Source organism: Poecilia formosa, unplaced genomic scaffold (genome assembly GCF_000485575.1).
Source record: "Poecilia formosa unplaced genomic scaffold, Poecilia_formosa-5.1.2 Scaffold81, whole genome shotgun sequence".
Classification (NCBI taxonomy): Eukaryota; Metazoa; Chordata; class Actinopteri; order Cyprinodontiformes; family Poeciliidae; genus Poecilia; species Poecilia formosa.
In genome coordinates, this window is record NW_006800020.1 from 1,623,247 (window position 1) to 1,695,335 (window position 72,089).

The window sequence follows — 72,089 nt, forward strand, 5'->3', positions numbered from 1 at the left end:
AGCACTAGTGCTACAGTTACTTGCATGTCTAATTATTCTTTCTATAGCATAAGTCAAGTTAAAGCATTTGTCTAATTAAATGTTTTTCTGTCTAGTTTAAGATTTGACACAGAGCTCTGTTTATTAGATTTTATCTTTATAATTCATGAAATGACTGCTACTGTTACTCACTTAAAGTGGTACAGTCAGAAAAACAACTTACACTTATGAACAACTGGAACTGTGACAAACAAGGCTGAACCAAAAAAAGTTGATCATGATACAAATAGATAGTCGGGATGATGGTAAGCGATTTAAAAGAATCAAAAGTCCCTGTCAGAAAACTATAGTAGGACTGATTTGATTGAGTTTTTCAGTACCAACGTCTCAGGGGACATGAAACAATTAGCTCTGGTGTAAGGTCTGTAATGCTATGTGCATTTTTCATTTCCAAAGGCCAGAGAACATTGTTAGAGCTGAAATAACAAGACGTTATAAATGGAAATATGGAGTAATCTGCCAGTAAACTGGAAGTGGGTGAATGGGTCACCACCCATTCTTTCAGCAGGACAATAACCAAAAATCTGGTCTACTGAACTTGAAATCAACCTTTTTGTCGCAGGCCATCTCTGAAAACCAGTGGAGTAAACAGAAGACAGCTTAAGAGAGAAGTCAGAAATCAAAGTTTGGCAAATAATGATTGTTTGTTGGCAGAAAACAAAGAAAAGAAAATGAGAAAATAATTAATTTACCCCGGAACAAACTAATGCTGATGATGAACAACATTGTTGACATCACCATTCAGTCCCAACAGATGCAGTCCTTTTTTTCCCCACCACCCTGTGGGAGTTATGTAGGCTACCACAACAAAAATAGTGACTTTCCAGCCTCTTTGTTTCTGTAGAATGGTCACATAATTTCAACAGTGTTAGCCAAACTTAAAGGTATTTTAACTATTTCTATCAGATGATACTAAATACACTGAGTGAAATTTAAAATTTGCACTAAAAAATGTGGGCTTTGGATTGACCACCATGTAAGTAAAAACAACTGAACCTGCATTTTTAGCTGAGTACCTGAACACATGTAGTAGCCAAGGTAAGAGTCAGAAAATGGGTACAAAAAAAAGGGCTATTCACCTAAACCTACATAGATTAATAATCAGAGCAATCATTGAAATAAAAACAGACATGTAGAAAAGCAACTCCCCCACTGTCAATTCCCAGAAAATTCAGTAATTTTCTTCAGATTGTGTTGATGTTACAACAATGAAAGCTTAGTTTATTTCAAGGCTTTAAATACGCTTTCCAGAGGCGCCAAAATGTGAGAACTGAGAAATAATCTCCTATCGTTCCACTTTGTATTATTAAGAAAGGATGTCAGAATGAGAAAGAGGAGCCTAAGCAACCAGCGCTGCTCCAGTCTGTGGATAAACAACAGGAGCTGAAGCAGATGCACACATGCTACCACACAAACTCCAGTGCTGTCACTCACTTAGCTAAGACTACGAGACGATTCTGAAGTCCTTTCTTCTAGACGGGCTTGTGTTATCATTCAGCTACAGTTGTGGCTTCAATGGCAGAGAGACATCCTGAGTTGGAAAGTGAGACTCCATATCTTGAGCAGCCCAACAAGCCATAAACCGCAGGCAGCAGCTTCTGCAACCCAGCTCACTGCGACTTCAAACACTAACAAGCTGGAATAACATTTTGCTTGGGGTGGCTTCCCTTGACGGCTTCCAGCTGCTGGAAGGCTGATGGAAGAAAGACAAGAATTATTCCAGGCTTTGTCGCGTTTGGATAAAACCTAACCACATTGTACAGAGACTGTGGGATCACAGAATTTGTTGCTGCTGCTTTTCTCTTTGAGAATCAGCACGGAAACTGCGGCAGAGTCAATTTGCTGGAAAATCAGCGTCCACATCTGAGCCCGAATCCTGCAGTCGGTTTTTCTTTAAAGAGTGCATTAAATTAAAACGCTGTTATGTGCCGAACGCGGATTGCTTGGCAAACCTGCTTTGATTAAAAACGATACCACAAAGCTGCAGACTGAAGCTCTGGAGGTGAACGTTCGCATAAGTTCGATAAACTTTCATCCAATTGAGTTTCCGCTCATGATTTGCTAAGATCCGTTTCGCTCTGAGAAGGGCGTTGCACCATTTCAAAACAGGAAATGTGGGGTGATGATGAACCAGCAGTGTGACCCAAAAACACCCTCTCTGTGGGAGAGGGCTGAAGGAATGAAGCCCTGTCAATGTGCAGGAGGAAGCCTTTAAAAATGTCACACCTATAGCCCTCCAAAAGCAGCAGCGAGTCATTTCTGCTGAATCGCCCACTCACAAAGGAATATAAAACATCTAAAAGCCACATTTTCCTTCCCTCGACAAGTCTCAACAGATTCTGCTGTCACAGGTCACAGTGTTACTTCCTACCTGTAAGACGAGGAAGTGAAAACACAAGTGAGCAATGTAACTTCACCACGGAAAAACAAGAAGTGGGTGGAAAAGAAGCATATGAGAAGATTTTCACTTACAATCAGAGTTTGTGAGCTGTCAGCAGCCCTGCTCTATAAAGGTCAAGTAGAGTGTGTGTGTGCATGCGTGTGTGCGTGTGTGTGTGTTTACAGCGTCTACTCTTTCAAAGATACCAGCTCCTCTTGGCTGCAGAAAGCTCCGACAGAACAAATCCGTCACAGATGCACTGACAGACAAGCTTCTCTGGGGCTTGAGGTCGACTGGAGGCACTGCCACCATCTTAAAGTATTCACACCCGTTGAACTTTTTCCCATTTTGTGAAATTCTAACTGCAAACTTTATGAATGCTCGAAGGGGAACATCCGCCCCGGTGTTTTGCAGCCTCTAAAAGGTTTTCTTCCCGGACTTCCCTGTTTGAAGCCACAACCATCTTCCCATTAATTCTGACCAGCTTCCCTTCCCCTGCTGAAAACAAGTATCCTCACAGCAGGTTGCCGCCATAAAAATATTTCACAGTGGGGAGGGTGTGTTTAAAGAGCTACGAGGTGTTTTTTCCTACAAATTAAGGATTTTTGCAAAGTTACATTATGGTCGCATCTGACCAGAGCCTTTTCTTTCACATGTTCAATGCGTCCCTTGGATAGCAGACCACAAATGGGACGTTTTTCTTGGCTTCCTTTGCCCTTTTTTTTGTCACTATTTGATGCCAGATGTTTACAGAATCTCCTACCTTAAGTGTGAATCTCTGCAGCTCCTCCAGGGTTAGCATTGTCGTTTTGGTCGATGCTTTAGGTTTGTAGGTTTGCGGTCGTCAAACACTCTTTCTCTGCCCAGTTGATGGATTGAGCAGTGCTGTGTGAGATGTTCAGAGATGGAGATATTTTAGGTTCAAACTTTATCAAAAACTTTATACCTGAGATGTCTGCTCCGTTCCTTTACCTTCATGATGTTGTAATTGAAGATGCTACTGTTCTCTAAAGAAACCTCTAAAGCCTTCGAGCAAAACCTGGGTTTATCCACACGAACTGACTATTTCTGGTCGCTTTGGATTTTATTTTAAAACATCAGAATCAAGGGGTATGAATACAGATGCATGTAACTCTTTTCAGATTTTCATTTATAGAAAATATTTGTAAAGCATGATGCATCATATAAATTCACACTTGCGAACTACTTCGTAATAGTCTGTCACATAAAATCCTAATATAAAATTCACTGAGGTTAAAAACGTGACAAGAATGCAAATATGTTTTTAGACGCCGGGTGTTGTTTTTAACACCTCTTTTCACTTCCTCTCACCTTTGCACCAAAGCACTTCAGCACTGAAGCAGATCGAATTCTAGTGGAAATCTTAGCTGCACGTGTCCTAAATGAACAGCGATTAGGTGATTTATTTAAAACAAGCTAAAGTGGGGGAAGAAAAATGCTGTAGGACGTGTGCTGTTTACCGTCATAACAAACGGACATGAGACGATGTCGGGGCCACCCACCACGACGTAAAAAACGAGGGAGCCAGGCTGTGGTGGCAAAGCAACAAGCCTCTCTCCCCCCCCAAACCAGATAAAACTCTCCTTTCATGAACCACATGAGAGGCACCTACATCTGCAGCACATTTTAGAATACATTTGAAGTTTGTGCAACTTACAATTTAGACATCAGAGAGCTGTGAAGAGGTGGAAATTAGGGATTGGTGTTTGTATGATGGAAAGTTGTGTGGCTACGAAAACAGGATGAGTGAAAGATAGTTATTCATCTAAGCTGGGAGGATTTAAACCCAACACCTGCCCGCCCGTCTTCCCTCCATCCGTCCGTCTGTCTGACAAATTGTGATGCACGATTTCAAACCGAGCTTGTCTTCATCTGTAAACACACATCCTGAGTGTTCGGAGCGCTGGGGGTGAATCGTCTCCCGTATGTCTTCCAGACGGTCTGAATTAAGTAAAAGAGAGAAAAAAACGGAAGCTGGTGTTGGTTTTCTTTATTTATTTATTTTTTTTCCTTTCCACATGGTTTTGATTTATAACTGCGGGTCAGACTGCAATGCACTAAAAATAACCGAGAAGCAGAGGCAGCACTCGCAGCCCTGTGATTGTATTGATTTTGATAGCTGGCCACAGTGTTTGTGTGGCTTGGGGCGTATTTTATCGAGAGCAGTAAAATAACAAAGGAGATGGGCTGGAAGTTCTCTATGTATACCAATCAGAATTTATAAATTGCTCCATTACCTTTATTTCCCTTGGTTACTCTGGGAACATTAGCAATCATTCTCTCATGGGCTTGGCTCATAAAACTAATAATCTGGTGATTTAGTGCCTCATGGCATAGTGCGCCCAGCCTAGCCCACTCTAATCCATTCATCTTGCCACCTATTAGTTTTATTTTGGAGGGACAAATTGCTTTCCAAGAGAAAATAGGTCAATAGGTGTCCTCTATTAGAAATTGCTAACAATGTAACTGTTTTTTTCTCTCTTTCTCTCTCTCTGTGCATGTGTTTGGGAGTATAGAGCAGCTGATTATCATTCCATTTGCATACTGTGAGGTTGCCTCAATTATCTTTCCTAGGCTGCATGACAAATTGCAAATAGCCAAGGTTATACATGCAGTGCGTAATTTATTCTGCGTTTGCTTCTGTCCAAGTGTGTGCACAATGCTCTGCATCCCTGCTTGTGTGTGTGTGTACATTCGGAGAAGTGACAGCAGAGTCAATGTCAACATTGTTCTTTGTCTTTTCATGTGTGTTCCTGTCACTCTGGGCTGCATGGTGGCTCCGTCCCACTGTCCCATTAGTAGCCCCCCCGCAGGGGGAGAGAAAGACCTGGAATCTGGGGAGACAGCACCAGATTAGCTCACAAATCACCGCCCTGGGGACCGAGGCAAAACAGTGACTTCATCACTCTCAAACTTCCTGTCCTGTGATCCAGCTGACGGTGCAGTTCAGCAACAGTCGCCTTCAGCTGATATGAGTTGGCAGCTGACTGTGGCACAATAGCAATCCACCCCAAAAGTGCCAGGGTTATTCAGCATCTGTATGGCCGCTCTGAGTTTGTCACTTTGGTGACTTAAAGTGCCTGGACCTTTTCCGCATTCAGTCAGGCTATGCATACAGCATTCAGTCTTTTTGGTTTTTTTACTGGGATTTCGTGTAATAGAAAAACATAAAGTAGTGCATTATTGTGAATTAGAAAAGTATAACTATGCATGGTATGAAAAAGGAATAATTCCACTGACAGATTATTTCACTTAAAACATTTTTCCCATGTTATAAGTGAAATAATCTGCCAGCAGAACAAATATGTTTTCATCAATCTTAAGGAATTCTTGAGAATTAAGGAAGAGTTATTCCTTACTCTTGCACATTTTGCTGAAAAGTTACTTGTAAGTTAGTTTTGTCTGATTTGCACCAGAAACTAGACCAAATCGATGTTTTTTTTGTTTTTTTTTGCACTGATTCTGCTTTGCGTTTGTTGGTCCAACAAATAAAATTCCCAATAAAAAACATCGAAGTGTGTCGTTTAATTTGACAACACATTGAAAAAGGTTCAAGGGGAATGAAAACTATTTGCAAGGCACTGAGAGTCTTTATTATCCCATTAAAGAACACGCTGTGCTTGTTTGAACCTTTCGGTAAGACACAGGCTCTCATTCTGACGCCGCTAAAGGACAAATCCTGCAGTGTTGCTGCTCGGTGCCCGCCGCTGGCTGTGAGGTAGTTGTTTGTGAGGCCCAGTGTGAAGCTGGGTCTGTAATAAGGCTTCTGGATCCCTCCCTGCTCCCCTCAGAGGTCTGTGGTCCCACAGCTGGCCCTGTCAGGCCAACCGCTGCAACCTCACCACTTCCCCTCCCTGGGTGGGATGACAGTGGAGAGGACGGGAAGGAGGAGAAGGAGGAGGAGGAACGGGGCGAAGGCCTTCTGTGGGTCGCTCACCAGATGTGGCTTGTCTGTAAGCCTGTCTGTCTGTCTGTCTATCTGTGTGGCTGGAATGTGCTGTACATACAGTATATGGACGGGGAGGTTTTTTAGACAAACACAGAGGGTGTGTTTATGTATCCTAAAATGAACCTCATACAGTCACATGGCATTTTTGTGGCCTCTGGACCACAGAGGAGCCTGCATGTCAGATGCTGTGTGCTTCTCTCGTCAGGACACACCTCCACACAGCTGCAACGCAGACTTTTATCAAAACCGAGGCGTGCTGTCCACTAATATCACTATTCTCGCAGCCAACAGCGAAGGCAAATGCCGAGGGGGGCGGGGGGGCGAACTGGGGAGCGAAATGGAAGATGGCAGTTTTAATTCCAGTTTCTCTGGGGGACTTACTTTAACTGCAAGGAGCTGTCTCCCACGGTACATCCTGTTCCGGCTTTGTTAGCTCACGAAGGGTGGAGGGGACGCATTTGTCGCATGAAGGGAGTCATGGAGGTCCCCCGGCTGCCAGCCTCTGTCCCTCGCAGCCTCAACTGATGTAATCTGCCAGACTAAAACTTACATTTACACGGGACGTGCAGATGAGATAAGAGGCCCCTCGGCAGCCTTATCCACTGCTATCGGAGGAGAAGAGTCGAGCCACCTTTTCTTCTGCTTCTCTCCCTCCTGTGTCCTGCAGTGTGGCCCTTCCTGCTCTGTCAGACTGCTGCAGATTTGTGTAATGACATCAGAGGGAGACTGAGGCCTGGCGACAGTGGCCCAGAGGCGCCCGAATCATAAACCTAATTGGTGGCTGTCACAAGTTAACTACATAGCAAATTTCCACATTTTCCCTTTGCTGCTTTTATTATTTGAATCGTTTTGAGCTGGGAATAGATGTCTTAAACTGCTTGTATCATTTGTAAGCGGCTTCTGGAGAGCGAGAGCGATGCAGAAGACTAAGGGAAAATCCTTTTTTTTTTTTCAATTACTAAAACTCGGTCTCTACTTGACGTGGTGCATGGTTAACTTTGAGAGTGTTGAGAGTTTTTTAGCCAGACGCGTCGAGGCAAATTAGACCGAGCAAAGAAAATGCGGGAGTGTATTTAAAATCTTTGGCGTTGTTTTGCCCAAGGAGACGTTATAACAATGTGTAGGCCATCACTGCACGCTACCGGAGCGTCTCTGCCAGAGTCACCGCTCCAACCCCCAAACGCTACACAACCACATTCAAAAATACTGCATTTGGCCCGGCAAAATGGCTGGCTCCACGGGGCCAGGCTTAAGCGGCTTCCCGACCTCAAAGTAAAGGGGTCAGTGTGGAGGAAAAACATCACACAAGAGCCACAATTGCAGCCCTCAAACATGAAAAGTCTCTTTTTATTTTTGACAGGCTTCCCACTTTTAATGGCCCGGTCTACGTGCTGCATAAACAAACAGTGAGGCTTGGGTCTGTGCAGGCAGCCAGCAGCAGCGGCTTCGGTGGTGAGTTGGATTACAGGCTGCGATGGAGCTGTGGTTAGGATGGCACTCACTGAGCTCCGCTCTGACTCTGTGACAGTCAATCGAGCTCTCCCACTTTCTAACAGCTCAGTGGTGAATGCCACATTTCCAGATGTCAGAGCTGTGGCTTCTGCACAAGCCAATTCACACTGTAGCTTCACTTAGAGGGAAAATATTTCCTGTGTACGGTGTTTAACATAAACGGCGATTTTTTTTAGACGCTTTTAGCTGCTTCAAAGCGACGGCGTCGTGTTCAGACCTTGTGGCACGTCCTCACCTGAGTCCTTTCGCGTAGGGATGGATATTTGTGTGAAATGAAACAGAAGCGAGTTCTTTTTAGCACATTCTGAAAAATGAAAGTTTAATGGAAATTTTCTGAAGCGCCATTAGTGCAGAACAGGCGCGACTGGGTTTCAAAAGTATTTAAATTGTTTCACATTTTGTCACGCCAAAGACATAAATTTGAAATTATTTTAATGGGACTTTTGTGACAGACCAACACAAAGTAGCACAAAACTTCAAAGCATGCTTTTATGGTTATGACTACTATTGTTTGTGCACGCCACAAAATCTGGCTTTTATGAAAAGGTCACAAGAAGATCAAATATTTCTTTAAAGGAAAGCACATGCTGTCCAATTTTCAGTTTTTTACAAAACATGTAGAGGATACAACATAGGTCAGATTAAACTAAAATTGTAGAAACATACAAAACACTGTGAGCCACTGAAAACCAGCACCAGCCACCTTGAACACACCTTAATTAAACACAATAACTGGTTGGCAAAATTATAATATGGGAAGCTCATTCCAAGAGACTTACAGGTGTAACTAAATCAATCAGCCTTATAATTATGCATAACATTCCAGTAAAAATACATATTGTGAGAACATGGCAACGCGCAAAAACGTTCCAGAGGTTTTTGCATGTGAAGCTCCCGCATGGAGCTGCTTGTGTTTCTGGACTTGCTGACATGAATTTTCCTGTTAGCGCCTCCCATTTCTGAGACGGTGCCTCGTGTTTCTAATGCTGCTAATGACAGTGAGCTTAATTAGTGCCAGCAGATCCCCCCACTAACTGTAACTTCATTATCTGTTGTCAACAGGCCAAGCAACACTGCACATAAACAGAGCTCATTATGCCTCTGCTCTATCTTTTGTCTCCTCCCCGCTGCAGAACCCAACTCTATTTATCTCGATATCGCTCTCTCTGCATTTACATATATAAATCTTGCGGCGTAATGAGGGCTCCCCAGATGGGATGGATGAGAAGCCGTAAGGTCATTTTTCACCCCCTGCACAGGCTGTAAAGTTGCAGGAGTAAACCAAGCTAAGTTGTTTTTTTTTTGTTGTTGTTGTTTTTTTTTACTTTTAATTAAAAGATACAGCTACACAATACATACAGCTGTGCAGCGATGTGTATTCTACGTAGAGTTTTGTAGAAACGGTGTGTGTGATGATGAGTGGAGTTTTAAACTACTCAAAATCACAAGACAGTTAATTTGAGGCATCCAAGCTGCTGAATAGATGATGGAAGTCATGTAAAATCCATCTTTCATTGATTTATAAACTCGACCCATTAATGCAGATCACGTCACCTCAAAATGAATTGATTGACCCCTGTGAGATCTCTGGTAGCAAGATCAATATCCTCAAAATGAGATGGGTGATTGATGCTGGAGGTGTGTTCATTTAAATCAGTCTTTCTGGGAGCTCCAATGTGTTGGAGTGACTCCCTAAGCTTTGTCACTTTTTGTCATATTACAACCCCAACCATGAATGGATTTTACCTGGTAGACCAACACGTTGTAGTGGACTGTTTTACAGTGGAAGGAAAAGCTTTTTTAGTACTTGTTTTCACAAATATGAATCTGAAATGCATTGGAATGTGTTTAGACTTCATCATTATGAAGTCTGAATACAAATGCTCTTACTTTTTACAATCAGAAAGCCTTCTAAATACCAAGAGTGCATTTGCAGCGGCCCTGTTCAGTCCGCTTTAATCAAACTCTAGTTTGTTTGTCTAGGAACTCCGGTGAATTCTGGGACGTGTGAATATTTAATCGAACTCTGATGCAGACTCTGGACTGCCTACGAATCTACGTCTCTTTAAACTACTCAGATCTGATGCTACTCAATTTCTGTTTACATTTTGTGAAGAAAAAAGCACTGTGTCAAACCACACCAGCTGAAAATGCAAGAAATCAAACCAACTCTACTGGACTATCTGGTGTGAAAACACCCTTAGACTAAGTTGCACACAGGCATACTTACTAATTTGATAAATTCTGAATATTGTCCCTAATTGTATTTTGCGTTATCAGCGTAAAAGGGGTCAAATGCAAATTCAATACCCTACTTCACATTTGTACCTGAACAACATGTAAAAAGCATGTAGCTTTTCCTTTTCACACCACAACGACATGCTACTTTCTGTCGGTCGATCACATTAAATCTCAACAGAATTCAATAAGGTTTATGATTTATGTAAGAAAACATGGAGAAGCTCAAGAGGTGTAAATATTTTAGCAAGGCCGGTCTGGATTAGACAGCTCCTCTGTACAGTTATGCTCTGAGCATGGAGGATACTGTAAACTGCATCTCAGTACTGCTGGACCCCCGATAGAGAGATAATCCCAAGGCTTGTTAGAGTCCTGACAGACGCACCTTGTCAGTCTGTGCTTCTCAGACCTCCCTAATCAAAAAAATCTTATGAAGTGAACCAGTGGAATCTGCAGGGGGGAGGAGGAGGAGAGCCATCCAAAGCCTTTCATGTACTCTGGCCAAAGAGCTGAGAGAGGAGAAAGCTTCACCAGGTACACTATGCTCTTTGTTTACCCTTTCTTCTTACCAAGCTGGTGCACAGATGGGCAACTATTATTTCTCTGTGTGTTCACTGCCGCAGGCAAGGCACCAGCTTTTCAGATCGGTGTAATCCTTTATTATTTATGATTGTCTGGGATTTTTTGGGATCAAGATTGAACACAATCTGTTGAATAACAGAGACTAGCTAGAAGGGATGGGAGACGGGGGAGAGGGGAGGTGGACGGGGTGCAGAGAAATTAAACGCAAACACAAAGAGTGGAAGCTGAGAAGTCAGGACATACATAATGATGATGTGATGCTCGCTGTTAGGTGAACCACTCCTGAATCCCGCACATTTTAATCCCATTAACACTGACTAAATATGCCATTTGTTTTAAGCTTGCCAGTGGTGGTGTTTATGCTAATAGTCTGACTGCTCCAGGCAATTTCGGGAGACTTTTGGAGGGCACCGGCTAATAATTAGATTCAATAAGGAAGTCAATTTCTATCCTCATTTGAAATAAAAATAAGAGGCTTAGGCTCTCACAGGACAGTCTTTAATTTGTTGATTTGGTCTCGCTTTCTCTCGCCGCTTTTCCTTCTCTGTAATTCTTTAACCCCTTTGTGTCCATTTTTACAGGACAAATCAGAAATACACAGAGTAACAGTCACTTTTGGAGACACATATAATTTCAATAAGTGTGCTCCGAAAGAATGACACTTCTAATAAAGTCACTAAGTGCATCCAATTATAAAGTTAGGTCATCCTCTTGTATATCTGATATTAAGATGGATTGATGGATTCCTTGCATAATTATTTAAATAAGGCAAAAGTTATAATTATAATCTGATTAGCAAGACCATTAGGATATGGAGATCTTATTTGAATGTACACAAGTAATATATAAATTATTAGAGTGAGTGAACAGTCTTAATAATGGTTATTCTTAAATAAAAAATGCAAGCATCACAAACATGACAAAAACTGTTTGTTCAGTTTTTTTCCTACATTACCAATTTGGCTTTTTGCACGTTTTTCTTTTATTTATGAGAAAGAGATCATTTACTTTCTGTGCAAATCTGATTTCAAAATTAATAAAATTCACTACTTCTTTTTCTTTCAAAGAATAAAAAATAAATGACTCCATTAAAATCAGATCCACATTAAAATCTTCCTATAGGATGGTGATTTGGGGGGAGTAATATTTGTATTCTGCTTTCAGTGCACCAGTGGTTGATGGAGACATGATATAACCTTGATAGATGCTACGGTTCGGACCTGTCCAATAATACCACAGATCTTATCATCCCGGCTGACTCCTGGGCGCGGCTCTGCCAGGCTTATAAGCAGAGGTTCCAGCTGGAGGAGCTCTCTGATCTGCTGTCAGGCAGCATCCACACTCTACCCTGCCCTGATAACTTCCTCAGATGTCCATTATTCTCCTCAACCAAGTCTAGCTTTTTTTTTTTCCCCTTCCACTCACTCCCTCTCTCTTTTTCAGCTTAATAATGGAATCAAGCACACTTCCAGAGCAAGAAGCAGTGCCAGCCACTAGTGAGGGAATCATTTTCAATGAGCATGTGTCAGTCAGCAGGTATAGGAGCACTTATGGAGTCAATTTGGACTGGAGGAGTACAGCTATAGCACTGTGTGCCATGGAATATGAAATGCTCCTCAGTGAGGCAGAAGTGGCGAAAGGCTTGCATATATGATGACAGAGGCCTGTGCTCTCATAGGGAGATTTGTGAAATGTGATCCGGCTCCGGTTGTCGTTACAGGGCAAGTTAAAGCTGTCTGGTTACCATATACAGCAGCGGCACAAAAGCGCTGCACATTCCTCGCTGACAAGGATCTCGCCTTCGTCGACATCGCCGTTTGATGAACGGGAACATAACGCTCGACATCATGCGACACTTAGCTAAGCAATTCTCAGCCTCTGACTTTAATAGAAGGAGCACTTTTCCTGCTAGGGCCGTAGCCCTGACAACAAATTTTCATTCGAGACAGTCATGTGAAGTCATTCCCATGCCATGTGAATGTAATCATGAACCAAAACTGAATTTAGGCCCAAAGAATCTTTTTAATCACATTAGCCATTTAGGAAACAGGATTAGAGTAAAAAGATCTTTGTTGTGCAGCTCAAGGTCCTCTCAATTAACTGGTACAGCTTGATCCTCTGATCAGTTTAACGTCATTGAGTCTTTTTACAATCTTTGCACGTCTAAGAAGCAGATTCTTAGGACTAATTCACCTCACAGACAAAACAGACTTCAACTAGGCCTGATCTGTGGGTGTTATAAAAACAGATGTAATACAGAAGAGTTGAGGGTCTGTTCAGCAGGCAACTTTGAGTTTTTATTATACAGTGTGGAGAGTACGAGGGAAAAACAAGTTAAGAAGGACGACTGTCTGCCAGCCTCACTTTGCTGAAAATAGCAGTCGAATTTAAGTGGCTAAGAATCGGGCTGGAAGCCCTTCTGCTATTTGCTCTGCACAGAACAACAACAACAACAACAACAACACATATATATGACAATATTACAGAGGAGAAAAAAGTCTGCCGGATTAAAAGACATTCTGCGCAAAAATATGTTTCAGACAGTCTGAAACATATTTTTGCGCAGAATGTCTTTGTGTGCAGTCTGAATCAGACTGCACACAAAGAGCTACTTCTGAGGCTTCTGCGTTTTTAGTTTCCAGCGTGCTCCTGCAGGCTTTCGCTCCACTAAACGCTCCAATCAATTTGTCGATTTGAAACGCTGTGATTTATTTGACCAAACTGAAAGACATGGACGTTGCGATTGCTGCGAAGATTAAATGATTACCAAACAAACGCCTGACTGTTTCAGACTTTTATTGTCACTCTGAACCCTTGTTTTTTAATCACTGTGTGGCTTCCTGGGTGTAAACAAAGTGCTATCACTTTATGTCAACTATTTTTATGGCGATGATAAACCAAAACCAACACACATAGCAGTGGTTTGGTTAATTATTACTTCCTTGTATTTATTGCATCTTTTTGATTAAATTATTATTGCTGAAAAATTTCCATTAATTCAGCGCTTATATCATCTTGGCAGACAAATTTCATACATATGATTTGATGACGATCTAGCGATGTGTCTGTTTTTGTTTTTTTGATCCATGTTTGACCTCCATGTGCTTGAGAGTTTCTCCGTTTCTTCTAAGCCAAACAAAAAGATCTAACTTAAGAAAATTAAGTAAACTGAGAACAATACATATTTATTAAGAAAAATAGAGAAGACTTCCAGACTTTTGGACTGAAAAGAGGTGCGTGTTTCAATTTTGATGTTCACTTTTGATGTTCTGCATTTTTATTATTACCATATATCATTTTTCACAGATATGAAAACCATAAATTAGGTTATTTTTACCACTCCGTGTGAGAAAAGATTAAACATTTACACAAGGAAGTGACTTTTTGAACTGAAACTTGTGCATGTATTGTTCTTATTGTCAGTACTTATCAGAGGCAGTTGTTGATTGCAGGATATTAATTTTCATTGTATCACTTGGCTGTGTCCCCTTCAGCTCAGGGCTATTTGCAGCTCCAGATCGCTGCCAAAAGGCTCTTTTTGTTTTACGGCACTGCTCATATCTGCATTTTTTTCTCTCGTGATAAGGACTCTCATCCTGTTTTCATTGATTACAGTCTGATGACTCATCCTGATTAAAACAGAACAGGCAATTCATCTTTCCACCACATACTGTGGGCTCTTTGTTGCATGGAATGTGTGTGCCTGTTTTTGCACATTTTTGCCTCTCGCCTGTGAATGATGTGGCAGCGATACACAGTGTTTATTTGTGAACGTACAGTATAAGTCTGCAAATCTTCATGAAAACAGTCCGCCGGTACTCAGGCGTGTGAGTTGCTGCATTATAAGCTTGAACCGCAGCAATCTGCCGTAGCAGGGAGCTTGTTTTTTGCTTTGTAAACACAACATAAACCATGCAGGAGAGAAATATTGGGTAAGTAGTTTAGAAAAATAAATAAGTTGCTTTAATGAGCCAAAAACTGGGCAAATACTACCATCAAAATGATGAAAAATAGCTCCACGCAAAGGTTGACGTGGGGCTTGTTTGTGGAGCTGCAACAGGAGAATTTCAATTAGCGCCAATTTTTTAAAACAGATTTTTGTAGGATTTTGAAATTATTGCTACATTTGAATAATTTGACCCCACAGTGATTGTTCTGTGGCAGACAAAAATATTTCCACACCAGCTACATCTCAGCTGAGTGAAAAGTGAATTTCTAGTCTGTCCAAAGTACCAAAACCAAGGACAGTCCTTGCTCTGTTAAGAATTAGAGCCACCTCTGCAAACAGACCTATAGTGCAATGCCTAAGGGTGGGAGTTAGACTCAGGCTGGGGTTTCCTTGTAAATAAACAGTGTGGGGGACTCAGTGGGTGGAGGGGCCCTTTCTCCCAGAGGTTTGGCCCCTTTTGTTGCCTTTAATCCAAGGACTCTCTATTGAAAAGCATGAGGGGGTGCCTGGCTGAGATTAGCCCGGCAGCTCTTGTGTGTGCTTGAGTTTCTCACAGACTTGTCCCCATACTTTTGGAAATAACACAATTAACCCACATCCTCAAGGTGGCGGACAAGAATGACAAGTAAGACGACTGCTGGGCAATCTCAGACCTCAGTGTGACATAATGAACTTAGCATTCGCCCCAAATCTGCTGCTGTGCCACTGGGAAACATGGCTGACATTTTTTATTTATTTATTTTTTTTGCCCTCAAGTAATTTTATACAACCCAGTTTGGTGGTATTAGTTTAAAATTGCTTCACTAACATGGCCATAATATTGTTCTGTGTAGCACAGGACTCCATGTTGTACTTATGTACAGAGTATCACATTCCCTTATCATCTTTGATTATGAACTGCTTCTGATAAGAGCAAGGTGGCTCTTCATCCAGCACTCCAAAATAAATGTAAACATTGTTGACTGACTCAGAGCTCATGACTTATGACTTCTAGTACAAGGACAATATGCAAACCATAGGCAGTGCAGTATCCCATATGGCTGTTTTTGCATCAAGGCTGACTACTATCAAAAATTTGCTTAAGCTTCACAAAAACTTTCTTCTATTAATAACAGACACAAAAAAAGCTGTTCCTTTTTTTTTTTTTTTACTAGAATCACCTTTAAAGGCAACAATTTAAAGGTTACTTCCAGTATGAAAAGCTATTAGTCTTTGACTGAGCCAAAGACTAATAGCCAGTCTTTGGCCAGGGTCTGACTCCCAGCCTTACAACCTTTTCTGAACAGCTTTCTCCCTTTTTGCTTTTCCAATTTCCTGTCTGATTGTCATCTTTAAAGGCCACTAGGATGTAAAAAATGTCCTTTAAAAATGTTTTTAGTCTGTTTCTGAAAATAAAAATATACATATATATAATGCACACATGCCCAGGGAGCCATTCAGAGCAAGATTACATGGAGTCCTAAAATTGATTTGATTTTTGGACCTTCCAGTAATATAAATTTAAATCTGTTATGAACAATAATAACTAATTAACTGTTCAAAGTTGCTGGTCATCATACTTATTGATATTCACGTAATATGATGTGCTGAACAGTCAAACACTCTATCAGTATTTGTTCTTACCGACTTGTTGCAGTTTTCTTCCCAAACAGTTGGAAGACATAATTCTTATTTGGCAGCAGAAATGACGACAGACATCCCTGCAAAACGTGAGTTTCATTTAAAGAGATGAGATTTCACTAATTATATCATTTAAAAACTCATGCATCCTGATTTCATTCTAAAACCGCATGAATAATCATGGCTACTCCCGCCTACGTTATACACACGTGTCACATTGGTATGAAATGATTCACCGGTGATAGCACTTGTGATAGCATGCTGCTAGAGTAACATATTGGCGGCTCCTGGATCGCAGAAGTTAGTTCTGACTAAGCAGAGGAGGAAAGTTATCAAACAAAATGCTCATTTTGCTTAAGTGACATTTATATTTGATATTTTAAACTTGCTTTTGTAGAGATCTTTGAAAATGTCCAGTGCTCTTTTGGGGTCCCTGTTGATGTGGGGGCCCTAAACAGGCTCTCAGTTTGCATATCACCAAACCATCCAATGTATTAAATGACTGAACAACTGACAAATTGATTCCTAGATCTAATGAGTTGTTGGCATGACGTAAATGCCAACTCTACGTTTTTCATAAGTAGAGTAGGAAAGTTACCAAACACAAAGCATGCTGGTTATTTATCTCTTCGCCGTTTTGTACCTTTTCCATTTTCGTTATTTGAACAAAATGGTGCCCTTACAGCAGAATGTTTGGGACTAACCAAGGGATGTTTTAAACCTGCATTGACAAAATAATATTTTTTTCTAATCTACTCATAGCCTACTGGAATAAATGATAGTTATATGACTCCAACAAACAATCTTCCCAGCAGGACTTCACTTAAAATGTTCATAATTCAGAAAAGCCACCCTGCCCTAACACAGAGCAGAACCAAAATAAATGTGAAAGCAGTGTAACACACGTGAGATTTGAGCATTTTATAAACATTTATTATCATCTATGATTTGCATTTGTAGTTGTTTGAATATCCCAGCGCTCCTGGAGGCCCCCTGCTGGTGTAAGCCGCCGCTTAGTTTGCTTTTGCTTTGGGCTGCCTCTGGCAGTTCAGGCAAAACCTGCTACTGACCTAAACATCGCACGACTCGTTGTAATAAAACACAATTACCATAAGTATTTATGGATAAAGCTCTTTTCTCCTATTAGCACGACTAAAGACAAGTAGTGTGGTCTTTTTAGTCATTTTACCGAAACGCTGCATCTTCAATTAAACACGACATTGAAATCGTGCCTACTGTTAGAACAGGTCGATTTGCTTCTGTGATAAACAACATCCTTTTGTCTGCTTTTTACATAGACCCATATGTAAAGGAAAACTACAGGTTGTAATGTTACAACTGTTTGCATGCTTCCTTTCTTCCTTTGTTTAATGTAGGCTCTCATTACCACGTGGTGGTAACAGATTGTTTGAACTGGAGAGAAAAGCCATTCGAAGCTAATTAAGCAGCCATTCCAGGCTCTATTCACAGGCAGAGGACCGGGGAGCACAGGCATTTGTCAGCGCTTGACCCCGCGTGGTATTGATTGACAACCCAGCACCGAGAATGACAGGCTCGGCGCCGGCGGACCAATGGGAGGCCGCCGAGTAACTGCACCGCGCCGCTATTGGTCGAGAGGTCTTAAAGCCGCAGAGGAGTTCCCCACGTGGGGCAGGAGCCGAAGCTTCAAAACAAGGCAGTGCTCAGACATGGCTGATGTTCATATCACACAAAGGCAATCATCTCCTCTCCTCTCTCCCCTCCCGCTGTGTAGCTATCACCCAAATGCTGATAGGTAGGGGCGCGGACGTGTTGTGCAACAATCACGAGCCGCTTAAAGTAGAAATTTATGGCTTTAGTTTGGCGAACGTTCGACGATCGATTGGTCATTAACGTGCCCTTCACGGTGCACGTGCATTAAGGGGGCGGATTAAAGCCGGATTTCTTGAAGGGGGGGGGGCTTTCACTTTGAATATTTCACAGTAACATCACTTCGTGTTTATATAGCCCGTTTCCTTGTATGGAGGGTAAAAATTGAAGAATGCTTGTTGCAAGGCGCATCATCTTCCCACCCTCCCCCGCTCCAAGTTATCTTGGTGGTCTCATCCCCCCCCTAAGAAATAATTAAAATAATTTTATCCGCTGAAAAACAAGCAAGCATCCCCTAATGAAGCGCGGATGTGGTATTTTTGCAGCCTCCGTCAAATTTGGAGATGATCGTCGGCACATCAGTGCGTGCTGCTGTTGTCGAACACACTGTGGGACGGCTCGGCTGATGCCTTGTGGATCCGCGGGATGATGTCATGTATCAGTGCACCCCACGTGGGGCCCGCCGCTCTCCGATAGGCAGATGTGGCCATATTCCTTCCGAGTAATGCGATTGGACAGATAGACGCTTCCACGGCAGTTCAGCCCTGCTGCCTGTGTGTGGCAACCGGGGGTAAGCTGGACAACTGGGGGGGAAATGCGAGATTGTGGAGAGTACCGTGTTACGCGTTTAAAGAACCTCTTCGACTCGTAGGAGAGATTTTTTTTTTTTGGAAGCCTATATGTATATATGTTTTTTTTCTTCTTCTTTTTTGGAAAGGATTAACCAGCCGTGTAAGGAGCGCATTCCTCGGAGGTTCAACGCCGAAGAATAAAGTAGTTTAATCGAGCCCGACCGCACGAAATTTTCTCCCAACTGCTCCCTCCAGTCTGGTCTAGTCTGGCTGGGTGCGTTCTGGAGAGAGTGGAGGATGCTTGTCGAGATCTGCGTCCACATTACGAGGGATTAAACGCCTGAATTATACCGTTCTGTGTGTTTTTGTTTTTCCCCTCACTCTCCCTCTCTCTCTTTGGGGGAAACAACAGTCGGACCGACGACTAGGACGCACGTTTGGGTATGTATTTTTCACAGCTGTTGATTTCTGTTTCAGCGTATTTTAATGTGTCTTCTTGGGGCGTGCGCTGCGCTCCGCTCCGCAGCGCGGCTCTTCGCGGCTTCGCGGCAGTCAAAGTCGGCGGAAAAGCCAGCTGCCGTCGGTCGGTGGTGTCCTGTGAGTGCGGGGCTTTCTGGTCATTTGACGAACATCAGTAATAATAATAATAATAATAAAGGCGATATGATCAGTGTTTAAAAGTCCCACATTGAGATGAATTGGATTGAATCACTTTAAATTATAAATATGTAATTATTTATATATGTATGTATGTATGTGTACAAAAAAAAATCGTAACCGAATAAGGTCATCAAGAAGACAGAGGCGCGCGCATTGTGTTGCTTTTTTACACGACTTAAAATTGCTGCGGTTACTGTGGACTTGTTTGGAACTGCATTAAGTTGTTTATTATACATGTGTAGGTTAATTTGCGTCTTTTTCCCACTCGAATATAGAATCTCCGCGACCTCCCCTCACCCCTCACCCCACCCCTGTCTGCTGAGACTGGTATCTGTGAGACAAATTTCGACCATTTTGCCAAAGGACCTGCACACTGGAGACGTAAACAAAGGATACATTTCAAGATGTATCCACAAGGCCGACATCCGGTAAGACGTGCCTCTTATGTACATTGAGCATTTGTGCAAAGGAAAAAAAAAAGGAGGCAAAACTCCCTTGCAAAGCCCATTTTCCACTCTTAATGCAGGTCATCCCCATGCTCCTGATGAGTGTGCAGATGTTTTGCATGTTAACATGCTTTTACTCACATGACTTGTGCTGTATGCAAGGACAGGTGGTGGCTTCATATTCATATTCAGTGTGAAAGCCTACTCATGTGGTGTTATTAGCAGCTGGAGGTGTGAAGTATGGGCCCACCTCCTCTTGTGTTATAATGTCTTACTGCAGAGGAGACGCTCATATCCTGGAAGTAGTGAATTTGTGGAATAAAACTTCCACAAATCGGTGAGTCGGATTGCTGAGATTTTTCCTCTCTCTCTCCTTCTGCTTTCAGGCTCCACATCAGCCCGGCCAGCCTGGCTTCAAATTTACAGTTGCCGAGTCTTGCGACAGAATTAAAGACGAGTTTCAATTCCTCCAAGCCCAGTATCACAGGTAATGATTATCACAGAAATGACAGGAACGTCAGTTTACTTTATTGGTCTGTGAAGGCTAAGAGTAATAAACGGCTTGCGATGAAAAAGGGCCAGGTTTTTTTTTTGTCCCCTCACTCCCCCCTCTTCACTCTGTTCCTCATCTGACGAGTAGATACGCGTGAATGAGTGCTGAAGTGGTTGAAATTGACACCTTGTCTTCTGTTTTCAGTCTCAAGGTGGAGTATGACAAACTGGCCAATGAGAAAACGGAGATGCAGCGCCACTATGTCATGGTAAGCTTGCGTTACAATGGGGAGCAATTATGGTACCAAATTGCAAGGCTTGTTGGAGATCTGGTCAGGGTGGAGCGACGCAGGCTATTGTGATCACCTGCATGTGGTGGTTAGGGCGGGCTGGGTGTCAGGTACGGGCCTGTGAAAGCCCTCAGGGTGGTGGTGGTGGTGGGAAGGAGGAGTGGTTTGGTGCAGCTTGTTGCTACGGAAGAGCTCTTCCTGATGGGCAGTGGGCTTCATTAAAGCCCGCCTCTCTGATCTCCAAGGGGTTGACTGCCGCTTTGCCCTCTGTGTGTGCTGATCTGATTATTCTCCTTGGAGACACCACCGCTCAGACATATGCAGGGCCATAAATTAGGTGCGAGCTGTTGACGGATGCCACTGTAAACAAGATGGAGGTTGTGGAACAGGGCTGCGGTTGTATCTTTGCACTAACCTTCTTTATAATCTTTAATTATTAGCTTTTATTTAAGCAGCCTCTAAGAAAAACATAGGTGTGCCGCTGACGCAAGAAATGAGCCCAGACATGACGCAATGAGCAGGTTTTCCTGTGGATGTGTACTTGCTTGTCTCGGGTAAACACTCGCGCACTCACAGCAGGGGCGATTTAAACCAATACATTCTGGCCTAAATTAAACTACTTTTTTTGTTGTTTTTCCTGTGAAAACAACATGTCAGTCTGACATCCAGGAGGTTAGGTAAACATGTTGGGAAGTATCCCACAGCCAGCGATGGGTGTCAGGTTACGCTACGGCTGTAAGACTCTGATCTCAGACAGAATGGCTCTCTTGTTTGAGAGTAATTTTCGAAGAAGCTAATGGACTGAATAATGCATTGGCCTCATCAAATAGACGCTGACTGGAAAGCCATTTCTGCCCCGGTTGCCAATTCTGGACTCCACGGATTACATTTCAGGCAGCCAGACGGACTGACCTGGCTGGAAATATCAAGAGTGTTGAGCAATCGCGTTACGCTAAGTAAACAGACATCGTGGAGATCTGAGGGCTTAAGATAGTGATCAATGCATCTAACCCTTTTCTCCCTGCGCCTACACTACAAACAGCAGAGGGGGGAAAAAAATCAATTTATCGGCTGCACACTGTCAGCTGCTCAAAGAACTTCTCTTCTGGTCTGATCTTAGTTCATCACCTTTCAAGGTTTTTTTTTTCCATCCCCACTGTTCAAAAGCATGTGATAATGTGATTAGTGTAGGGATCAATCGCATTGATTAGTGGCTGTGCAGAGCCTATTAGTTGCGTTCAAAACTATGACAATATCACACATTTTGTGTAATGTCTACTTTCTTTCTTTTTTTTCAGTACTACGAGATGTCTTATGGGTTGAACATAGAGATGCACAAACAGGTATGTAACATTTTATTCTTTTTTGCCATAACTTTTAATAGAGAAACTGATTACATTTTTTTAAGCTTATTTGACCTGCCAAACAAACTTTAGCCAATTTTAACTTGTTTTTAAGAATTATTATATCAGAACAGAATTCAAATATTCTTTTTCTATCCTTTACCCTGTGAGTGCTAATAATTATATCATGTGTAGAAGCAACGTCACACTGTGTGTGTCAGAGAAAGCAGTTAGTGTAAAACAGGCTATTGCTAAATATTATAAAACAATCATAAAAGGACTTCAAAATTAATATTATGCTAGCATTTAGCATGGTATGTGTGGCTAGAAAGCAGACCTTTCCCTTTAAATGGCTATTTATTAACTTAGCACGTAAACACCACATTGTATATGATGATGGCTAAATTTAGAGTCTCCTTCCCTTAGTAATAGCATCCACTCCAAAGAATGAATGTTTTGCGCTGAAGAATGTTGCATTGACTGATCAAAAAGCAATTGGATTTTTGAGTTTTGTTCGGCAGGTCAATAGTCAGGGCTGATCAAGCTGAAAATTGTCCAGTTCTGGTCAGAAGTTGATTTCTTTGTGCACTGCATATTATCTTTATTATATCCTCTCTGCTGATTGGATCAGAGCAGTCAGATTAGTCAAGCCATACACTGTAAACCAGACAGGAGTGCGCAGGCGTATGTGCTGAATGAATGAAACCATGTGCCACCATTTATACAATCAGTCTCAGCCATTTTATTGGAAATCTACAAGTGGTGTCATGAAATTCAAGTTAGCGTTTTGATAAGATTAAAGGTAGACTTTGACAAGCTCTGCCTTTGACGTGACGATTACAAAGACAGAACTGCTGAACAGTAATTACAAGAGCGGAGCAAAAGTCATTTAGCCATTTATTGCGTCCTTATCTTTATCCAAGAGGCCTATCTCGTATTGCTTCACAGATCAATCACAATAATACCTGAAGTAATATAAACATTGAATGAATGAGTAATCCTTAGATTCTGCTACATGCAGCATTTAAACCATTAAGTCTGTCTCTTCCCCTTGGTCAATGACAGCATTGGCGGCAAAACGGATTGGCGTGGTGGGATGATCCATCAGTGTCTGGGGCTGTGTGTCGCGTTGCCACATGTCTGTCAGGTCCCGAGCCCCTTTGATAGGTTCTGTCAGGCACTTATCGCCAACCAGAGGGAAGATGGTGGGGTGGGGGTGGGGGGATGGGAGCTGGAAATGACGAGGAGGAGAATAGAGCTGGGAGGGGGAGGGGCAAGAGCCTGGCTTTGTGTAAACAGGTTAATCGACTGATCCATTTTAGCGTCTGACTTTTATCAGGAGCCTCAACAGAGCTGATGGAAGCGCTTGAATAATTCATCAGCGGGGCCCCTAACCTCCTGAACGGCGTGTTTGTGAGCAAACAGTGCGGGCCCTCGTCCTTGCAGCTTCCCCAGCCTTACAAACCCGGATGGGGGAGGAAGAAGAAGAAGAGGAGGAGGAAGAGCAGGAGGAGGAGGAGGAGGAGGAGAAGATCAGGAGTGGTTAACAGGCAGGGTTGGGGTGGATTATTGGATGCACACAGCCATATTATTTCCCTGCCCAGAGATTTATTCCATAGTGTGGAAGCTCATTCCTCTTACTGTGCCTTTTTCATTACCGCGCAGGGACATATTTCAGGTTTCAGAATGCACACGCCGACACAGCTTGGATGGACTGATGTGGCAGTGTTATCTGATCCTTCTCTGTCAGACCTGGTAGAAAGTTGATGCAAATGGCTCATTTTTTCTGCATGACGTCAGCCTTGTAATTGCCGTCATATGGTGCTTGTTTCCTGGAGCTGCATGGGGGTTTGGGACTCAAACTCTGACTTCAATCAGATTTGGTTGTTACCTGTAGTTGTAACACACACTCGTGCCTGCATGAGTGTGCTTAAAAACAAAAAATACACGTATGGAACCAGCACCAAAGCGCTGTTTTGTTCATAGAAAATTGAAAAGTGGTTTCAGACACTGCAGGTCCTGAAAGCCATCAGTGCTTTACATCTCAAATCTGTCACAAGGGACTGAATGTCAGTCTAATAGTCTTGTGGTATAAGCTTTTGGCTGTCAGGTTCACTTATGTAAATGGAAAGATTTTGTTTAGAACTTGCAAGAATTGGGAAACTTTTGCTGTCTTCGCATAGAACAGGTTAAGTGGGTTTCAGATGATTTGATCCTGAAGTTGTCAAAGAAAAGTCTGTTGCTGCAGTTTATTGGAAAGCTGGTTTGTGACCCTTTAAACTGTCATCTTGTTTACTTTGGATGCTTATTTGAGCTAGTGACTAGTTCAACAAATGACAGTAGGAGGTAGTGTGCAAACTATTACCTTATACTGGCAAACACGAACAGGGAGCAGAACGTGCAAAGTATTTCTTGTTAGATCAGTGAAGTGATAGATTAAGAGATTTCATACGTCTCACCATGTCTAATATTTAGGGACCAGGATACAAATGCAACCTTTTAGAGCTGTTCTTGGGGTTCAGGTTGAGCCACAAAATATATTTATCGTGCAGTAAGAAATGGATCCATTTTGGCTAGATGGTGAATCGTAGTCCTCTTGATGGATCATGATTATTATTGTTTTGTTTATATGCTGGAAACGCACATCACGCTCTAGGTTTTAGTTTGTTCACAGCTTTGTTGGTACTTTATAATTTCACTTTACACGTTTTGTTCTTAAAGTGGTTTCACCCAGGAATATCATTGCTGGGGCACTGCCTACAACCTTTATTTCCAGTACTGTGTAAATGAACATAAAATTCTGTGTAAAACGTGTCTGAAACAAGCTTGGCGGTGGTTTAAAATAGCATTTGCATAAATAACTGAGGCCAGAGTGATTTTAAGTCTGCTTTGGTCGTGGACCTTCCAGGTTCAGCTCATTTGAATTTAAACAGATGAGATACAGTCGCTTGTAAGCTTTTAATTGTACCTTTCTTCAAAATTTCTGAACTACTCTGTTTGATGTTTGCTGATCTGATGATGTGTCCCTTTACACAGGCCATTGGGCTCAATACTCATCACTTCTATTACCATTTAAAAAGTTTGCCTCAAATGAACAAAGACTGGTTCTTTGCATTTCAGTTAAGTGGGAAACTAATTATTCAGTTTAGACGAGATGACCTTACTGGTCCTAGATTCTTCTTAGTAGCAAAGTCATGCCCTAAGGCCACGCTTTCAGCTAGTACAAATTACTGCCTCTTTAAATATAACCAGTCAAGCTGTGTTTTCAGATGAATCACCTGCTTTTCCTTTAAATTTAATGCCCATCAGTGTTTTTCAGGTCCATTTTCCCACTGCTGATAACAACAGGCAAATACTTCTCTGCACACAATTGACACGCCAGCCTGAGAGTGCTCTTAAAGTGGTGCTACACAGGTCCGAGTACCTGTAATTGTGTAGCAGCCGTGCAAAGCTGGCCTCTCAAGGGCCAAGCTGTCATCTACTTAAAGTGACAACAGCCCCATTTTTATCTGCCAGCAGACCAAAAAAAAAAGAAGGAGTCCTTGCAGCGCTGCACTGTATCTATTTTGACAGCGGCGGTGAGCTGAGCTGATGCGTCTGCCATGTATTTGCATGTTGTGTTGTGGGAGCGCGGAGGCTGGCAGTTGTTTAGGGCAGAGCGGATCCGGCACCTCCTGACCTCTCCCAGCCAGCTGTCACCATGACACTAAGCTACAGAGGAATGGGCCCCGAGTGCTCGAGGACTTTTTACAAATCCCGTCAAATGTTCGAGCGCTATTTACAAGGCTTATCTCGGCAAACATGGATTATACGGGCCCGGTAGCTTTCCAGCCGTTTCTAATGGCCTCTGTCAACTCTTTCTAGAACTCTTACAAAACCGCATTGATGTATCAGCCATAAAATCTTTATCGTATGAGACCACAGGTCGTTCCCCTTCTTGTCTCAAGGCAATAAGTAAGTTATGATCAGAATCGCCTTTTGGACCGTTGTACTTTCTGCAGCACAAGCAGGTGTATCTCAGTACTGTAACATCATCTAAAAGCTTGTTTATTTTAACGATTTAGTTTAAAAAGGAGGAAAAAATGGGATAAATTCATTAGAGGAATAAATATTTTTACAGATTATGTAAATGCTTTTTCGTTTTATAATGTAAGACCTATAAAAAATAAGTTGTAATACAGAAATGTCGTCTAACAGCCTAAGAGAGATCTTTATTGGTTATCCATCAGACACAGATCACAGACGCCTTCCTCAAGGAGAATAGGCCACAAGAGGTCATTGCAAATAAAACCGGCTGTTCAGAGTACTTTATCTCAGCAAATTAAGAGAAAGTTAAGTGGAAGGAAAAATTGGAATGAAGGTTTGTAAGGTTTTCAGTCTTTTCTAATATTAACATTTTTTTGAGTGGCACATGCAGCTGTTTCCGATGCCAGCCATCACTTTATTTCATCTCGCATTACATCTCCAGCTTGTTTTCTGGCTCGCCTAGCTTAAGTAGCTATCCATGTCGCAACGTAGGTCAGCAGGTCTTCTTCCGTCGGTCATTACTTTCCCATCGCACTCTTTGGCTCTGCTCTGAGGTAATATGTCAGCCTGCCAGAAACTGCCTGGCATTTCTGCCATGTGTAATAAATAAGCCGGCGGTCTGCGAACTACATTGTGCGTGTGTACTGCTGCCGTTGCTGCTCCAAATGAGAAATCAGAGAAAATCCCTGTGATGTGTTTGTGTTCTGCAGTGGCCCTGGGTTGAACTGCGTCTCATAAATTCCAAAGATGATGTAGTTTTGGCCCTGTTATTCTCTTTGCTCCCAGTGCAGAGCTCAGACGTGAAAGTCTCATCTCCCAAGCCTAGAAGGAGAGAGAAAGAGAGAGAGAGAGAGAGAAAGAGAGAGAGAGCGCAAGCACGAGGGGAAGAACAAGCTGGCTGCGCTGTGTTTTTACAGGAGAGTGGGGGTGGATCCTACTCCCCTCTCCCACCGCTCTTTTTATCCACCATTCATTTGGTCCGTTCATGTGATCGACAGGCTGAAAATTCAATTTAATGACCTGCCTCCAAGCACGTAATATGATTTTAAAGCCTGTTACGGTCAAGCAGAGGTGCCATTTGCATAATGATCCCCAGCCAGATAGGGCTGTAGCTGTTGCCATGGCAGTTGGTCGACAAGCAGAAGAATGGAGGCAGGGTTTTGTGGATGGGAGGCGAGGAGGGTTGCGGGGAGAGAGGGGGGGTGATGGGGCGTGGAGAGGGTGCTGGGTTGATGGCAGCAAGAAATTGCTCCGGCTTGATTCTTAGAAAGGCTGCTTCTGACGCAGACTGCTTGCTGTCTTTTTAATGCTTATCGATCACAGATTGGAGGACAGTAACCCACAAAGTTGTTATGGTTTGTTATCATTGTGCACTGTGATTCATAATGTTGATCCTCCACACTGTCACATGTAAGTAAACAGAGCAGGTTGAAGGCCTTGGCTTCATAAAAGGGTGTGGTTGTGCGGTTTAACTCTGAGGTTAAGTGCAGGACGGAGAAGTTGCAGTTGTGGGGGAGGTATAGCGAGGGGAGGAGGAAGGCGAGGGCATGGAGGGGAGATCCTCTCGACGCAGACGCACTCTGCCTGCTCATATCCGTTTAACGTGGAGTGCTCTCTCAGCACAGCTGTGCTCCATCCCCCTGGGCTCTCCTAATGTTTTAAATATTTCAAATGTCAATATCACGCTGTTTAGAGGATGTTGAGTCAAGCAGTTCTGATTGCCGGAGTAATTGGCTTAATCGGTGTAAACATTAAAGGCGGGGTTATGTGCAGTCACTGTGTGCTTCATACACCTCCAACTTATTTTGCTTCTCTTTCTATTTTTTTTTTTTTTTTTTTTTTCCAGACGGAGATTGCCAAACGACTGAACGCAATTTTAGCTCAAATTATGCCTTTCCTGTCACAAGAGGTAGGTTTTGAATGCGGCCTTCAAACAGTGCCACAGCTTTTTTTTTTATTTTTTTAAAAGTGACATATTGTTACCTGTGTTGTAGAGAGAGACAATTAAGTAGTTTTGAGTAATTGTGCCGTGTTGTTGACACTCACCCTCACTCTGGAAGTCCTTGTAGTGTTGTGAAAAAGAAACTAATATTGGGATGTCTCAATAATCATGCCTAAATGTTTCCCCACAGCACCAACAGCAGGTTGCTCAGGCAGTGGAGAGGGCTAAGCAGGTGACTATGACCGAGCTGAATGCCATCATCGGGGTACGTGGACTTCCCAATCTGCCTCTCACCGTGTGTATACTCCCTTTTTTTCCTTCATTTTAGCTTGAGTAGGGGCAGACATTCAGTGCACCTAAAAGACACAATTGGAACATGTTTTCTACACTTATAGACATGACTGCCTTGAAAACGTATTGATGTCTGTATTTTTTGGATTAGATGTGACAGACCAACATAATGTGATGCACAATTGAGTATTTAGGCTCCTCTTAAGTGTAGTCAAAAATGGAAAAAGCATGGCACAACTTCAAACCAACCAAAAGAAACCCATTTACCTAAACTGACCACCTGAGTAAGAAGCAGTGATTGAGGACCTGCAGAGATCTGCAACTCGGTTGACAGCTAGGCCAGCTTTTAGTTGTGCTTTCTACATAAAATGGAGGCAAAAAGAAAGCAAATTACAGGGGGAAAAACACAGCCAAAATGTTTCCTTCTGACAGATTCTCAAATGTCATGCAGGGGAAGAACATGGGGAAGGCGCTGGTCAAATGAGACAAAAAAAAATGTAACTTTTAGGACTGAGATGCACAAAACCCTGAAAATAGTCATTCTGTAAAACACAGTGGAAGCACTATAATGCTGTGAGAATGTTTTTTTTTTATAAGCAGGAGCAGAGCAGCTGTTAGAGGCTGCGAAAGACTTCATACTGGATTTGAATGTTTTAATTTAAAGCATAGTCATGAGTAAGAATGAACCAGGCCTAAATTAAAATCTGTGGCAAGGCTTTTTTTTTTTTTAATTGATGCTCAGAAAGGTTTTCCTTTCAGGCTGATTGAGCTGAAGCTTATTCGCAAAGAAGAATTGGCAAAAATTCAGAACCATAACTCTGTTTCTATCATTTTTCACAATTGTGTGTTGCTATGTTTTGGTCTGTTATATAAAATCTAAAAAAAAAAATGTTAAACTATGAATCCTGCTGCATCTCACTTAGCAAAACAATGTGACTGATATGCTCCATATATTTAGTGTAACTCTTATGGGACGGTTTGTTTCTGCAGCTTTGCTCTCGGTAGTGTGGTTTCCTGCCTTGTGCATTTACAAATGTGAGCCTGAGAGCTCTTAAGATGCCCTCCGCAGCCCGCGTTGCTTTAATTGGCTAAGGTTTTAACAAGGAGCCTCATCCCTCACTTTTGACCCGGATAGCTGTGGGAGTTAAAAGGGCTGAGGCTGAGCAGAACAGCCTCCCCGAGACGGCTCAGGCAGCAGAACATCCCCGCCGCTCGGCGCTTTGCAGAGCTCATCGCCGAACAATTAATGTTTGGTGTTCATCACTGCTTCAAAACACCATCTGCTGCTCATTGATCAGCTTTACCCATGCTGCACTGCTCAGGCAGAGGCAACTGGTTTCACTGGGGAAACAAAGCTTGGAATATCTGTGATCTTATTTGAACAGTTGAACCTTCAGCATGCAGGTCCATAGAGGCTGACCTGATGCCTGGATGCACATATTGGAATTCAATTATTACGCTCCTTTTGACTATTTTGTTTCTGGTTGATTACTTTCTTGAATAGAGATGGTTTTATTTTAGTATTTTGGGACTGACGCAAGATGTTTTATTACACTGCAAGCGGCACCAGTTGTGTCTAACAACAGTAACATTTGATTTGATGTCTTATATGTAGTTTTCAGTTTTGGAAGAAAGCAGCACTAACACTGTGATCGTTTAGAAGTTGGAGCTGGGGTGATTGTTTCTCTGTCTATCTGTCTATTTTTAAAAATAGACTAGATGGAATACATGATGTGCCTGTAGGAGGAGTTAGTACCCAGTTGTGTGTGGCGTCAGGGCTGTCGAATAAAACGAAGAGGCCTCAGTCCAAACCTCGCAGCAGTCGCTAATGTCAGGGGGATGTGTATGTTTAAGAACACCTTCCCATGAGTTATTTATTACAGAGAAGCTCTGTAGGCATGCCAAAATCCTCATGTATATTGTAAAGCAAGGTGGGGGTGAAAGAGCATGCCAAGCAGACAGGCAAGTGTACAGGAACCAGCTGCATGTCTTATTGATGGAGCTGCAGGCCATTAATAGAATGCAACTAGGGCAGCTGCTTGAGGTGAAGCCGGCTGCTGGAGCGTCCTGTTTGGTTCAAACATAAAAGTCTCCGACATGCCAACCTGGGTTATTTCGCACTTTTCGTCAGGACAACCTGTCTGTGTGGTCATTATGGCCAGTACTTCTGTAGCTTTGACCACCTCTGTCCTCCTTTTCAGGAGCAGCAAACTGCCTACCCTGCTCTTATGGTCAGTGGTGTTCACAAATATCTGTCTTTTTCACACTTTGGACTGGATTTGGCTTTTGTGGCTTGAAGGGATTTTGTATGTTGCATGGCCGTTCTTATATCCAATTAATGCGCCTTTTGATTGGGCATGGTGTGCTTCACAATCTTAAGTAAAAAGGGTAATTGCAATACTACAGGTGAAAACAGCTTTGATGATTTTGACTAACCCACATTGTCCTGACTCTTTTTTTTCTGTCTATCCATCTGGTATGCTAAGATGGCCTAATTACTTTGATTTAAATGAGAAAAACTATGATTATTCCTCCTGCTGCTGTTTATTAATTACAAAAACGTCAACACCCATTTAATGTGCTAAACTTAAGCAAAAGTGTACTGACCTGCTGAACTAATTGAATAGTATGCTTGTTTGGCATTCTGTTCTTGATGGAGAACACTGGGAGTAAAATAGGCTAATACTAGCTGGTTAATTAGTCAGACTATCTGCTTAAACAGCCAGACTTTAATGACATTCCCTCTGTAGTTTGCCAAGTGTAATTGTATGAGTTATCCAACACTGTTATTTTATGACCTGAAATATTTCCAGTCCAGTTTGTCCTTACTGTAACCAAGGGAGCTAGTCTGTCATTTCTATGCTATCTAGCTAGCAGTGTGAAGCAACAGGCGAGGACAGGGCAGCACAGTGTTCCTGGAGAGCATTAGGATATATTTGACTCATTTTGATGCTTTAACTTAAAAAAAAACCACAAAAAAAAACTAGGAACTCTGTTTCTAGTAACAGGCCCATGTCTGCTTTGAATGTAACTGTCCTGTTAGACCTTGTGAGTTTATCCTCAGGTGGGCTTTGTTTCCTGCAGTAACACTCGGTGTGGGGGTTAAAAAAGGGGCATAGTGTATAAGTCTTTATCTTGGATTATTAAATTAAAGAAATGGGCCAGACTTCTTTCTTTATTTATTATTGTCTTCATTTATAGCCCTTTAATGAGGGCTCTTGCTGATCAGCCATGCTTATTACCCATCAGTGCCTCATTAAACACAATGAGCAAGGATGTCTTCCCCCATGCCAATGAACTGGCTCCTTAATTTCCCTCATGGACACAATATTAGAAGATACTCTTCCGCTCTCTCTCTTTCTCTCTCTCTCTCTCTTTCTCTCTCTCTCTCTCTCTCTCTCTTTCTCTCTCTCTCTCTCTCTCTCTCTCTCAATTTTCCAGCATAGCTCGTATCACTCGGGGAGAGAAAAGGAATACTATTTTGGAACAAATTTAGACCTTTGGGTTCCTGTCACCCTTAAACTAAGCCCCTGCTGAGTTAATCTACCTTCTTCTGGCCTGTAGTAATTACCAACTTCCCGATATTCCTAAAATGGCTGTAAAAGGTCACTGATTGAAGTCCATCTTGTAAAAGAGAAAGATTGCATGCTGTAACAACAGCTGAATTATTCAGCTAGCTTGTAGATGGGTAATAAACTGCTGATGTTTTATTGGTGCCTCAGCTAAGTATTATTTAACCTTGCTTTAAACTGCTTCCTTCCCAGGCTGAGTGCCTTTTAACTTCCATTCATTTCCCCGTGCCTTTCAAATATTGATGGTGAATATTGGAGACTTGAGTGAGTGCCAGGAGTGGGACCCCCGCTCCTGGCTCCTGAAGCTGCCTTCTCAAGGAATGAGAGAAAAGGAGGGCCAGCTTCTGGCACTCAGAGTTCCCCCTGTGTCTTAAAAGTTTGGGTGTGCAAATGATTTATGAGCTGCCGATACAGGACTGTGCACACGAAAGCAGTAAACACACTCTGTTGTGTTTATTTTTTTTTTAATTTATTGTGTTTTTAAGGAGGTAGTTGTTTGGCTCCGAGCCTGGCAGCTCACTGTTCTTTAAAGATGATTGTTAAACTCACTGGTGCTACAGGACTTTTGTGATGCTGCAGAGTGAAATGCAGCAGTTTAAGCAAGAGTATGAATGAGTTTTTCTTTTTTGTTGTTGTTGTGCTAATCCAGGCTCTCATCAAACTTGTTTTTGGTGTTTTCCATTTTTTATGCTATGAAGGTATGATATTTCTTAATTGTGTGTTACTAACGCTGTTGCATATGGGATGTGTTCAGAAAAATGATTTAAAATAGAGATGCACTGAGAAATCAAGAAGCTAATGGAACAAAGTGAAAATTAGAAGTGCTTAAAAAAATAAATAAAGCAGAAAAACTATTTTTCACATGTCTTGATGTGTTGTTCATTCAGGTCTTGAGAGAGAGCAGGGCTTTCAGCAGATAACAAGAAGGCTGAACAGTTTATACAGCAAAGTCCGTTTTACCCTTTTGAGCTTCCAATCTCTTTCATCATGAAAATGATGAAATCTTAGTCTCAGTTTCCTAGGGAGTAAGCAATCTGTTTTTAGAAATAGTAGCCATTTTAATTGCGCTAATTGCTACAAAAAGACAAAGAGTTTAAAATGTCAAGTCTGTGATCATTTTGTCTTAATTTAAAAAGTTGCCTCAGCTCCTGGAGTCCTAAAAAAATAATGGATGACCACAGCCGGGTGAAAGCCAGACAGAAATGTTTAGCATGTTCTTTTTTTGTTTGTTTGTTGGGGGGTTTTTTGTTCCAAAACCAGAGACATGAAAGCGGTCACAAAACCCATCAGTGCATTTCTATTTTTGCAATAACTCCTGCTTCCTCAATCGTAGGGCCCCTGCCACTAACTTGAAATGGAAAAGGAGGTGACAATAGACATGTGCCTTTGCTATTGTTGTGGGGCTTCTCCTTCCCTCCAACCCACTTGGTGTTTGTCTGTCTGCATCCCTGTTGTCTTGCAGCAGCAGCAGCTCCAGGCACAGCACCTCTCCCACGCCGCTCACGGCCCTCCGGTCCAGCTGCCGCCCCACCCCTCGGGGCTGCAGCCTCCTGGAATCCCCCCTGTGACCGGCTCTGGATCGGGCCTGCTGGCCCTCGGGGCTCTGGGCAGCCAAACTCATCTCCCGGTGAAGGATGAGAAGAACCATCATGATCTCGAGCACAGAGGTGTGTTATTTTACCACGTTTTGAAAGTTTATTTAGCTGAAATTCGGAACATTATGAAATCCTCATTGCATGATAAGCCCGAATATCCAGTTTCATTCTCATTATTAAAAAAAAATACTTCTTTAACATTTATTATTAAATTTTGAAAAATACTTTTGAATGTCTTTTAACCAGACTGCAAGGGTTCCTACGTAAGCCTTCAAAACTCAAAAGTTATGGAATTTAAATTTCTTAGTGTTTTCCAAGCCTCGGTAACTACAGAAAAATTAAAGCTGAGATCAGAAAAATGCTTGAGCTTGCTGAATCGATTAGCTGAAAACTAAAATCTAAACTTTTTAACTCAAAAATTGTTGTTTTGGTTTTTGAGTTATTGATGAACACGTTTGGGCATTTTCACAGTTTTTGTCACCTCTAGCTCTGTCTGGGGTTTAAAATGCAAATCCCAAAATGGCGATTAAAGAGACTTTTTTTAATGTTAAGAATCTGAAAACGTGTGGAATTATGAAATTAAAAGTATATAGCAACTCTGAATCATATGTTTTTGATATTCTGTTTTCTAAAGAGTGTAACAGGTTTATACCTGATGGCTAAGCTAATGGCTTAGCTTAGCTTGGTTGTGCCATCTTACACTCACAGGTTGCTAACCAATGACACTTCAATTGTGTCTAGTTGAAGTGAAATATATGGTAGCTTAACCTTGTTTTAAAACATGTTAAATGTGGGCAAACTATCACATAGAGTATGTAATGCTTCTTGTTGGAGCGGCATCATGGAGCTCTTAGGTATGAAACCCAACCTGTCGGTTCACATTCTGTCTGTGTAATGAGCGGTTGCATTCCCAGCCCATGACGACTGCATCAGCTACTCAGCAGCTCCAGCATACGTCGATGAACGGAGCCTTGAGCCCCACAGCTGATTCACACGTGCTCAGCCAGAAGCTTTTGCTACTTTTGACTTACTGACGTGCTTTTTCTCTTTGCTCACTTGGGTTCCCTCATCATCTCCGCTGCCTCCGTGACATCCGTGGAGCAGAAAGCACGGTGAGTGTCCAGGACCGCAGCGATTGTTGGGCTTTGCTGTATCTTATTGCTGATTTGATATGCTGTTATAATCTGCTTTTAGTATTTGGAGTAATGGCATTTGGAGTATAAAACCTGTGCATTATCATGCTGGAGAGATTAGAAGGCTTGTAATTTCATCACAATTGAAGAAGGACTTTGCCCTCCTTCTCTTAAAGGATTTGTTTGATCCCCCTCTACTGTCTCTCTTGTTTACCAGCTCCCTCTTTCTTCTTTTTGACCGTGTGATGAATATTCATGCTCTCCGTTAGGCTGGAACCTGCTGAAGTGTTTTATTCAAGGCGCTGCGATGTCGGATGACTTGTGACGGGCCTGTGCGGTTCTGTTTCCGTGGGCCACACCGGCTGAATGGGCTCAGTCATCTCTGAAGAAATGGAGCTCCTGGGGCGATTAGCAGGCCCTGTTTTGTTTTCTGTGTTCTCGTCCCAGGTCATCTGATAGTAGAGTGGTGACTTTGGTTAATGAGTCACGCTAAGCATCTCTTTAAAGGTCAGCCATTATGCAGACAGTGGCCCTTTGCCCAGACTTCCAGTCCATCAGCCATTGTTCCCCTCCTCTGTTTTTTGTCTGTGCTGTTGCTTTGGCTCTCTGATGGAGGGACGTAGAGATTCGGGACAACTTGGCAGTTTGCAGGCAAATGGCAAGCTCCCCGTGAAAGCTGCTGGAGTCCTGCCGAGTGCCTCCCCTTCTGTTGGCGCTTGGAGTGAGCCATCCCAGCTTGTGTAGGCAGGTTCCACGGAGAAGCACCAGTCAGTCCCACGCTGCCGTGCCCACTGGCAGGATATAGATTCTTTTTCTTTATCAGAGCTCAAAGCAGGAGCTGACACAGTGCCCAATGCCCAGGGCCCACTGCATATAGTTTCTCTCTGTCTCTCTCTCTCTCTCTCATGCTTAGTCCAAATGACTCTGAAGAGAAAAGGCCCTCTGTTCAGTCACAACACATTGCTCAAGCCCCTGTGAGGCTGTTTGTTGTCCAGTTATAAAGAGAGGGGGTGGGCGAGCTCAGAAAACAAGCTGTACTCCGTTTAATTTAGATAACGGCTCATTCTGTTGTGTGTGTGTGTGTGTGTGCGTGTGTGTGTGTGTGTGTGTGTGTGTGTGAGAGAGAGCTTGGGCTCGGTTGGTGTCAGGGTACTGTTTGGTGCTGGCCCACAGCTGCATGTTTTAGACGACTCCTGTGTCCATATCATTGTGTGAATGAGGCGTTTTTAGCGTTTGCATTAGCTCAGTGTGTTTGTCGTTTAATTTGAAATGCATACATTGTTTTGCTGTTGGATTTGATAAAAGGCAAATAAAGTGGCAGTAAAAAAAATATATATTTTTTTTCATTCTCTAGAATAACTCAATATCGCCATCAGAAAGCTTGCGAACAGCCAGCGAGAAACATCGCAGCTCCTCAGACTACAGCTTGGATTCAAAGAAACGCAAAGTGGAGGAGAAGGACAACATGAGCAGATATGTATGTTGATTAAAGGACAAGAACAGAAATGCTTCACATTTAGTTTTAGCTATTAAAGCTAAAAATATACAGATATTTAAAAAAAATTAAATACAAGGCTGAATTAGCTTGTAACTTCATATTAAACCCCATTTTTATGATGGAGCAACTAAAAGTTGTACTTAACTGTGAAACCTTTGCCCATTTTACCAATCCATAATCCCCACAGCATGAAGCTGCTACACTGACTGACTGTTGAGGTGGTGGGTTTAGGTCAGCTGGAGCAGGGATACATCTAAAATATTAATTTTGTTCTGGTCTGATATGTAAACTTCCAATAAAATACACTAAAGTTTGTATCCTGACAAGCATAGCTTATTATAAAACCAGCCCTTTATTCAACACTTTGCTTCATACAGCTGGTCTATCAGTTATTGGTAAATTATTGTTTGCTGGAGTTGTGGACTCTTTTGAAGTTTTAAATTTTACCCATTTACTCATTAACGTTTGGCTGTGACTTATATAATGCATCAGTTTATCACTATGAAGCTTAGTGGAAATTGCTTGCACTGTAAAGAACCATTAACTGTTAATGTTAATTCAATATTTGGAAGAGTGGCCAACACAGACTGAATGGCTTTGTTCACTGTTGCCAATCTACAGGCAGACTACAATTCTAAAACAACGCAGGAAATCAACGTCATTGTTCACAACTTCTCTTTCTGTTTGCTGATTGGCCTGGTTGAAATTCTACTTGAGGAATCAACTTCAATGGGAGAAATTCCATGCAGAACACTAAAGAGAGATGAGAATCTAGTTGAATTGCAGAGGAAGACAAAGGCCAAAGAGAATCAGTCAAAGGTTTCTCAACCTTATGAAAACTTTTGCAATGCCCTATGGATATGAACCAATCTTCTACCTGCATGGCATCTTCACAGTGACAGCTATAACTAGCTCTGGCTTCAGGCTTATCCAACTCTCAGAAAGAAACACACGTTGATCCAGAGTATGTCTGCTAAGGTGGCTGATTTTTCTAATTATGTCTGCAGGACAGTGATGGAGAGAAGAGTGACGATTTGGTGGTAGATGTGTCTAATGAGGTGAGCGGTTTGTAGTTTTAAATGATAACACCTACATTTTTTTACCAAAGCTGTTACATAACCATGAAAATCTGTGTTTTATCAGGATCCCGCTACTCCAAGGGCAAGCCCGGCCCATTCCCCGCCTGAAAACGGCATCGATAAACCGCGCCCACCCAAGAAAGACACGCCCAACAGCCCAGCGTCGGTGGCCTCCTCCGGGAGCACTCCGTCCTCCAAAGCCAAGGAGCTCAGTCACGTAAGACATCAAGAGAGATGAGGACAAACTAGGACAGAAGGGGGTTTTAAAAAGGAATTTCAGGGAGAGCAAAGGGGTATGTGCGAATAGATCTGGAGCGTTTTCTGCTGTGGATTAGGAATGGCTGTCTGTGCTTTAAGTGCATGACTAAAATGTCAGGGATAATATTGTCCCGCATCAGGATCAGTCAGGTCTCCTCTGTTAATAGCTCAATGTATTTAACTATTCTGGGATTTTTGCCTCTGCCTCGCTGAAAGATTAAAGCTAAAGGGGATAGAAACGGCCCCATCTCCATTGTGACTGTAATAGGTTTTAGAATAAATAGCAGTTTATGGCTGTGGGTTGTCAGAATTAGATTGGATTAGGTTCAGTTTGCTCTCATATTGTCAGTCTGCACAGTGCCTGGTTTTTGGGATTGTGAACGCGCTTGCTCTCTTGTTCCCCTGACAGAATGACAAATCCTCCACGCCTGGTCTCAAATCCAACACCCCCACCCCGCGTAACGATGCCCCCACCCCTGGCACGAGCTCCACTCCTGGGCTAAGACCCATCCTGGGCAAACCACCAGGCATGGAGGCTCTCGGTTGGTACCATTCTCTGTCCTCGTTAGAGGCTGAATTTATTTGTTTTATTATCATTCTTTTCCAGTCTGCTGTCATCTCACATACTGATATCCATCTCTTGTTTTGGTTTTTCTTAATTTCTTTCTTTCCTGTAGCAGCACCGGCTTTGCGGACCCCTCTGTCCATTGCGGGCTCCTATCCTCCCTTTCCCATGATGGGCCACCATGAAATGAATGGAAGTCTGACGAGTCCGGGCGTATACGCTGGCCTGCACATCTCCCCTCAGATGAGTGCTGCAGCAGTCGCAGCGTATGGTCGCTCTCCCATGGTAACAATTCTGCCCCTTTCAATATGTCACTCACGATGTCACATTCAGTGCAAATCTGACTTTTCATCTCATTTGTGACCAATCTGTTTTTTTTTTTTTACAAAATTTGACAAAGGCAAGTCGAAAATGTATCTGTTTTTTAAGGCAACGAGCCTTTATGTTGCATTTTATCCAAATTTTCTACTATGGAGATTAAAACCTCAAAATCAAATATAAAAAAAATGGATGAAACGACCAGGGCAGACATGTAGCTAAGCAAACGCTTTGATGGTTTTGATTGTACAAAAGTTTCAGAAACGCATGATGTTTCCATATTTCCTTCCTTAAACAAGTGCCGTATGAGATGTCTCCTTGTGAGCATGGGGAACTTCAGTGCCGGAGATCGTTCACAACAACAGTAGTGGTTGCCATAAAGACATAATGTGAATAACCTTGCAAAAAAAGAAAAAAAAAATCACCAGGAAGTGCTACCAGTTTGGGATCACAGCAACAACTCTCTATATTGCGGATGAAGTTACTGAATAAAAAACACCCAGATTTAGTAATTTTCAGTCAGTTAAATAACTGAAATAGTCAGGAGGAAATAAGAAGCTATTTAAAACTGTATTTTTTTGTTTGCTTTGAGGTATGTCCGTAGTTTACATGTCGAGAGAGAGCAAACCTTTCGGCAGATAACAGAAAGGCTCAACAGAGGGCTCAAATGTTTCTCTGTTTAATTCTTTCAGACTCTGCCTCTTATGGAAGATCTTGGATTTAGAAATATTGTGAGACTTTTACAGGTTTCAGGACCAGACCTGGGTGTGTTATTTGAGCAGTGCTAACTATGCTAATATGCGAGGAAAGACAGATGTCAACTTTACAACCGTTATGTCCATTACTATTATTAATATAGTTAATTTTGGTTTTACAGCAACTTTAGTCTCAGTGTGATGTTGCCTCCACTTCTAATATAAATGATGAAGAAGATTTTTGTATTTTCTGTGATGTTCTTATGTCCTATGTTTTAGTTTCTAATGGGAAATTTGGACATTTTAGTAAAAATTCAGATTGATGCAGATCTTTCTGGACACTTTGAGAGTTTTTTCTTTGATCACAGAGCTGAATTTCAAACATTTATGTCTTCTCATTTTTCAGGGGTTTGACCCTCACACACATATGAGAGCCCCTGGCCTTCCAGCTAGCCTCACGTCCATTTCCGGGGGCAAACCGTGAGTGTCTCACCAAATGTGAAGCACTTTCACACATTTCCAAACCCAACGACTATCACTTCACTTCTGCGTATCGTTCTGTAGTGCGTACTCTTTCCACGTCAGCGCAGACGGTCAGATGCAACCTGTACCCTTCCCACCCGATGCCCTCATCGGTCCCGGTATCCCGCGTCATGCTCGTCAGATCAACACGCTAAGCCACGGCGAAGTGGTGTGCGCCGTCACAATTAGCAACCCCACCCGTCACGTCTACACCGGCGGTAAGGGCTGTGTCAAAATCTGGGACATCAGTCAGCCAGGCAGCAAAAGCCCCGTCTCCCAACTGGACTGTCTGGTAAGAACCTTCTCCGGATTCACTCATTTCTGACGTTTCACAATTAGCCTTTGTTGTGGAGTTTATAAACTGTGTCACTCTGTCTAAAATTGGATAATCCTTTTGTGAGGATTACATCCCACTTAAGAGTTTGACAGTAAATGTACTGACTCAGAAAGGCAAGCATTTATTCAGTGTCTGATCAAAACAATACCAGGCTCAAGAGTATGAGCATTGTTGTTACTTTTCCAGGTCTAACAAGTGTGAAAAAAATGTTTCAAAACTATTTTTTACATCCTCATTGCTAGATAAACAAATCAATTGATGCAGGTTGTTCCCATTACCAGTACCTCCCATGCTAAAGATGTAAGTTCAAACAAGGGAAAAACAATTCCAAAAATGCTCAATGAAGATGATTGACAGCAGTAAGACCCTGTTGTCAATCATCTGATTGGTTGCTTCTGACCAATCTGCGTTGCTCTTTCTGCAGATAGCAGTAGGTCCACAGGGAGAAGTCAGAGGAGCTTGATTTTTTGTTTGTTTGTTTGTGTTTTAACAAGTTATTTGCCTCAAATTATACTGTCTGGACATACTGACGTTTTTAACAAATGTGTACAAAATATTTTTTCTTTATAAGAGTTACCTAATGCAGTTTTAATTTGGGTCCAGATTCGAACCACTATCTGCCAATTGGGAACCTTTGGCAAAACTTTTCTCTGAAATTAGGACCACAAATTGTAAAGATGTTCAAAGAACATTTTTAGTTTCGTTTTACAGATGTGTCATTCCTTGTTCTTCTTTGAACACTAATGGCTACAGAAAAGATTGACCATCCAGATGTTTGTTGTTAATACAGAGCACAAATGTATGCTAGGAAGAAAAACACCGGATAATCTGAAGATCATTGTATGGAAAAAATATTGAATTTTAAAATTGGGAAATTTAAAATATATGCACAATCGTGTCCATCTGTTTGTCTTTCCGCTTGGTTCAGGTCAGTCTGGAGAACACCTGTTGGTTGATTTGATCTGAGGATTTTCCTCCTGATTCGTTTCTAATTCTCTGCACTCCTCTCACTGGCCAGATCTTGTATTGATTGGCTTTTTGTCCTCCGCGCGACAGAACAGGGATAACTACATCCGATCCTGTAAGCTCCTGCCTGATGGTCGCACATTGATTGTTGGAGGCGAGGCCAGCACTCTGACCATCTGGGACCTGGCCTCCCAGACGCCCCGCATCAAGGCTGAGCTCACCTCGTCCGCCCCGGCGTGCTACGCCTTGGCTATCAGCCCCGACGCCAAAGTCTGCTTCTCCTGCTGCAGTGATGGAAACATCGCCGTTTGGGACCTGCACAACCAGACTCTTGTTAGGTTAGGGAAGAAAAAAAAAAAAACATATTCCCAGTGTGCGGGCTCTGGCTCCATAACAGAACTGCTCTTGTGTGAGGAGCTTTTAAAGAGGATGTCAATACATGTTTGTGTTCCTTCTTACTCTGATTGCAGGCAGTTCCAGGGTCATACAGATGGTGCTAGCTGTATTGACATTTCCCATGATGGTACTAAACTGTGGACAGGCGGCCTTGATAACACTGTTCGCTCTTGGGATCTAAGAGAGGGTCGACAGCTGCAGCAGCACGACTTCACTTCACAGGTACAGGCGTTTAATACAGAACCAAACGTGTAACCCACCAGTATGTGGTTTTAGCCAGTGAACCGTTTCTTCTGTCCCGTCCCCAGATCTTCTCCTTGGGCTACTGTCCGACGGGAGAGTGGCTTGCTGTTGGAATGGAGAGCAGCAATGTGGAGGTGCTCCATCATTCGAAGCCTGACAAGTATCAGCTGCACCTGCACGAGAGCTGCGTCCTCTCCCTTAAGTTCGCCTACTGTGGTATGAACTAACTTCATATAAGGAACAGAGAATAACATGGCACCTTGCAAAACTATTAACACCCTTGAAATTGTTCATGTTACTACGAACTTTAACTTTGACTGTTTTTAGCTAGATCGACACAAATTTGTAAATTGGTCTTAAGTCAAGAAAGTTTTTCAATTTCTTTATATTTTTACGAATTAAAATCTGAAATGTGTGGCTTGTATTTTTTTATTTAGCCCATTTTACTCTGATAATCCTATGCAAAATCCACTTCAATTAGAAGTCACTCCAAACACAACATCCCCACTTCTGGCAGCATCAGAGTGAAGGGATGATTTTCTACAGGTGTGAAGGGGAAGTTGCAGATATAAAAAGTTGGATAGAGATAAATAAAGGGTAGCCCTGGAATCTAACCCGCCTAGAAAATTCAGTCAAGTCTTTTACATGAAGTAAGAAAATAGAAAATAGTTAACCCTAATAATTAAAGAATTTGAAAACCTGTGGGATAATTACGGATCACTTTTGGGGACGGGGAGTGTACAATGAGTACAAAGATCCCTTTTCTACAGACATCAGACTGCTTAGGTCATTTTGTTTTTAAAAGAAATCTTTCTTAGTTTTTGTTTTTGCCTCTAATTTGGCAGGAATGTCAAGGACTAGCTGTGCAAAACTGTTAGACAGTTATAATTGAAGCAAAAGAAGGCTCAATAAAATGTTTTAGGACGACTGAATATGAAATGTGTTCTGCATCTTACAGACTTTTATTCCAGAGAAAAAAAGCTTAAACTCGTGTATCATTTTCTTTCTACTATGCAATTATGCACTACTTTGTGACTCTATCACATGAAATCCTAATAAAATACAAAACGAGAAGCATTTTATGGTGCACAGATACTGTTGGTAGTAAGAGCTAAAAGCCTTTTTTCAGTTGTTTTGTCCTCAAGGCTAAAGATGTAATGAGTCTTGCTATGAAGGTATTTTCCCTGTCTCTCATTAGTTAAAGGAGGCCTGATCATGGCACTGCCTTTTTCTTCTTTTTTTTTTTGCAGGTAAATGGTTTGTAAGCACTGGGAAGGACAATCTGTTGAACGCTTGGAGGACTCCTTATGGCGCCAGCATATTCCAGGTATGCGGATCAATACCCTTTGAATGCAGCCGTGGCCAAAAGAACGAGCGGAAGGACACGCCGACCGCTGTCTCGCAGGCCTACCCTATCAGTGAAAACTGAAACTGAGTTATTGACCTGACAGAGGAGTCTTTTTGAGGGCCAAAAACTTGATGTCACTGCAATCTAATCTACCCCTGTAGTCAGCTAATCCTCCCCACTTAAATTTAAATGGACCAAAGTGTATTAGTCGCTTTCAGGAATAACACATTTTTATCTTCTTCTTCTCTCTTTAACAGTCCAAGGAATCCTCTTCTGTCCTGAGCTGTGACATCTCGACGGATGACAAGTATATCGTGACGGGCTCTGGTGACAAGAAGGCCACCGTGTATGAAGTGATTTATTAGAACTGCTTAGGACGGCTTCGGATCGGAGCATGCCCATGCTTGGGAACAGCATGCTCTTCCTCCTTCGTCTATCTTCCCTCAAACAGACGACATGGATTCTGCTTTGCAGGACAGGAAGTTTGGCAGTGCCAGACTGGAATGGATGGTGGCGCTGTTCTGGACCTGGATTTTATGTCTGATTATTACGACACTCTGTACAGCAAGAGTGGTTTTGCGAAGGCACTGAGAAAAAAGGAAATTAAACAAAAAGACGTCTTGCTGTTTTTTTTGTTTTGTTTTTGTTTTGTTTTTTTTCCTGTTGGATTTATTTTTTATTTTTTTTAATCCTTTCAACTGTGGAGATAAAGTTCCATGACACAACTAGAAGCGGTGCTTCACTTTGGAGCTTTTCCTCGGAGGTCCTGTGAAAAGTGTACATAATGGAGTAATAAATGGCCTTTTATAGATTTATATTTTGGTGTCCAATTTCGCTTGTGATGGTTCTTTCTTGTTCTCTCTGTGATTTTCTGTCCCCTTTGGGGATGGAAATTAGATTAGGACTTTGTAAGAGGATATTCTGTTTCCTCCCTCCTCCCCCTTCCCTCCTTTCCATTTTTTTCCCATGTTCTTTGTCAAGAGCAACCTTTTTCGGAAATCTAATTTGGAGGGGTTTTTTTTTTCTTTCCCGACAACAGCTTTTTTTTTTTTGTTTGCTACTTGGTACAAAACAGATGCTTGTTCCAAGGAGTTTAGCCACAGAAGACTCCGGAACTGCCCGTTTTCCCCCTTGCCCCCCGTCTGGAGGACGAAGAAATTCATTGTTTTCAGTTTTCACTGGCCCACTGGCTTTGGTCAGCAGAAACTCAACTCTGAAATGAAGATCTGTCCCTGAACACTGGCTGCTTTCAGTAATACCAAAATGGATAACTAACGACTGGGAGACTGATGGATTTCCTGAAAGGCAGCCGTGACTTGAGCTCAGATGTTGACTCAACCATTGTATGAAAATTCATTGCTCCGCTCTGCAAAGTCATCAGTCTGTGCAAGTTAATTATTGCCTTCCTTGTTTTGACGGCCTGTGACTGATATGCAAGACTTGCTTGGTTACACATATAGATGGCAAGCAAAGCCACGTCCACATTTGACATCCTAGGTATGCCATTTGCTTTCCTCAGTACTCGCAATATTCTGCCTGGAAAACTCTTACAGCAACAACCGCTGCATAAACTGTCGCATACATTCATCTTCACCCATAAGGATTGTACAGTAGACAGTTGTTGATAAGTCAATAAACTGTTTTTATATAAAGTATAATCTGGACTTGATTTCTAACCTGCTGTTGCCGTTCTGCTTACGAAGGTGTTTAGGGAATAGATGAATGTTTTAACTCTTACTTCATTTACCTTAAAGAGGATAAAACCTTAACATGAAAGTAACACAAGAGTCAGGGAGAATCTGAAAAAAAAACATCCAACCCTGTTTTCACAAAATCTGCATATCAACTCTTTTTAAAAATAGTAAAATTATATATTTTGTTATTTCATTTTGAAGGATTTATTTGATTAATTGTATTTCCATCATTGTTTTGGCTGCTGTTTCAACTGGTTCACTGGCATGGATTAGTGTCAAGTCTACAGATGTCTGCAAATGTTAATTTTAATCTTTTTATATTAAACTAGCAACTATTATGCTAATAAGCTCATTTTTAGATGAGATTTTGTGCAGCTTTTCTTGCAAGGGAATAAATGACAACAATGTATCCTCCATCAATCTTTGTGATAAATTCAGTTAACGGAAAGACAGAAAATTAGTTTACTTCCAACATCTGAAACTCTTCTGAAACTTAAAATGTTCACGTCTGTTGAAATAGCAGGTTTTAGATACATTTTTCAAAAAGACTACAGTATCACTCCAGACCTTTTTCCACCTTCAGAAATGAAATGGAAAAGGTACAATAATCTGACTGAACGTACGTGCTTACACTTAAAATGCCATCAGATTTTTTGTTAGTTTTATTTATTTCCTGACTCTGGCTTTTACAGCTACAATTTTCTTCCAGTGTAAATATTTTGTTTTAATTTGATTTCTAGAGGACACTTTGGTGCTGTGGGTTGAAATTAGCAAGTTCTTGCTATATTTTTAATTATTCTCAAGTAAAGTAGCATCAGAGCATGATACTGCCATTACCATGTTTCACTGTGTTCTTTTGGCAATATGGTTATTATTTTAAAATTGTGGTCTATTCAGTCGTAGCTCTACCTATAACATTTTCTTCCATATGTTTGCAGAGTCTTTAATGGGCTTGGATGTATTTATGAAAGAAAGGACTTCTGCTTTGCCAGTCAACACTTTAGACATATATGCAATGCTGTAGAACATTTTTTAGTATCCTTGTCCTAATTGGTACTTTTGTACAATTAGATATTTTTGATCTGCTCTCTTCAAACCATGACTTAAACGTGGAAAACTCAGACATAGAAAAACATTTTTAAAAAGTTCAAGCTTTGTAACACTTTGGAGGTGAAAATATGTTTTTGTACAGTTTTATGATGCTAATAACCTGAAATTATTTAACATTTTGTGGCAAGTGTTACACAAACATGACATATGTACACATTCTGATGATCACCCCCCAAAATTTTAAAAGACATTTTACTTACCTTCTTTTTGATTAATGTGGTACAGTGACTCACAGAGATCTTTAGCGGGAACTTATAGGCAGGTTTTCTACCTTATAGCATTCCAAGACTGAATAAAAGTGTTCAATCTCTAAGTCTGGGGACAAAAACAACAACAAAAAGAACAATCAATATTTGCACATTTATTTTGTTTGAAATAGAGATTGTGTAATATTGCAACACAAGGTTTTACAAGGTTAACTTGAAAGATGAAAATGTCAGGAAAAGACTACTAAGACAGCGGAACTCTATTTTTGGTTCATTGAATTTGTTGTTATCGATGGCATGTAGACGCAAGAAGACAAAATGCTGAAATTAAATCAAAGCATGCTATTAGATTAAGGGTGTGTCCACACTTATGCTTTGTTTACCTTTGCTTCCGGTACACTGGCCTGTATCCTAAAAAATCTATAACAATAAAACAAAAGACGTTGTAGAGAAATAAGGGATAAAAGCATGACCAAAAAAAGCAACAGAAGTAAACACTGTTATTCACTAAAAATACAGCTATTATAACACTGTGTTCCCAGAAGCTTAAAGATTACCTTTGATCATGAGGTGTAATCACAGTCAAAGACTTTATAGTTTCTTTTTTTTATTATTTTATTATTCAAACAAAAGACGTTTATGCAAGAAGGCATACAACCAGCTAGATCTTTTTCATATGTCCTTGTTTAGATTTTTGTTTTATTGAACTGTATGGAATAGTACTTCCCAATAAAGGTGGGAAACATTTTGATATAATTTATTATGGCATTGTATTTTGACGTGGGAGTCCAACACAACGTGTAACATGTTTATATCTACAGTTTGTAGGGCATGCTAAAAGTATCTTGTCTCTGTGTCTGTTGCCTGGAATCCCAAAGTTTGTCCTCAGAGGCCTCGCTTCAGTTCGTCTTGTTACTATCGCTAGGATTCTCCTGTACTCCAGTCTGCATTTACAGTACATGCAATATGATTCACAGGCTCTCCTTGACAGTAAATGGAAGTGCATCAGCAAATGGCTGTAAATGCATCCAGAGCTGACATCTATCTCAGGAGAACTGCAGACATAAGCGGAAGACACTCAGTGTGCTGTCTGAGCGGCCGTGGTGGATCTCCTGGCTTAACTGGAACTCAGAAAATGACTGAGCTCACATTAATATTTGAGGGATGAACTTGGTGCACTTTTCAAAGGCGCAGTGTGCCCCAAGTGTGGTCACTGTCAGCTCCGATCTCTCGTTAGGTTTTCGTGGTTGCACTGTGACATCACACGGTCATCGTCAGTGTGATTCAGTGAGACAGAAGTTTTATTCAGGGCCACTTCAGGAAGGAAAGAAATGACGTAAACACAGCTCTTGAGTTCTGCTGAGTGGCCTTTTGGTCGCTGAATTTGTTGGGGCAGGATGAGGAGAATGGCCCAGTCCATCCACTCCACCGCAACACTTTTCTAGGACCATGTGCTTGAAGCAGTGAGCTCTTCATGAGGCTGTCTCTCCAGAGATGTTGTTGTTGGATTACAAAAGCCGGGCCGGATGCTTTCAGCATGGAGCCAGCCGCCGCGCTACGCTCTCACGGGCTCATTTGTTAAAAGCTGTAGTCTTTCTTTTCCCACATGAAGTGTGTAGTTCCTGTGTGCATTTGTACCTTAAGCTCCCAGCTCAAGTACGATTTTCTTCCTCTCTTAATCAAACAGTGGAATATCTGCAGATGAAAGGCCGCACCTCTAAGAGCCTAATCGTGGACATCGAGGGGGTCATTGTCTCGCCTTCCGCTGATCTACGTTTCAATGGAAGGCTTTCAGTGGGTTCTCATGCAAAAGCCCGTGCTGCTCTCGACTATTTAAAGAAGGGTAGTGGCGCAGAATGAGAGACTAGAAAGAGCCGAGTGCTTTACAGAAGTTCAAAACACAAGAGCGTAGTCCAGTTGCATAGTCTGTCTGGATTGTTGGAGGCAAGATCTGAAAACCATGCAGGAAACCAAGTGGTGACTGATAATATGCCGTCTTTTTTGGTTTACCAAGCAGCACAGTTAAGCATGGGCTGGTTGCTTGTATCAGGTTATGCTGAGGTTTAAAAACGCTAAAAATTTTCCTTCAGGACAAATATTTTAATGTCCTTCAATGAGATACCAGAGAAAGTGCAGCGGTGACTTTTTATGGTGCATGGAGTAATGCAGAGCCCCCTCTCCCCCACCTGTTGCTGCACACTTCAGGTCATCTGGCGGGAAGAATTGTACATTTTTTCCTCGTTTACAATATTTCCATCAACAGTAAAGGCAAAAACTCAAAATGTAGAAATCCAAAGTGCACCACTCATCACTCTCATTAAAATAGCACTTTTAAAAAATATATATCACTATTATTATTGATTTAGGTTTTTGGACCCAGTTACTCATAAATATAGATAATGGCCTTTAAGTCAAATCAGACTCATTTTGGCATTTCTGCCATCGATATTTACTGTTTATTTCACACACAGTACCTACATTTCCTAATAGTAGACTGAGTAGAATGAGTGAAGGATGACTTGAATTACCAAACTGGGTACAAAGAATCTGCCAGGTTTGTGACTTGTACCAGTAAGTTTTAGGATGGATAATATCTTTTATTCTGAGCACTATTGTGTAAAAAGCAGAATAGCGAAAAGATGGGATAGTCTACGCAATAAACGCCTTTTTTCTGCTTAAGTATAAGCATCAAAATCAAAGAAGTAATAAATAAACTGCATAGAAAGCATTGCAATAAGTGTGGTAATCAATATGCCATTTTAATTTGGCTGCAGAAATAAGAGTTTTTCTGTTCTAAATAAAAGCTATGTGATCATGTTAGATATTTCTGCTTTAATTCTTGGTGTAAAAATTGTGATACCCTGAAACTCTGTTGTTCTTACTGAAGATTATCATAATGTGAGAATCTCATACTGACCCTTTCTAACCCATAACCCAACAGAATGTCGTCTTGATCTTTTGGCTGAATCTCGGAATCTCGGTTTCCTATGTTCTCCTTTTCATCACACAGGAAATCTTTTTCTTTTCTCTCTCTTTTTTTTTCTGACAGCGTGAGACTGGCACCTTGCTGAAATTCAGAATAATAATCCTCTAATCACCTGAGCATTGCCAGTCCTCGGTTTTATCTCCAATGCATGTGAAAGCCCCCGGTGCCTAGTGATTACAGCATTTGATCTGGGTAATAATGTCTTCACTGTTGCCCTGCCTAGGGCCCAAAGGCAACACAGCTCTAATCCACAGTGCATTCTAGTGGAATCGCATTACACAAAGACCACCAGGGTTCTCTTATAGAGGGGAGGGCCAAGGGATGGGGGGGGGGGAGAAAAGAAAAGAGGACCATGCAAACAAAACAACCGCCCCCCGCTCTGCTCTCTCTCTCTCCCCCCCCCCTCTATCCAGACACACACACACACACACACACACACACACATACACGCTGACATTACAGGCACACTCACTCCTGGGACAGATAAGCGAAAGACAGGTTCTGTGTTTACTTTCCGTGGACCCTCCAATCCCCAAGCAGGTTGAGCCCTGATAACATGAAGCCTGTACAGTCACCGACCACTGACAGCAGATAAGCACTCCAGCAGAGCAGAGCAGTCATCGCCCTCCAACCAGGATGAACAAACCTGGGAGACCCGGATTCATTTGGATTAGGGTGGATTGCTGCTTGCCAGCGCTGCCTCTGTCACTCGCTGTGTTCAGACTGCTGATGTTCACAGGACTCTCTACATGAAAACTTGATGTCGCTCTTTACCCCGTGGAGAGCTTAGTGAAATGACACGGCCACACGAGTGGACTGGATGCTATTTTAGATATCGAGGTCAAGGCGGCTGTCGGCATTGGCCACGTTCGAGGCAACGCAGCTATAACGACAAAATAAATAAATTCCTCTCTGCTTGTCTTTAGAACCGCTGTTTTGTTTCTGTTTTTAGTAATAACTAATTCCAAAAAAAAAATCTTGTAAATAATATGGCTTTGGATTCGATTGTTTTTTCCTTGTTACTTTAATGCCCCATGAAGGGTCCCACATGCTCTTTGAAGTTAAGATCAAGACAGCTACAAGTGCTTCTTTATTATGTGCATTATGCTAAGATGCTAATTATTTTTCCACACACATTCGGTGATTAAAGCACAGCTGGAGGTGTATAAGTAACATGACTAATTACAGAGGAAATGCTGATATTGAGCTAAGGTGATGAGAACTGGATTTCCCTTTGGCTAATCTTCGCCTGTGTTTGCTTCTAATTATTATTTAAAATAATTTACACTGTGGCTACTTTTGCTGAATTGGGAAGAATCTGCTCCTGCATATAAGGAATTTGCAACGTGAATATTTTTTAAACAGTTGGTTTTGTTTTGACAAAATGTGCACACTTTACTGCTTCGTGGATTAATAATGCAATATAATTTGTCAGAGTGTCTATCTTTCTGTTATTTTTGGAAGGATTGTTGAATGTATAAACACAATCCCATTTTTTTCCTTGGTGTTCATAATAGTTGCTTTAAGCCATTAAATGCAGTGATAAGATAACAGCAGTCAGTGAATGTAGGTACTTTTCAATAAGTAACACACTCTTTTGTAATTCAGACAGGAACCAATACAATCTCTAAGGAAATACGTCTTGCAAGTTCTTTTTGTTTGTTTGTTTGTTTGTTTTCTTTTGACAATATCCTGTGCAATCAAGTGATTCACGGATGTATTTGCTAACTCCAGGCTAGCGGTTGTTGGTTAACAATGAAAAGACATGAGTTTACATGATTTGATCATGTGAGTGGTGTGATGTCTGGAATTAGCTGTGAGGATCTGAAAACATCCAGATCTTTATCAAATACACTCTAAAAAAACAAAACAAAAAAAACATCTCATCTTTCTTTGAAGGAAGAGAGTTTGACATTGAAAAACATCTATATTTCTTTTCTGAGGAATAGTTTTTAGCTAGTATGTAAATCTTTGAAAGTTATCTTTAGATTGTCTTTCTGAAGCTGGTGACACCATATCATATATTAATTGTGTGTTTACAAAAAGCAGTAGGATAATTCTTTATGTTGGCACAAAAGTACGAGATAAAGTTTTACTTGACTTGGAAAAGTTAACATAATAATCTCATAATGTTCTGTACTCATATTCCACTTGGAGAAATATGGAGGTGGTTTGTTTTGAATCTGTAAAAAGAAAATGTCACCAATAATAAGTATGTTCCTACAGAAAAGAGATTTTTCCAAGGCTAAAGATTAAGGTGACGACAAAGAGACAAACTGATACTGTCTGAAAAGGCAAGCTTAAAAAGCTTTAAAAATAAAACATTAAAAATTGAAAAGTAAAAAATTCTAAAGGAAACTCATCTTCGTTTTTTTGTTTTTTTTTAAACTTGATATACTGACGTGCCTGTCACTCCTGGCTCCCTCACCGCCCCTGGCCAAAGCACCGCCATGTTCTATTGAAAAGACAGAGGGGGCAATCTTTCAAAAAGGATCCGTTTTTGAAAATATATTATGATATAATCATGTTTTCCCTCTAAAAGCCCTGGGGGGAACCTGTCTGTCAGACGGCAGCCCTCTCTTAGCTGTCCGGGCCTGAGCAGAAACAGCAGTTGTGTGTTAATAGAACCCAGAGGCACTGTGAAACCTTACCCATTTTGCTTTACGCTTTCAGCCAGGAGATTAAAGTCAGGGAAACATTACAGGAGGCTGGATAATTGCCCCTGTGTCTCCAGCAGACAAAAGGCAACGCTCTGGCAATTCCCCTCGGTAAATTGTCAAGAGAGGCTCAAGGATCCTTCAAGGCTGCAGCAAATTGTACAGTGCTGTCTAACAAACTACCAATCTCTGGATATTATGAGGCTTCCATATATCTTCGGCCATAATGACAGCCTGCGCCGCCGTAATAGAGTGCAAGCGCACTTCCAATAGAAAAATTGCCACCTTGGCTCCCGGTCTTTGCTTTTCACTTTTCACTTTTGTTGCCATTTGTATTTTGATTTATTTTTGCTATCATTTTTGTGTCGGTCCAGAGTTGTTTGGTTGCTGTTACCACCAACAGATGATTGCAACCTTTCCGCCTGAGGGCCACTTGATTCCCCGACAGGAAAAAAAAACAAAAAAAAAAAACAAAACATAAATCTGTGATCAGTTAATGAGCTGCCATCCATGCTTGGTGTTAAGGGTGTCTCCAAATTAACAGAGGCTTTTGTCATGGCTCTCCTCCCTCACTTTCTCCCTCTTACTGCCGCTCTCTCCGCCCTTCCTCCTGCTCTTCAATTTTCTCCCTCTACCTGCCTGCTTCACGCTCCAGCGGCTCCATGTCTGCGGTTCTGGCACTGAGTGGCGTTCATTGTCAGCACGGTTCATGTTTAGAATTAGCCGTTTAATGAGAACAAAAGAAATTAATTGGTGGTTTAGGCCTAATGAGACGTCTGTGAAATTAACAGGCCCCGTCAATAGAAACAAATAAAATCCTTCAGCGCGATGTTGGGGAGCATTATTCTGACAAAGCTTTTGACACAATGATGAATAGCAGGTCAGGAGAGACCATCTGTGCTTTTTTAAACCCCTGCAGGAGGCGGGGGGGATGGAATGTGGGCCGGCTTCGAAGAGATGGTGATAAAAGAGGGAGCAAGGCTCAAAATGGGGGGGGGAGAGGGAGGGGAAGGAGCTGAGAAAAAAACAAATTCACCAGCTTTATTCATCACCCTTTAGCATGATACCACTGTCTAACCATGGTTACAAAGGAAATAAAAAACACAGGCATTAGCATGTGAAAGGCACCGGGTCTCTGACTATGCGTCCAGAAAGCCAAAGAGCTCTGATTTCGAGGGATATTTAACCTCCATTCAGACAGCAACAAAGGCCTGGCTGTCGCGCTGAGAGCAGTGGTTCAGCCTGATTGGGGCTGGGGGGTGGGGGGGTGAGGGAGGAGGGGGCACAGGCAGGATCACAGACCTCATTTGTTCCCCCTCTTTACTTTAGCCCGTCTCTGTTCCCACTGAAGAGCAGCATTTCCTCTCCCTCTCTCTCTCTGTCTCTCTGTCTCTCTCCTCCTCCCATACCCCCCCCCCCCCCCCCCCCCCCCCCCCCACCGCCACCTCCCTCCCTTTGCTCTCAGAGTTGTAAATGTAAGACCGGAGGAATAAATTGGATGGGAAGGAGGTGAGGAGGCAGCACAGAGAGCAGTAATACATCTCTATCATGTTCGCTGACCTTTATTTACCGAGCGCTCAGCAACATCTTTATGCGTCTGCCGGGCTTCCTCTCGTTTTAATGGCTTCGCCCGTATGAAAGTTGCGGACGTGATGGAGCCGGTTATCTGCATGTCGTCGGCCCCGGCCAGTGACTCAGCCTCTCTGCGGCCACCCAGCGGGGCCGGCCCTGCCCAGTCCAGCCTGTTTGTGTATCATGGAGGAACTGTTTGCTTTCCTGTGCTGATCAAATAAACAAGCCATGTCTTTGGGGGGCGAGGGGGTGGGGGTGGAAGGTTGGAGTAGTGGTGTTGTTTAGCTCTATGGTCAAAGATAAGGAATTGTTTGATGCAGTAGAGAGAAACGAGAGCGATTTAGGTCAGCTAATCTGATTTACACAGAGATGGTCTGGCCGTTGCAGGGAGCAGTAATTACATAGAGGGATTAACCCCCCACCCCCCACCCTCTTATGCTCCCCCTCCCTCCCAAAGCTGCCAACCTACTGTGAGGAGAGAGGGGTGCCGGCTTAAAGGCCTGAGAACTGCTCGAGTATGTTGCTGCAACAACAACAGTTTGAGCAGCTCTTGGTGCAGATTAAAAACGCCGGAGATTGAGCTCAAAACAATGGGAGCATTAGGAAAAACTAGAATTGCTGATCTTGTTTACGAGCATTTAATTGTTCTGTTCCATCCATCTGTCTTTTTCATTCTTTGTTCCCCTTTTGAAGTTTCCACATTTACATTCTAACCACTTAAGGACTTCTTGTTTCTTTGAAAGTGTGAAGACGTTGGTGTAAATGTGAGCAAGAGTTTGCGTTCGTACGTCACCAAATTGGCTAAAAAGCAACGAGGCTTCTGAAAATCTCAATCTGGACAAAGGGTGGAATTTGGACACAGAAATGTGAAAACGTAAAAATGGTGAAATGGGAATTCTCGGCGCATGTGACACATAATTTTAGATAACGGTAGTTCTCAGCCTCGGCATTTCAGACATTGTTAGCTATTTTTCCGTTTACGCAGAGCTTCCTTTGTGCGTGTGTTTAAAAATGCACAGCTGAATTATAATTGCTCTGCCAGAGCTGTCACTTCATCCAGAGGAATGACTTGCACGCTTGGCTGCTGTCTCTAAAGTGTGCTTGGCTAATCCACTCATTGCTTTGTGCATTCAGTCCTGTGAACCATAGGGCACCCGCTTGGATGCCCGTGCATAAATTACTGCCATAGAACATAAAGTGCTGGGAGGATTTTTCTTAACGATCGCCAGCGCTTTAAATGCTTCTGCTTCAACAGTCGATACTGCTCGGCCCATTCAATTATTCAGCGGCCCGTCCCTCATTAACAAAATCCTGACCTTGACATGTCTGCCCCGTTTCTCTCCCCTGACAGACTCGGCTCTCCAAACGACTCTGTTTGCTCTCATATTGGCTGGGAAATCCATGCATATTGATAAGTTGTTTGCAGTGTAATTGAAAATGTCAGTTATGAGGCCCACACAGACAAAAGGTCAAAACCAAGAATAAAAGCTGACAGGCTTATGTCCATTGAATATATACAGTGATGTGCACAGGTGCGACTCAATCAAGTCGAATGCAATTTAAAATTTAATTTATCTCAGTAATTCAGTTTTAAAATATGAAAGTCACATGGATTTATTATACAGAGACAGAGATGTTCCAGGTGACTTTTGTCGGTAATGAAAGCCCCAAATTTAATTTCTCGTGGCATTGCAATATTTTATAAGATCAATAATGAAGATGATTTTTAATACAAAATATCATATTGAAAAGTATATCTGTACTCCCGTTGCTGCTTTTTTGTATGAAATGCTGAGGAAATCAGACTGTGGATCAGCAGAGGTTCTAAGGAAACTCGGGTTGCTTTAATTGTGGCCTTTTTAATTTTTTTGTTGCCGTTAGATTCTCTCATCTTCTTCTTGACAATGTTGCTTAGGTTTGACCAGATTGGTGGCGAATCCAGCACAAATGTCACTTTTGGCATTTTCTGAGTTTCACTTCTGTACTAAATTAACTTTTGATGATATTCAAATTTGTTTACATGCACACATGTGGGTCAAATTAGGTCATATGTGTAAAGATATTCTAGGTCCGGGGTAATAAGATGGCTATTTTCCATTTCATATCATTTTATGGATTGGTCAAACAATGTCACTTGATTAAAATTCTTCTCCGCTGCCAAAGGTCAAATTGCTCATCATTCATATCTCTCACGGTCTGGGTAAACATCCACATCTCAAACACTCGATAGGATTTATGAATATGCTTATCAGGAGCGTAACTCATAATGTCTTGAGGACTAGCAGGTGTCCTGTGGGAGCCTCCTTCTCCGGGCACGGTGTTGTACCTCTTCCATCAGCGACATGAGGTGTCACTCAAACCCCGACATCCTTTGCAATGTCAATATCTTAACCTGAGCCTGAGGGGGCGGCACCCAAGGCCAGCATATTGACCACTATTTCTGCATAAACAAAGATTTGAACCTCAATCCCCGGGGCAGGTATGCTGGCTAACGGGCCTCCTCTCGCCCCTACCGCCAGACGCTGTCCTCCCCCCGCAGGCGGGAGCAGTGACTGCCTGCTGGTTCTTTAATCGATTGCTAATGGGTTCAATTCCATCGTTGAGGGAGCTCCTTGGAACATGGCCCTGAGACTGAATGAAGTGGAAATACCATTTGCGGCTTTATGAGCCGTTATACTGCAGTGAGAGACCTCTATTCGGCATGCTTCATAGCGCTGCGGAGAGTTTTGCACCACCCGGTTGATAGTTTTTCTTGCGCTGGCTCCCACTGCTTTCGTCTCAGTGCTTCCCATTTACACCGTGCCCCAAAGCATTTACATCCACTCAATCTGCAACAAAATAGCTTTGCTTTACTGCATTCCTGCAAGCCTTGATGTGTAGGGTAATGATATTAGTATATCTCCCTTATATACACCTCGGCCCAGCACACTCACTCCCCTTTTTATGCAGGGATAGTCATCAGCTTTTATCAGGAGTTATAACCCCGTGTAACTCAAGCTTCTGACATCACTTTGTCTTATTACCCACACTATCTGTAAAGGATAATTTATGAAACTGCAGTTCTGTCTTTCTACGGCAATAAAATGTTTACACCTCTTGCAGTGAAGGAGCTTGTGCCATATAGCTCTCCCCCCCCCCATTTACAGATCTGCCCGGATTTCTGCAGAGCTCTTGTGAGCTTGCTCTGGCTGAAGTGCAAAGCTAAGCAGCCAACACTGTTCTACATTTCACAGCCAGTCCCAGCAGACATGTGCTCTTTGAAGCATTCTGGGCCAGGGATACAAGCCTTGTTTGTTCAGTGCTTCCACAGAGGTAAGAGAGAAAGGGAGAAAACAGACCTAAAAACTATTTTCTCCTGTCACGGCAGTAGAGAGTAACAGACTTTGACGTCTTAACAGTAAGTTGCTGCCAGATGCCTTGATGCAATTGCCCATGTCACACAGGAAGAGAAACAAATGCTTCATTGAACCGGAGGTTATCTTAGAGATTGTTGGAGGGAGGAATGGCGAGGGATAAAGAGGGAGGAGGCAACAGCAGGAGGCTCTGTGGGTGTCAGCACACTCGGGGATGGTTATTCTCAACCCTCTGTATAAGCACTTTCTTAGATGTTGTGTGAATAATTAGTGTGCCTGGCCTAGATTGTCTCAACGACGGACAGTTAATCTCCTGAAGAACACCGAGGAGAAAGCTGCAATCAGGGAAGCCACCGACTCCTGAGGAGGACCCGGTGCCAGAATGCTGCAGCGGGGCACAAAGCACATGTTTGTGTTTGTTCTTTCAGGCTCCTCTTCCAGCGCCAAGTAGAGTATGACAGGATTTACATGCAGGCTTCTAATCTTTGTAAGCGAACCTGTTTCGGGATGTAATTCACATGGTATGTCTTTTGATTCGGATTAGTCCAGGCAATCCTCTTACCCCGTGGCTCAGTATAACTTATCACTGACAGGGCCGTCTCGTGGAGCGGTGCAAATCCTCATATCCACCCCTCCCAGACTTCCAACTCGTAATTCTAATCTGTCCAAATCTGATCTGAGACTTTAACTTCCAAATACCTCTTGAAAGCCACAGCTCAAACTGAAGTTCATGCAAGGTCTTTGGATTACATAAATTGAGGTTAGGGATTTCCACTATGTTCTTATGTTGCAGAATAAAGCACCCTGAAGTCTGGGATGGCATTTCTATGATTGCTTTGGCTCTTTCATGTTGATTCTTAAATAAATGGATAATTTCTCACATCCGTTTCTAAATATTCCTAAATGCTTGACATTCTATATAATTCTTCAACCCCCATATGGTTGACTGTATCATAACAACACACTTACACTAAGAAATTTATCTCTGTTGTAATTGCAATCAAGAATGGATTATACTCTATGCACAACAAAATTTCACCATTTATCATATTTGTCATTTTTGCTCTATAAAGCAGGTTTTTGTAGAAAAGTTATTTTGATAAGTAGCAGGGATTTCAGAAAAACACAAAAAAAATGCATATATCGTTATCTAAATAAGATGAAGAGGATGTGTAAAATACATAATCATAGCAATATAATACTTTGCATCCATTTCTGTCTTTTCTTTTACTAATTAAAGTGTAAGATGTATTTTCTGATGTTGCTTAAAAGGTAGGGATCTCAAAAGGCTAGTATCAAAACAATGATACATCTGGTGTTAAAGACTGAAAATAATGAAGATGATGATCTCTTTAAATGGCAATTTATGCAAAATGAGATATGTTATTGAATTGGTCAAATTTCAGGCATTGTATAAAAACTAACCTTCTTTATATTAAAATTTACAGTATGTACTAGTTTTTGAACATAGAACTAAATTAAAGTGATTTCACTTATCGAAAAAATGAAAGAAAAAGCTTTTTTAAACATTGCATATTTACACGATGGCATGCTTCGAGATTTCATAAAGTATTAAAATGTATGCATCACGTTCCCTATCCTTTAAGGTTCTTTATAATTCAATAAACAGGATTTAAAGTGGGAGCATACATGCTCCACTTTTTCTGCCTCAGCTGGAAGGCCACAAACGCATTCCTATTAAACCTCGCAAGATTATGCCTTAATCTCACTGAACACATGTTGGGTGGAATAAAAGCAATTTTATTTCTGAAACAGTGCTCCACGCAGCTCGCTCCCTCCCGCCATAATCTCATCCCGGCTTCTGCAGCAGAATGAAAAGTCTTGCTGTCGTGCCAAAGCAGTTGTGTTTTTAAGAAGGCAAAAAGAGATCAAGGTCCTAATTAGAAGTTGTAACGCATTTAAATGCTCCCTCCCACCCGTCCCCCCTGAATTTGACTGCACCTACAGCCTGAAGACAAACTTGGATTTCAGGGTCTGTGTGCTCTGCTAGTGGTGAGACAGTAGTGTGAAGATGATGATAAGCCAAAGCTCTAAATCCCAGACTCAGCTGTCTTATCTGGAGCTTGCTGGGCTGTGCAGCACGCTTTAATGGAGGCGGCTTGCTGTCTAAGCTTTAGCTACAATCGCATTAAGATTCCCCGTCACCTTAACTAGGCATGTTTGTTGTCAGTTTTTGATTGAATCTTGTGAATTTAGGATCATGTCGCTTAAAGTCACCCCGCAGTTTTAATTCCTTTGAATGCTGAGTCCCCAAGAAGGAAGGAAGTCTAATTTAATCTCTTATCACATGAGTAAAATGACACTGATTCTGCAACTAAGAATATATCACCTTCAAAAGGAGTCAAGCTGTCTTTTTTTTTTAATCTTGCATCAAATAAAGGATTTGCCCTTTTGCTCCCATCATTAGAAGTGGAAAAAAAAAAAAAGACTCAAGTGTTGAAATGAAACTAAATCAAGTTTTTTTTTGTCATACAAATCAACACTTGTTTTATTTTTTGATATCATGAAAAAAAACAGTAAGAGAGCTTTTAAAAATTTATTTTGCATCCTTTTGTATCTGTAACGAAGCGGTGTTCACGTCTTCCTTTTACCTCTTTTAGATCAGTTTATTGGAAAAGCCAAGATCTGAGATGACTGAGTTGTCTAACGTAGAACCATAAAAATGTTATGCTGTTTGGTTTGACATCCCCATAATAATTAAGCTTTAACATGTATGAAATAACACAATACCATCAAATTCACAAAATATTCCCAAATCAAACATACTGCAACAACTGAAGCCTATTTTTGGTTCAAAACCCCGGAGAGAATTGGGCTGAAGCTGGGTTGGATAAAATGTACCCTTTATGAAATACACAATATCCACCAAATAATACGTTAGCATTCCTACAATATCCTGTGGGATCCATTTATTCACAAGGGTAATTTAATTTAAGAGATTTGTTAAAATAAATTTATGATCAATAAATACACCTTATAAAATAAGCATAAAAGCGTTAACTGTTCAGGCCCGCTGGTCATAAAATGAAAGTTCAAAATCTATTGTCTCAATGTTGTGTTTTGTTTTTTTTCTATTTTTTTTTTCAGATGAACAAGTTTTTGGTTTGTAATGGCTGAGTGGCAAAAACGTCTATTAAAAACAGGAAAACCAGAATACTTTTTGCTTTAAGCTCTCTTAAACCCAGAAGTTTAATTGCAGCAGATTCTGGTTTCCTCAAAGTGGACTTTATTACTTATCATATGCCACCATATCAGCAGTTTTTATTCTTTATATTTTCATAAATGGCAGTTGTTACATTATTACTATAGCTTAATACGTTAATAATACCTTTAAATGACTAGCTGAATAAAAAAAAACAAAAAATAAAACACGGTTTTATCAAGCTTGACCAAGCAGTGCTGGCAGCTAACATCCTCTTATCTCAAAGATAAAGTAATGGGTGTTTTATGAAATTTGTATGTCTTGACGTTGTGGTGCATATCTAGTTAAACCCCAAAACAGTAGCAGATGCAGTGGAGACAAAGGCTAGAAAAAAAAAAAAAAAGTTGGTTGCCATGGAGGCTGGTGGACACACACTGATGATCACATAGTCTTTCTTCTGCAAGTTATCTTGGTGCTTGAAAGTCAAGATATATGAGATTTCCTGCTCCTCTAAGTGCTATTTCATCTCCTGATGTTGTCTCATCCAACAATTTTATATTTTAGATATAAATGTAAAAACAATATTTTCAAAGTCCATAATATTGTGAATGGATAATATGAAGAAGAAGGTAAAACAACAGACCTCTAAAGCATTCTGGCAGCCACACGGCTCAGAAAGTTGTGTAGCATTGGGCTAACCTTCACTCTTGCTAGCCTGCTAGCTCTGGCAGCTCCACATCCTTTGTTATACCCTCTTTTGTTTATCACTGCGCTCCCTCATGCTCGGCCACAAACATTCGCATGAAGAGCACGCATGCATCGCACCAGCACCCCAATGAGTCCCAGTCTGTTTACTCAGGTGCCTGCTCACTCAGTGCAGCGATGAACTCCTGTGCAGACTTTAACACTCTGCTGCCTCTCAGGCAAATGCCAAAACAAATCTTGTCATAATTAGCTGTAATCCCGCTCATTACCGTCTGCTTAATTATCCTATTAATAGCACTTCCTGGGAGAGCTTGTTTGCTGTGCAGGCAAATGTTTGTTCCTAAATTAGCAGACAAGAAGACAGCTCCATTGTTCAAACACAGGCTTTGACAAAGCAGAACAGGCAGGATTAACAACAGACAGAACAGGCCACAAGCTCATCTTCGCTTGGAGCTGACAGGCAGGGAGGAGGCAGCCGGGGCTAACAACAACACTCTTATCCGTCAAGCTGCTGTGTAATCTACATAGTCAAGTACACACAATCAGCATGGGCAACTTGTCATATCAGCTGCAGCGAGCTATGAAAGAAACATGAGTGACAAGAACAGAACAAGCTACAGGTGCAAAGTGGGGGGAAAAAAACTTAGAGTAGTATTTTTAATGGTATGATAAGTTTACTTTCTTGCCTTTTGCCTGATAAACATCCCAAACTACCTAAATAGCAAGAAATACATTTTGTTGCCAGTTTCTGTTCTTTGGGGGTTTGGAGTGGGCAACGCTTTAAACTGCTTATATCAGCTTTCAAATTTCTCTTTGGGCACTGTAAAATAAGACAATAAAAGAACAGCATCCATATGTTTGTTTATATCTTGTTTTTCTCTAAAGAAAAGGCAAAATCTGGCCACCAAACAATTTTTTGGTGCCTCTTTATGAAATGCTGCATAAAATAGAAACATTTTAGTCTCTGTCCACTTTTTTCTAAACATGAAACATCCATTGCAGTAAAAAGAGAATTTGATTCAACAGTCAAGGTAAAACTGCTTTCGAATGGCAATTAACTGACATAAATCTCAAAACAACATGGTTAAATGTCTAAAGTTTGATATTTAGGGTTTACCAAGTCCTAAAAAATGACTCCTGTGCTCGACCAAAGTCTCAAAAGTGACCATCAGTCAACTGTGTTTTTCCAATTATAAGCACCGTTGCAATGTTTTGTGCTATCTCCACCAAGAAACAAATGTATTATTTTTAATAACAAGGTATTAAAAAGGTACCTTCCTTGAAGCAATAGGGATTGCCGTGTGAAAAAACAAAAATGGAAATAAAAACATTATTTCAAAAGCAAGTTTTTGATGACAGCCTGTTGGCTCATATGTTTTGAAAAGAGGTTGAGTAAAATTATTAACATTACCGACAGTAGAAAGACATCATATCAACGAAAATAATTAAACATTGAAACACGCCCATTGTTTGGCTGAGCAAAACATACCAAAATGAAACAATGGTCTGTTGTGAAATTGCAAACTATGTTACTGTAGCGTCCTATTCAACTTATATGACGCTTTTTTTTAAAAATTTGAATTGCTTTAAAGTGCTAAATTATTTCTCTTAGCTTCTTCTTCTTTATTCTCAGTTGTGAATCACCTACTCTAAGTTTCCCCGACTTAACTAGACAACAGTGTCTCCACCACCAGTTTGCTGCCCAGTCTGTGGGATGAGTGTGTGTCTCCATAGCTGAAAGCAACTGGACTGGTTTTGATTGGATTCAATCCGGGTCTGCCGGGTCTGAAGCATCACTGAAGCATCCTGCAGACAACTCCCCAACTAACCTCATTACACTGCAGGTAAAGAGACACTAATGCGGACCGTGTGACTTTCAAAGGGAGAGTCGGGTCTTCTCTGCTCATCCCAGTAAAAATGAATTGGATCTGTCTCATCCATCAGGCATCCTGAGATCCCAAACAAGTCACCAGAGGACGGGCTTTAAAGTAAATAAGGCAACTGCTTGGAGCGAGGTGAAGACCAGCCACACTGAGCGGCGCACACTAACCCAGGCAGACTCAACACTTCATGCTCCAGCAGGCCTATACATTATAAATGACCCTCTCTCTCTTTCCCCAATGCACCAATCCCCTATACATACACAATGTGCCATAGCTGGAGTAAGCAGAGCCCGCAGCACTGTCAGCCCATTGATGTACAACACTCTGCCCTTTGTTCCTTGTACACAAACACACTTTCCACATTAATATTTCACAGGAAATGCACTCCTGCTTGTGATTTAAAGCCTTTTTCTTGTTAACAATGCTGTTTTCTCTATTCTGTAGCGCTGAATTATGGAGGCAACTTGTCAGAAAGAAGACATGCTCGTTACATTATAATAATACTGGAGATAAATGATTTCTGGCAAGGCGCATGTGACTTCATCCGCTGTGTCTCGCTTAAGCATTTCCCCTCAGGCCGCTCTCGCAGCTATTAGGTAAGAGGTATGTTTAATCTGGTGTGAGGACGGTTATGAGTGAGCGATTTGTGTGTTCGAATTATGCACATATGTAGAATAGATAACCTGGCAACCCATTGCAGATGCATTTTCTCTCAGATCTATTTGCCGGAGCGTTGCAAAATGCACAGCCCATGTGATGTCGGTTGTTTGTTCTTGTTGTCAGAGAAAAGGCAAGGATCAATGGATTTTCCCTGCAAGAGTGAAACATGACAGACATAACGAAAGCCTTTCATGAGAAATGAATGAATAATTCATGGGCGCTCTCTCGCTGTGCTTTGTTGTGTCTCATACAGATGGGATTACAGCAGGCTAGATCTTGGAAACATATGAAAGATTAATTTGTGATCTGGGACACTGCTTGCTTACAAAAGGACTAAATAATGATTTTACTGAGAGAAGCAGAAATCTGGGGATGGCTGTGATGTGCAAAAGGGGGCTGGACAATAAAAGCCCGTAGAGAACGGGATTTAGAATAATGTGAGCGGACAGATATGTAAAACTTTGAGTACAAAATAGAAATCAGATTATTTTCAGATGGATCATCCCCGATTGGTGATTGGCCAGCTGGAATTCAAAATTTTAAACTCTTGTCCAATCAGTGTATGCACTATATACCAGAGCTGACTACAGGCATAAGTGAACTAAGTAGCTGCTAATCGTCCCCAGAACAGTAGAGGTCTCCCAGAGCCCTCGGCTGCTGTGCTCAAATTTAATCAAAATGAATTTTATTTTAAAACTGACAGCAATGTTTAAATTTTGAATTTGCATGACATGAAAATTATTTTCAATTAATTTTATTTATTTATTTTTTAGAAAAATAAAGAACTGACAAATGCATTCAGTGTAACAGTACAAAGGCAACTCTGGCTAGCTTGATAAATAGTCAAGATGAAACATGAAACAAATTCTACTCAGGATGCCATTCAGTGTTTGGACAGCTCCACTTATGACCCTCTTCAGTGTGGAAGCTCCAGGAAGTAGACTAATAGTTAGCAATTTTTAGTGCTAGTGAGAAATGTCACGTAAAGCAGAAATTGTAGCATTTGCAAGCATTTTCTACAATGTGTCGAGACATTTATGCAGTTTGCTTAGGCTGCAAGAGATTGACAGAATATGAGACTTTAGAAATTAATAGGAAGGCTGAATGGAGGACAAGAGTTTCTCCCTTTTTCCCATTTTCTGCTTTCAACTACCTGGAACATGTCGGATGTGAAAAAGATGGCTTTCTGTAGGAAATCTTGTAGTGAAGATAATGGTTGACATTCTCAACGACACAGACATGAAAACTGCAAATTTAGTAATGCCAACTGTGCTAAACAGGTCTATCGCTAACATAAGAAGCTCAAGAAAGTAAAATATTATATCCCATAAAGTGCTCTCACACGGTGGCATGCCGTCACCTCTATGCTTAATATTAACGGTCATTGAGCTGTTACATCAGGAGGGCTAAAAAGTATATAAAAATGATTTTCTTTTGTTTTTATTTAACTTCCTGGAGAGAGAATTTATCGGTTCTGGTATCAGTAAGTCAAAAGTTTGCAAAGCATGGATATTGGAATCAGCTGTAAAATTCTCACTTGTGCAACATTTCGTTTGGACTCATTTGAAAGACTGATCCTGTCTTACAGATGGGTTTATTGCTGTAATGGCATGCTTATTCTTTGTTTAATTGATCCCTGAAGGGTGAAGCGCTTCATCCTCTTTTCATAGGGAGGTCAGACAGTTGTAAAACTTCTCCAGCAGCTGTCAGGGATTTGCTGTCTTGCTCTAGGACACTTCTGCTGTGCAGATGCTTACTTCTTCCTAAACCCAAGCACTCCTGCTGAAGAGCTGACTTCAAATTAGCAGCCTGCTGCCCAATTTTTTATTTTTTATTTTTTTACATCAGCTGAATCGCTTTTCCTGTCCTCCGAGTTGCTGAATCTGGCATTAGGGGTTGTCTGAAAATAACTCGAAACTTTCTATAAGAGTCCTCCAATTATTCACTGGGGAACTCGAGAAGCAGTTGTCTGCTCCCCCACAGATGGCATCAGACTCCAGGGTGGCACCGCTTGTTGTTTTTGATGAGCTGTGCATATACAAAAGCAAAACATCTGGAGCTGCCATGTGGCCTCTCCATTTGGCCAACTTCATACCTCCCTGAGCCAGATGCACCCAAACAACTGTGAGCTAAACAGCATGAATGATTCATGGAGAACTGAGAGGCGCGGCTCACACCAGAGACCTGCCAGCCACTTTGATTGGAAATCTGGAAAAAAAAAAAAAGAAGAAGCTATAAATATGCAGAAGACATTAATCCTGCTGGGTGGAGACTGATTTGTCAAATGATCTGTGTTTGACCAACATGGTGGGCATATTCAGGTGGCAAAATAAAATATGTAGCATCATATTTTCATCATTAGGTTGTTAAGATCGTTAAAATATTGACAGTTATTCCTTGGTGCTGGATTTATCCTGTGCAAAACACAAAGTATAAACTGGAGACATTTTGTATTTTTTCCAATCTATTTATATGGGTATGGAAATGAAATCGACAAAAGCACAAAAACCGAGTCACACAGAATGACCGAAGGCCGAGATTTGAACTCAAGACTCTCTTGATGCAAATCAACAGCATTCACACCTTCTCCACCACGCAGCCGACTTTCCAACGACAAAAGCAATGTGCCGAGCATGCATTTCCTCCATATTAAGAAATATTACATCTTTTGGGAAATGTTTGGTTATGCTAGAACATCAGTTTCTCTGCTTACCCCTCCTGTTGTGAACACAATGCAAATTTATCACAGTTTAGTCTTGATATTATCCTTTTTTAGTTCACGCAGTAGAACTATGACAAACACAAAACCCCATTTTTTGCAGCCGAGATCAGGGAAAAGACTGCGGTGCATAACTCAGCAGCTCTCATGTGAGCAGTATGCATAAAATGTGTGTCAGGCGTTTCTGCCATACTACTGTTTTCAGAAGAATCGTGTTGAATGAACTCTGTTTTGTGATCATCTCCCTGGCTGTCCTACAGCTGTTGTGCGTCGTTCTAATCAGAAAATTGTGGTTAAAATTGTACTTTTCAGATTATGATTGCACTAGTGAGTTATCAGTGAGTCACATTTCTTCTGAGATGCTGGCTTACTCTTTGAAATCATGGCCTATTAGGCAACAATGGTGGTGATCAAGGCAGGCAGCAAGAGTGTGAATTATGACCTGAAAGTGGCCAGTCTCTTTATAGGCTTTTTCTCCTGGTAAGTTAGGTTTCTAACCACGGACATTTATATGATTTAGTTGCACTCGTGTGCTATTTTCTTAGGCTTACCAGTTCACTCTCATGTTAACACATCCAGAAATCAGTCATGTGGCAGCAACTCGGTACAATTAGGTTTCGATGGGTAAAGATTTCCTGCTGAAGTTCAAATCAGGCATCAGAATGGGTAAAAAAAGGGATGTAGGTGATTTTGTTAGTGATATGAATGTTGGTGCCAGACAGGCTTCAGGACAACAGCGGTAAAGTGTATCTAATAAAGTGGACAGTGGCTGTATGTTCTCTTTGCACATCTTCCAGTGAGGCAGGGCTCCATTATGACTTTAGGACTTACCAGTTAAACAGCACCTCAAACCTAATTTCATTTATTTGTGAAGCATTTATAAACTCTGCCCACTGATAGACATATAAATTACTGCACTCAATATCATATTGGTAGCGGGTGCTAATAAAAATAATTTCACAGGAAGCGCAAATTAGCTGTCATTTATCTGGAGTGGCCAGGTAATCACCAAAACGTTTCGAAAACGTCATTTTTGTTTAACGCAACAAGCAGCAGTTCTGAGAGTGACATGACTTGAGCCGTCCACAAGAGAGGTTTTCTTATTTTCTCATTCAAAGGTGTCTTCCGCTGAGTTTTTGCCCATTTATAAACACGGCGTTCCTTTGGAGGCTTCATGTCGTCCTGCTGAGTCATGACCTATAAAGACTGCACACCTTTAATTTACCTTATCTCAGCTGGAAACAGTCTCTCCTCTCATAAATCTGTGTTAAGCAAAACTAAGACATGCCAGACAGAAAATGTTAGAGTCTGCCAAGGCGGATCTACACGAGGCCCAACTGGCCCTCTGCAGTAGAGGGACACATTTCACTTGGGCTAATTTGAACGACTGATCCTGTCTTACAGATTTACTGCCGTTATGGCATGTTTGTCCTTTGTTTTTTGACAAGAGGCAGTGTTACCCAGCCTAGACCTCTTGCCACTCTTCTGCCCCCCGAAGGAAACATTTTCAGGCCTTCCTCTGGCTTCTGCCACATTTTGCTACTTCAATAAAACCTATTTATCTGTGTTTCCAGCTCCTCCAGAGTCACCGTGGGCCTCCTGACTTCTTCTGTGCTTAATTCTCTCCTTGTCTGGCCTGTCAGTGAGTTTATTGCCACGTTTTGATAAGTTTGCAGTTGTGTCACACTGTTTCCATTCCATAAAAGAACGGCACCACGTGAGATTTACAGCGCCTAGATTACTGCTACGTAATAAAACCGTTCTTTAAACGTCTCCAAAACTTCTGCCCTGGCCTGCTTATTGTGCACTTTTTGCTTTTATTCACTGACGGTCTTCAACACACCTCTGAGGCCGTCACAGAACACACACTCAGATTAAACAGTACACACTGTTTGCTAATTAGATGTTTAAAAGCTTTTCATTAATACTAATAACACAAAATTAGCCAAGAAAAAAATACAGTTTGGAGTGCTATAATAAGACAATAACAGCTTGCCATCAGAAATGGACAACTTGTTCAGATGATGTGGCAAGCTGGCAGGCAAAGTCATTTTGTAAGTGTGAGTTTGGATCATTGTCGTGTGAAAGAGGCATGGGGTTAATGATGTGTGTCACCGTCTATAAAGAGAAAAATAAACACGCAGAGATGCTGAAGCAGCTCTGTGGAAGAATGTGTTATCAGAGCTCTGACAGCATGCTGTAGACTCAGCACCAATGCCATTCACTGTCTAATGAGATGAGCTCTCACTGCTAATTAACCCATCCATAACTCCCAGAGCTGCATTCATCCCTGCATAAACTGAGCAAGAGAAGGTGGGGGGGGAGCCTTGCAGAGAATGCTTAGACTAAAACCTTCTTGTTTTTCACACAGGTTTGTGGCTTTTAATATAATTGTTTTGTTAAGAAGAGATGAGAAGAGATGATAGGAAGCAGAATCGAGTGTTCTGTAAAATTGATCTTCCCTCAGTGGTTACAAATAAAACTGCCCACATCTCGGCACTACCGCGTGGGAAGGTGTCACTTTGACAGATTCGGTGTGAACGCAGCCTGGGGGAACATTTCGCTTGTATGAAAGCGCAGCTTTGAGTTTAGGTGCCAAACCTCTGCCTCAAAACCTCACATTGATCAGAGGCGAGCAAAGAACGGAGAAAACCTTTCTTAATCAGCGGAAAATATGTCTAACCGTCGTACGACCGAAATGAATTTGTGGTCAGCTTTGACCCAAAGATGCAGAAACTGAAAGAAGCTGTTTATTCTTGTACAGATCTGAATGGCGACCTCTAAGATGGGGTGATTTGCGTCATCTGAGCCTGAAGAACATATCGCATTCCTTTTAGTAGCTGTTTGAGGAAGAAAAGGGGTTTAAAACAATGCGGACCAGTGAAGATCTTTTTAGTCAAGCTGCCTCTCGACTCCTCTGAGAACTGAGTTTGGCTCTGGGCTACGGGCTACGTGTGAGCTCTTACTTGCAACCACAGCAGGAAAGTTGTCATTCATAAAGTCATTAAGTGGCACATTTATGACTTTCAAGTGATACACAAACTGCAATCTGGCTAGCTGAGAGTTAGGTATGTTCAAAATTTAATTTGATAATTAGCATTTATGAGCATCATTAAAGATTTTTGCGTTTTTATTTTTCAGATGGCAGATGGGGCCCATAAATTAGACTACAAGCACATACACGGTAAAATAAACAGTTTCTTGGCCGAGTATATTTATGGAAGTAAAACTTATCCACACCTAGGGCAGATGTTTCTTAATTAAGCATTAAAAAGTGTTGTTTTATGATTAAATACCCCAAGAGCATAGGTATTGGAATCGTTTTACATACAGAGCATAAATTATTGAATCAAGTAAGGACCTGTTTCATTCTAAACAGCAAACATATCTCTTCTGATGCTGCATGGTCATTGCAGGTAAGCAGAAATTAAATTCAAACCTGCAGCAGACACAGTGTTCTCAAAACATTTTACATCCACTGGATCTTTTATGAAAATATCATGAAAACGATTTCCTTTAATATGTCTACTTTAGCGTAAACTTTGGAAAAAATACAAAACATTTGTAAGTCACATGGGAAAGATATTTTAACAAAATTACAACAAAGGGAAGGCAATCTATGTAATAGCAGCATTACATATAAAAGTCCACACAAAAAGTTCTTGAAGTGTTCAAAACAATTGATGAAAAACAAGATCAACAATTAATCGTAATGTTTACGTTATGTAGAGTTTTACAGACTCGCAATTTCTTATTAAAAAGAGGTCATGGGTTTTTTTTTTTTTGGTTTTTTTTCCACTGTATTGTGTTGCTCAACACAGAGGGAGGGCATTAGAGAAGCATTAATGCCCTTGTATGAAAATAAATGCAACTGTTTCTGGTTTGTTGCGTTGACGACTGCTTTCAATCCCCCCGCCCCCTCTGATTCCCTTTGGTTTCAGAACTAAGCTGCGTGAAAACGGATTAAGATCATGCTTTGAATGAGTCATCACTTTAAACTACAGATGGAGTTTACAGTTCAAAGAGGATTAAAAATATTAAAGAAGGCATTTTCTTTCTGTTCAAATGATTGAGTTTTGCTCCACTGCATCACTAAATCACACAGTGTACACACATTCAAAGGATTAAGGAATCGTCTAGGTCTCTCTTATGATTTGCTCTGCATGTGGATTGCCTCAGAGTAATATCCAATTAAATAATGCATTGTTTCTAAGAAAAGAGGGGTGTGTCACAGAGGTTAGTGAAAGCACAGGAGGATGAAGTCCACAATCACTGTGCAGAAAGCATCATGTGATTAAACAGCTTTTGAGATTTTGTTTTTCTCATTGCTTTGTATAGAAAACATAGCTGCAGAGATTTATTTTCGCTTTTACTTTTACTCTTTAGATTATCTCTTTGGCCAAAATAATGTGCGCAATTAATCTGAACTGCAAAGAAGTACACTGTACTGCTGCATTATTCTACAGTGACTGTCTCTGCAGTTCATTGTTAAAAGGATCTATAACTCTCTCACTCTTCTCAATGTGAACCTGAAAGAAAAAAATATCTTTTTTTTACAACTAAAGCTCATGAAAAGCTGCACACAGGATTTTTCAAGGCTTGTTTTTTTCTTCTCCCAGCCAGATGTGTAAAGTGGATTGAGTTTTGTAGCTGTAATGTGGCAAAACGTGAAATACAGGAATACACGGGCGACGTCTGTTTTGTGTTCACGCCGCTACGTGATTGCAGTTATCTAATCGAGATGACCTCTAACCCTATTTGAGTCATTTAAGGTCACTGAGACTATTTGGATACGCCAGCAAGGGTTAACATCAGGAAATAGAAACCTCGCATCCCTGTTTGGCAGCAGACCCCTGGTCAAGTTGATGACCAGTAAGCACATGAATGGATCGATATCTTCTCTTTGAGGGAACAATCTTCACTTTTAATGACAATGTATTGACTTTTCAATAACTGCTCATGTTTCAGAAGCGCTAATCCTTTTGCCTTCTCTGGAAAGTAGATCCTTAACTGTGTTCAATAAGGCATACATTACTGGCTGCGCGTATCATATGTGCATCTGTGCATTTCTGTGTTCAGTTTTGACATGAGTTTCACCAATATTGTGGATTTAAAAGCAACTCTACGGGTCGTTTTGACTCTTCACGTCATGTGACCCTGAATTGTGGGTTTGTTTTGGCAGCAGAGTGACCAGCACGAGCTCCTCTGCTCTGACAGTCTGCTCCCTATTATTAAATTATGAGGTGTGTGTGCTTTATGGTCAGTGAGTGAAACAGAAGTGAACCCAAAACTATTTATTTTATGCTTTTTTTTCCACAGCTGGTGGTCTCCTAGGAGGTTACTTTTGTTTAATTTGCTAAAGATTTAAAGATGATGAAACAAATGGAAGGACATCTAATATATTATGGCCTCTACATTCATATTTGTGGCAACGATAACAGGATATCAGCTGTACATGTAGAGTGGTGGCTCATACAGAAAGCTGGACAGATTTCTCACAACCTCAGTCTGACAGACAAGTCTGTACATGTGCTGCTCAATGGGTGCTGCTGCTCACTGGTGTGAAGAACAACACACAATATGACAAACAGACATGTCTGTTGTAGAGGTTTTCACGGTGCAGGAATATCAAGAGTCCAGAAAAAAAAAATATTCTGTCCACTTTTCTATGACAAAATGACATTTGTCAAGAAATCAATCTTGTTCAAAATGCATTCAAATGGCTAACAGTGGTACTACTGCATGTTCTCAAAGAGACACAACTTGTGTTGAACTTTTAAAAAAAAATCATATTTCAAAAAAGAATAAAGAAAAGAGTAAATAATTCCCTTTAGTTGTTCTCGTCCTGCTCCAAAAAAAGAGTGAACGGTTTTTAATCACAATTGCTTTTCCTCAATGTTTTGATTTCAAATGCATGGTTGTTTAAAGATATAAAAGGCTTCAAAGAATTTATTTTTATAGAGGATAACTCAGTCATGTGTAGCTTTAAAACAAGCAATACCAGGTGATTTACAGAAATTTTCTTAGCATTTTTAAAATGCTGTAGTTTATTCTGAAGAGCTCAATTTAAATATTCATCAGTAAGACTGGTTAGGCTTTTTTTTTTCCCCCACACAAAAATAAGTTGTTTTAAGGATGCCATACATACACACAGCTCCTTTAGTAAAATTTGGTTGTCCATGGACTGGATAACCAAATTTTAATGACTTTCTTGACCAATTCACAAAAGTAAAGATCTGCACCACTATTTCATAGCTAGGAAAACAGGATCCGCGTTCTTCGTTTTGACAGTCTGTTGGAGCCGAGCTGAAAAGAAAGTTGCTAAATAATCCACCAATCAGGAGTTAGTTGGATGTTGCAAGTCTAATGAAGCAAGGTGTAGTGTCTGAACCATTCTCAAGACAAGAATTTGGTTCCTTAAGGAGAAGCTGCCTTGTTATATGCACACACATTAATGTCAAATACAATGACAACTTGCATCCACAATTTTTCACAGGCTAATTTTCCTCTTCACTTGAATAATAAATACCCACAAACGCAAATTTACCCCCAAACTGACTTTGATAGGCATAAAAACATCATACATCTAAACAACTGATCAAGCTGATTTTTTTTTATAATCAACCTGTAAAAGACAGATTTTTTTTTTAAATCAT

The 72,089-nt window shown here is 41.4% G+C and overlaps 1 protein-coding gene across 8 annotated transcripts; it reads left to right on the top strand.

The window, feature by feature from the left end:
- The first annotated feature begins 18,505 nt into the window (after positions 1–18,505).
- Positions 18,506–44,383, top strand: tle3a (TLE family member 3, transcriptional corepressor a). 8 transcript variants are annotated; one of them, XM_016673764.1, is made up of 22 exons: positions 18,506–19,151; positions 19,646–19,798; positions 20,203–20,303; positions 20,514–20,577; positions 21,897–21,941; positions 27,814–27,876; positions 28,100–28,204; positions 30,402–30,431; positions 33,235–33,439; positions 34,472–34,479; positions 35,855–35,977; positions 37,006–37,056; positions 37,142–37,294; positions 37,745–37,877; positions 38,016–38,185; positions 39,320–39,393; positions 39,478–39,727; positions 40,829–41,076; positions 41,209–41,356; positions 41,443–41,593; positions 42,628–42,704; positions 42,983–44,383. In XM_016673764.1, exons 2-22 carry the CDS (start codon positions 19,775–19,777, stop codon positions 43,088–43,090), a joined length of 2,331 nt encoding a protein of 776 aa, XP_016529250.1. In that variant the 5' UTR covers positions 18,506–19,151; positions 19,646–19,774; the 3' UTR covers positions 43,091–44,383. The 8 variants fall into 8 exon arrangements, with proteins under 8 accessions (XP_016529250.1, XP_016529249.1, XP_007556911.1 ...); XM_016673763.1 differs by having other exon boundaries at positions 18,508–19,151; positions 30,405–30,431; positions 38,013–38,185; XM_007556849.2 differs by having other exon boundaries at positions 18,508–19,151; positions 28,100–28,174; positions 38,013–38,185.
- Positions 44,384–72,089: the final 27,706 nt, after the last annotated feature.

Bases quoted from the DNA above. Each gene is read 5' to 3' on its own strand.
- tle3a (XM_016673764.1), top strand. From the start codon at position 19,775: ATGTATCCACAAGGCCGACATCCG. The intron at 20,304-20,513 runs GTAATGATTATC...TTCTGTTTTCAG, and splicing joins CTCCAAGCCCAGTATCACAG to TCTCAAGGTGGAGTATGACA. The intron at 21,942-27,813 runs GTATGTAACATT...TTTTTTTTCCAG, and splicing joins ACATAGAGATGCACAAACAG to ACGGAGATTGCCAAACGACT.